The 55554-nt window shown below is 45.9% G+C and overlaps 5 protein-coding genes across 5 annotated transcripts; all 5 read right to left on the minus strand.

Moving 5' to 3' along the window:
- Positions 1-9638: 9638 nt before the first annotated feature.
- LOC102444556 (olfactory receptor 51G2-like) lies at positions 9639-10595 on the minus strand. Its single transcript, XM_006132559.2, has one exon. The coding sequence runs from the start codon at positions 10572-10574 to the stop codon at positions 9639-9641; it is 936 nt and encodes a 311-aa protein (XP_006132621.2). The 5' UTR covers positions 10575-10595.
- A 9418-nt stretch (positions 10596-20013) lies between these two features.
- Positions 20014-20949, minus strand: LOC102444774 (olfactory receptor 51G2-like). The gene has a single exon (XM_006132560.2). It carries the CDS (start codon positions 20947-20949, stop codon positions 20014-20016), a length of 936 nt encoding a protein of 311 aa, XP_006132622.2.
- Positions 20950-30906: 9957 nt separating this feature from the next.
- LOC102445014 (olfactory receptor 51G2-like) lies at positions 30907-31842 on the minus strand. The gene has a single exon (XM_006132561.2). It carries the CDS (start codon positions 31840-31842, stop codon positions 30907-30909), a length of 936 nt encoding a protein of 311 aa, XP_006132623.2.
- A 10132-nt stretch (positions 31843-41974) lies between these two features.
- Positions 41975-42910, minus strand: LOC102445260 (olfactory receptor 51G2-like). The gene has a single exon (XM_006132562.2). It carries the CDS (start codon positions 42908-42910, stop codon positions 41975-41977), a length of 936 nt encoding a protein of 311 aa, XP_006132624.1.
- An 8441-nt stretch (positions 42911-51351) lies between these two features.
- On the minus strand, positions 51352-52320 carry LOC102445518 (olfactory receptor 51G2-like). The gene has a single exon (XM_006132563.2). It carries the CDS (start codon positions 52288-52290, stop codon positions 51352-51354), a length of 939 nt encoding a protein of 312 aa, XP_006132625.2. The 5' UTR covers positions 52291-52320.
- Positions 52321-55554: the final 3234 nt, after the last annotated feature.

Consider the following 55554-nt stretch of genomic DNA (forward strand, 5'->3'; position numbering starts at 1 on the left):
TAGACGTGGCATGGTCAACAAGGGAAGCCTTTGTTGACTGCTCCGGTAAACCTCGTTTCAAAGTCTCCTCTTTTCCAAGCTGAAAAGTCCCAGTCTCTTTAATCTCTCCTCATATGGGACATGTTCCAAACCTCTAATCATTTTAGTTGTCCTTCTCTGAACTTTTTCTAATGCCAGTATATCTTTTTTAAGATGAGGAGACCACATCTGTACACAGTATTCCAGATGTGGGCATACCATGGATTTATATAAGGACAATGAGACATTCTCCATCTTATTCTCTACCCCCTTTTTAATGATTCCTAACACCCTGTTTACTTTTCTGACTGCTGCTGCAGACTGCGTGGACGTCTTCACAGAACTATCCACGATGACTCCAAGATCTCTTTCCTGATTAGTTGTAGCTAAATTAGCCCTCATCATATTATATGTATAGTTGGGGTTATTTTTTTCAATGTGCATTACTTTACATTTATCCACATTACATTTCATTTGCCATTTTGTTGCCCAGTCACTTAGTCTGGTGAGATCTTTTTGAAGTTCTTCACAGTCTGCTTTGGTCTTAAGTACCTTGAGTACTTTAGTATCAGTTGCAAATTTTGCCATCGCGCTATTTACCCCTTTCTCCAGATCATTTATGAATATGTTGAATAGGATTGGTCCTAGGACTGACCCTTGGAGAACACCACCAGTTACCCTTCTCCATTCTGAAAATTAACCATTTATTCCTACTCTTTGTTTCCTGTCTTTTAACCAGTTCTCAGTCCATGAAAGGATCTTCCCTCTTATCCTATGACAACTTAATTTACGTAAGAGCCTTTGGTGAGGGATATTGTCAAAGGCTTTCTGGAAATCTAAGTACACTATATCTACTGGGTTCCCCTTGTCCACATGTTTGCTTGACCCCTTCAAAGAACTCTAGTAGATTAATAAGACATGATTTCCCTTTACAGAAACCATGTTGACTTTTGCCTAAAAAATTATGTTCTTCTATGTGTCTGACAATTTTATTCTTTACTATTGTTTCAACTAATTTGCCCAGTACTGACGTTAGACTTACTGGTTTGTAAGTGCCAGGATTGCCTCTCGAGCCATTTTTAAATATTGGTGTTACTTTAGCTATCTTCCAGTCATTGGGTACAGAAGCTGATTTAAAGGATAGGTTACAAACCATAGTTAATAGTTCTGCAATTTCACATTTGAGTTCTTTCAGAACTGTTGGGTGAATGCCATCCGGTCCCACTGACTTGTTACTGTTAAGTTTATCAATTAATTCCAAAACCTCCTCTAAAGACACTTCAATCTGTGACAAGTCCTCAGATTTGTCACCTATAAAGGACGGATCAGGTTTGGGAATCTCCCTAATTTCCTCATACCTGAATACTGCATACAGAATACACATCCTGAATACTGCATACAGATGTGGTCACTTCATCTCAAAAAAAGATATATTGGCATTGGAAAAGATTCAGAGAAGGACAACAAAAATGATTAGGGGTTTGGAATGGGTCCCTTATGAGGAGAAATTAAAAAGACTTGGGCTTTTCAGGTTAGAAAAGAGTAGACTAAGGGGGGGATATGATAGAGATCTATAAAATCATAACTGGTATGGAAAAAGTGAGTAAGGAATATATAAGAACTAGGGGGTCACCAAATGAAATTAATAGGCATCAGGTTTAAAACAAACAAAAGGATGTTTTTCTTCACTCAGCACACAGTTAACCTGTGGAATTCCTTGCCAGAGGATGTGGTGAACACTAGGACTTTAACAAGGTTCAAAAAAGAGCGAAATAGATTCCTGAAGGTTAGGTCCATCAATGGCTATTAGTCAGGATGGGTAAGGAATGTTGTCCCTAGCCTCTGTTTGTCTGAGAATGGGTGACAGGGGAGGGATTACCTGTTGTGTTCCCTCCTTCTGGGGGATCTGGTATTGGCCACTGTCAGCAGACAGGATACAGGGCTAGATGGACCATTGGTCTGACCCTGTATGGCCATTGTTCTGTTCTTCTGTTCTTCTGTCCCTTTGTGGTGACCAACCAGTTTGGACACCAGATGAAGTAGCACAGTTGTAGTAGCACAGTTGTAGGTTTAGTTCCCCTATGTGGCTCTCAAAGCAAAGGGGCATCCAAGTAAGCATTATGCTAACTTCCTCTAATAATATGCTTTGGCTGTTCATATAGCCTTGTAGGCTTCTTACACTACATCGTAATGCAATGGATAACCATGAATACTTACAATGAATACCTTATAATGAATAACTACTATGTTTATATACTAAATAGGATAATTAATTTGTCTGAATCATCCCAAGGAAAGCATGTTAATTGGTATGGCAGGAAAGCTACGTAAACGTATCAGCGATAACAATCGAGGCAGAGAAGAAAACATTCGAAATTGCATTTGCTGATTCAATCTTCAGGATCAAATAAACCTGAGGCATTTTGGGAATGAGTCACTGATATTCCATGGGGTCTCCTCTCACATAGGCCCTGGTATTACCAGGCCCAAAGGATATGGGACCCATTAAGAAATCGTGACTCAGGGCACTGGGCTTTTAACATTCCAAGTTCTATTTGAATATCAAATTCTCCTGCAGTTTGAATAACCTACTGCGGACCTTTGGCAGATGTAGGGGATTGGTTCCCAAGCTTCCAAACCGTACCTGCCCTCCAACCCAGCCATGGAGTCATCCCAATAACCTACCTTTATGCTCTGCAGCTGCACAGAACTCTGTTACTGCAAACAGCCTGCAGCCTTTGCCCTGCACTTCACATTTTAAAGACAGAGAAACCTGCCAACGTACCCAGTTCCTGATGGAAGGTGAGCCATTGACACAAGGGGTTTTCACCCTAAAGTACAAGGAGAGGTTGCACGGGCAGCAGGCAGTGTATGTTCAGCTAGGGAGGCCACTGCCTTTATGTAGCATGTTTGTACCTTCCCTTGGGGCCACTTGGCCATCAGGGAACCTCAGCTGCTTGGTTTCGTGTGCACCAGCTTTAACTCCACCATGGCCAATGGCAAACGGCAGGAGGCCAAATCCCAGGAGATGGGGGGTGATGCTAAACAACTGGTTGGCAGCACCAGCCCTGCTGAAGGCTCTGTTCCCGGAGTCCAGGATCATTATCCCTGTTTGTATGGTTTCAGTAAATCACTTGGGTACCTGAGGGGCAGCCACATGGCAACAGTGATACTGTCACAGCTGTTATAATTCATTTTGTTATTTATGTATGCTGTCATTATCATTATCATTAATAATAATAATAATAATAATAATACAGGACCAGATTTCTCCCCTGCCGCCCCATTTCCTGCATTATCCAGCCAGGGTGCAGGCCAGGGAAGGGAGGTTCCACAGGGCTTCATACATGGAAACTTTCTTTTCTAACAACTCAAGCTAGTAAACACACCCAAACGTGACATACTGAAAACAACTATATAAATAAGCCATTAAGTAAAACCATAAAAACTATGCACCAGAGATACAAATTAGCAATCTACTCCTACTATAGAGTCTGACCATTAAATCTCAAAAAAAACCCAAAAAACATCTGCCTAAACACTCGTCACACTCGCATTACAAATTTTAATACAATATTTTCTGATATTGGACAGGAGTATAAAAGGCATTCACTCAGGCTGATATAGTTTCTCTGGGATGTCAACTCTTAATTTGATTAATACCACACACAGAGAACAGTAAAAATAAGTGACTAAGGGTATGTCTACACTAGCCCCCTAGTTCGCACTAGGGAAGCTAATGTAGGCATTCAAAGTTGCAAATGAAGCCCGGGATTTAAATATCCCGGGCTTTATTTGCATCTTCCCATCCGGGCGCCATTTTTAAATGCCACTAGTCTGAACTAACTGCCTGCGGCTACACACGGCAGTCAAACGTTAACTCGAACTAAGTCCTTAGTTCAAGTTAACTGTTACACCTCGTGGAACTGTTACACCTGTCCTGAACCTGGCTTGGTATGTTCTTGTTATCAGTGGAGTGTGTTTTGGTACCAAAATGTTCCATCTTGTTGGTACAAGATGTTGTGTTACAGCCACCCTAGTATGTGCTTATGGACTGTGCCTAGTACCTCTTCGGAATCAGTGTGTCTGTAATATCAGCCCTGTTCTTCCCAACTTCTGTGAGCATGGCCCGTCTCTTACTTGCAGCTTTACTTTGCTCTATAATAGCAAAGTCTTGACCATTGCTTTCTAGGCCTCAGGTCTTATACCAGGCCTTTGATACGTGGGCTTATGTTTCAGGCTTTCTTCTTATTACAGTTGAAACTTCCACACAGTGTATGTCACTGCCCTGAGCCCCTACCCGTTGCCCTGAATTCTTCAACCCCACTCCCTGCTGTAAGCCCCTCCTCACTCCCCCAGTCCTGAGTTCTTCACCTTGCCACAGCCCTAGCCCCCTGCCCTGAAGGACTCAAGCAATGCCAGCACTGTCATTTAGCTTCGGGAGCTCATCTCCCTCCCTGGGTTTACCCCCTTCCAAAGTATTTATAGAGCAACTGATTCCTGCACAGTTTGTGCTGTGTTACACTAAACCAGTCAAAGTCTCCTCGAAAATCAGGCCCTCTATTATCCTGACCATCATAGAAACCCCTCCCCCCTACACACACACCTGTTGCACACAGCATTCTTCTTTCTGGAATGGGAGTGATCAGAATTGTACGCAGTTTTCCAGTGGAGGTGTGATTAATGGGAGGGATACTACCCTTTTCTAGACATCCCAGCCATTCAGAAAACTAAGTTGCCTATAAAGGGTTCCACCCTGAGAGAGTGGGTCTCCAGGAAGTGATGTCAGGGAATCAGTAAAGCCAACTGGAAGAAAGTGTGAGATTTGATCTCCCTGTGGCAATTTTTTGTGTGGCTGGAGGAGGAGGGAGAAAGAGGGAGAGAGAGAGAGAGAAAGAAATGGATTAAAACAGAAACCAGGCACGGAATTTCCAGCAATACTCAAGCCTAGAAATGACTGAACCATGGAACAACAAATATGTAAGTGAACAGGGAATGTTTAGTTAGACGTGATCAGGTTATTTTCTTTATTTTTTGTTTTGTATAAGTCCTTTGGGCTGATTTATAAACAACTCATCTCCCCCATATACTGTAACTTTTAAACTAAATCACAGGAAAACAATTCTCTGTGCTTTTAATCTGCCTTGCTTCAGTTGCTCTGTAACGCCTAGCAACCAAGTATGCTTTACCAAGGATGTCTTCTTTGGTTTGCTAATAAAATCACTTGTTTAAGACCATGATTTGATTCCTGTGTTCTAGAGGGCAGGAGGTTCTGTGGGCACATCCCTGAGATGGAAGGCCAGCTGTTAAGAAATTGTAGTTTGTTTCCAAGCTCTTTCCTGAAGGAGGGTTCAAGAGCTTGGGGGTGCCCCACAGGAAGAAATTCCCAAGTGTGTCTTCCTGGGTTTTCAAAGCAGGTTTTTTTGCATTTAGGAGCATCACCATGACTCTCCTACATTCTGTCAGAAATGCACTACCTGACTCTCACTATCACCCCAAGCCAACTCACATGTGCCATGAACACCAAGGCTACGTCTACATTGCAAGTTTTTTTGCGCAAAACCTTTTGCAGCACGTCCACACCTCAAGCGCATTTTTGCACAAAAAAATCTACAGTCAATTGACAGAACAGAGGGCTTTTTGGGGGGTAAGTATACCTCCTTCTATGAGGCATAACACCTTTTTCCACTATAGCTTTTGTGCAAAAAGACAGGTGTGGACACTGCAGGGGGTTTCTTGCACAAAAAGAGCCTATAGGAAAAAGCCCAGGTGCTCTGATGGCCATTTCTGAATAGCCATCAGAACTTGCTTCTGCAAGAGCATCCATGCAGTGTGGACACTCTCTTGCGCAAAAGCACATTGCTTGTGCGATGCGCTTTGAGGTGTGGATACACTTTTGTGCAAGAAGTTTTTGCGCAAGAACTCTTCTGCAAAAGACTTCTTGCACAAAAACCCTGCAGTGTAGACATAGACATACCCCTAAGGGATGGAGTCAGGTGGCTTTCAGTGGCCAGCGCCAAGTGCCCCAGAGGGGGTGGACCGAAGACAATGATCAAGCGATTTGTCTCCTGCCATCCCTCTCCAGCCTCTGACAAACAGAGGCCAAGGACACCATTTTATCCCCTGGCTAATAGCCTTTTATGGACCTAACCTCCATTAATTTATCCAGCTTCTCTTTAAACTCTATTATAGTTCTAGCCTTCACAGCCTCCTCTGGCAAGGAGTTCCACAGGTTGACAACACGCTGTATGAAGAAGAACTTTCTTTTATTAGTTTTAAACCTGCTACCCATTAATTTCATTTGGTGTCCTCTAGTTCTTCTATTATGGGAACTAATAAATAACTTTTCTTTATCAGCCCTCTCCACACCACTTATGATTTTATAGACCTCTATCATATCCCCCCTCAGTCTCCTCTTTTCTAAACTGAAAAGTCCCAGTCTCTTTAACCTTTAATGTTGTTTGTTCCTCTAGCAGGAAGAGAGATGGTAAGGTAAAGCTGTTTGTGTGTAAACAGTAAGGAGAACGTTAAGGCAGAGGACAATGGTTCCACTTAAGGGTGATAGTGAGACATTAACAAGAGATTGGTAAGAGTTAATAAGGAAATGAGGTACTTGACTGACCCCAGGTAACCTAGTCAGTTCACGCCCTTTTTCAATCCTTTGTCTGCTCTCCTCTTATATCTGTAAAAATAAGGTGACTTGGGTTTCTGTGGGGGGCTCACTTTTTATGGTTGTATTAGTGAAGCGCTTTTCTAATAAAACAGAGTGGTCTACAAAAATCGTGAGTCCTGAGTCTAACTTTGACATGTGGAACCCTGACACAGCTCTGACCTTAGGGTCTCCGAGTAGCTGAGCACCTTCACTGAATGTATCTTTTCACTACCATGGTGTGGCTGGGCTATTATCCACCTGTGCAGAGGCTCAGAGACAGCCAATGGCTTGTCTATTGTCGCACAGGACAAGAGAATCCAACCCACCTCTCCTGAGTCACAGAGCTCTTCTCAGACTTCAGGACCAACCTTCCAGCCATCTGAGGGATGACAGGCCTGGCAGGATGCTCTGCTGTCCTTGCAGAGCTCTCCTCTGCTCTGCAGAGATGGGGGAAGGCCAGGAGCCAGCTACAGCAGTGTGATTCACTGGCCTGTTCTTCCCCTGCCTCAGTGGAGTTTACAGCAGCCTGGGGGCTAGACTGACTTTCACATAATGGTAATAGTTGGTAACAGTTTTCAAGAGATTAGCACACTCTGGCCAAGTCACTGTGGATGAGTACCACCTCAGAGGGCCCCCTTGTGGCCTGAGGTAGCCCTCCAGGCTCCCTGTCCTTCCCTCTAATGTCCTTGGAATTACCGACTCTATGTTTGATATACTTGAAACAAGAGCCCCCTTTGTGGAGTCATGTTACATCCATCTTCTCCAAAACACAGGCTCCACAACCATCCAGCCCCTTCCTCAAATTTTACTTGGGAGTCCTTTCCCCTCCCCCTCGCACTGCTATCGTCACCCTCTGCTCCATCTTTTTTTGCTGACTCTCCCCCCAGTGTCCCATATCTTGCCACTAGGTCTTTCCCTGTGCTCTTCCATATCCTTCAAGACTCTGGCCTCATGGAGCCAGTGCTGGGCTTTGGTGAGAGCAACCCATGGACACAAGGCCACTCTGAGAGCCAGACTCTCCACCTTCCATGGGGATGGTTCCCTGGGGGTATGTCTACACTACAAAGTTAATTTGAAATAACAGCAGTTATTTTGAATTAATTTTAATAGTGTCTACACAGGCAAACCGCTATTTCAAAATAAATTCAAAATAATGGAGTCCTTATTTTGAATTTGGTAAACCTCATTCTGCGAGGAGTAACACCAAATCCGAAATAGCTATTTCGAATTAAGCGCTGTGTAGACACTTAATTCGAAATAGGGGGCCTCCAGCCCTTCCCAGGGAGCCCTGTTGGCCACTCTGGGTACAGTCAGGAAAATTACTCTCCTCTCCCCCAGCCCTGGAGCCATTAAAGGAGTAGACCCTGGCCACAGTGCCTGTGCCAGTTCCAAGCCCGCCAGCCCAGAGCCAGCAGTGGCCCTTGATCATGAGCCAGCAAGCCACTGGCAGCCAGCTCTCCACCACTCCCCAGGAGCAGTCTGCCAGCTCCCAGGAGCCTGACAGGGGCTGGAGAAGGCGGGCATCTTCCTGGTCCAGGGTGGAGATCATGAACCTTATTCAGTTTTGGGTGGGATGTCTCCAACATCCATGATCTCCACACTAGACGGAGGAATGCTGCCCTCTATGACAGGATAGCTGCCAGCCTGGCCACCAAAGGCCACATGCGAACCCTGGAGCAGGTTAGCATGAAAGTCAAGTTGTTCTGACGAGACTTCCAACCCTGAGCCCTGAGCTTCCCCTCCCTCTTCTTCCCCTTGCTTTCCTCTTCCAGTTCCCTCCTCCCAGATTTCCCCCTTTCCTCTTCCACCCTGTCTCTTCCCCTCTCCCACCTCCTTTTCCCAGTCTCCCCAGAGGTTCATCCCCCCTTCCCCCCCCCCCCCCCAGTTTTATTCAATAAACCCAGAGGCTGCATCTAGACTGGCAAGTTTTTCTGGAAAAACTTGCCAGCTGTCTATACTGTCTGCTTGAATTTCCACAAGAACACTGACGATCTCATGTAAGATTGTCAGTGTTCTTATGGAAATACTCTGCTTCTCCCGTTTGGGCAAAAGCCCTCTTGTGCAAATGCTTTTGTGCAAGAGGGCCAGTGTAGACAACGTGGTATTGTTTTGCGCAAAAAAGCCCTGATCGCGAAAATGGCTCCACGGGTGGACGCTCTCCCTCAGGGCCTCCTGGATCCTGACAGCCCCCGGATGAACCCCCTCGGATGGCATCCTGCAGCAAGTGCAGCCGGGCTGATGGCAACGACCCCACGAGACACCTCGTAGTACCGGTAGTTCAGAATAGGAATCCTAGTCCGAACTACCTAGTTCGAACCCCGTGTAGCCGCGCTGCACGGGGTTCGAACGAGCGGGGATTTAAAAATGGCGGCTCCCCGCTTATGCAAATGAAGCCTGGGAAATTCAAATCCCGGGCTTCATTTGCAAGTGCGGTATGCCTACATTACCCCGCTAGTTCGAACTAGCGGGGTAGTGTAGACATACCCTCAGAGAGGGCCAGGACTGTGACTGCAGAACAGGTCTGCAACATTTTTCACCCCCCTTGGATGTTCACCAGAGATGGGACAGTGACAGGCCAGGTGTCATAGGAAAAAACAAACCAAAACATCCACATCCCTTTCTCTATATTGTTTGTATTCAGATGAATTGTGAGTTGGGAACATCCACTGATACATTTCTTTATGGGCCCATATCCCACCTGTTCCCTGGTTCTCCATGAACAGTGTCACTTTGTGAGCACACCTGCCTGCGTGGCTGTGGTCTCCATCTATCACTCTTCTCTCCTCCCTCATCAACCTCTCTCCCATTGCCCCAGGCCTTGGTCCCCATCTAACTCTCTCTCTACAGAGTAGAAATCAGCAGCTCATGTTGGCTCGTGTTCAAGAGTCCAGGATAGAATAGGTAACAGTGTCCTGGGATTTTTATCATCCTGGTCAACAGTGCTAGAGCTGACTGATAAACAGATTCTTCACTTGATGATAACCCTGATAATTCTGGCTCGAAGGTGTTTGCTTTTCACACTGTACACAATTGGGTTCATCAGGGGTGGGATCAGAAGGGACATGTAGCCGAGGAGAATACTAAGCATGGGAGAAGAACCTTTCCCGAATCTGTGTATCACTGACAAACCAATCTCTGGTGTGTAGAAAATCAGGACTGCACAGAGGTGGGAGACGCAGGTGTTCAGGGCTCGGAGGCTCTCTGAGGGGGACACAATGCCCATAACAGTGTGGATGATCATCACATAAGAGAGGAAGATGAGCAACAAGTCCAACCCCATTGTGAAGATTTTACCAAAGAATCCATAGATGCTGTTGATTGTGATGTCCGAACAAGCCAACTTCATGACGTCTTGGTGCAGGCAATAGGAATGGGAGAGGACATTGGCTTGACAGTATTGAAACCGTTTTAGGAGAATGGGGAGGGGGAACACTATGGCCACCCCTTTTAGAAAAAACACCAGCCCCATCTTAGGTAATCTTGGCAGTGTTAAGATGGCAGCATATCTCAGCGGGTTACAGATGGCGATGAAGCGGTCAAAGGCCATCAACAGGAGCACGGAGGATTCAGTGCATTGAAGTGAATGAATGAAGAATAGCTGGGCCAAACACACATCAACGCCTATATCCCTAGATCTAAACAAAAATACACCCAGTATCGTCGGTATGGTGGCTAGTGATAGGCCAAGGTCTGTGACAGCCAACATGGAAAGGAAAATGTACATGGGCTCATGAAGGCTTGGGTCTGTTTTTATAAAGAATATAATGACTGCATTTCCTACTATCGAGACCACATACATGAAGCAGAAGAGGATAGAGATCCAGAGATAGAAGTCATCGTGCCCAGGTATGCCAGTGAGGAGAAACACTGGTGAGTTAGAGTTGGTGGCATTGACAGCAGGCATAATGTACAAGGAGTGTCAGAGGAGTTCTTGTCATTTCTTCCTGAAAGCAAAAAGAGCAGGAGACTAGATGATATTTAATTAGACGTTTTTCAGTTTTCAGCACATTTCCAGAGACTTCCAGTAGCTGAGGGAAAATAAGCAGACACATGCCTGGATTTATACCATGGATAGGGAGATGGGCTTTGCTAGACAGAATCAAACCTACAGTCCATCTAGCTTAGTATCCAGTGGCTAGTTCCTTATGCTTCAGAGGAAGGCTGAAGAAGCCCTGCAATAGGGAGGTATGAGGAAACCTGCTCCAAGGGACAGTTTTCCCCCAGTATCCATAGTTAGATATATGTGGTGATATGAATCAGGAAGACCCCTTCCATGTCTATTTTTTTAAATTGTTCACTACTGCAATTGGGTTTTCTGGCTACCCATCCATTTTCTGGCTACTTTTTGGAATCCTGCTAAGCTCTTGGCCCCATTGATACCTTGTGACTGGGAGTTGTGCAGCCTAAATGTTTTGTGTGATTTTACATTTGTGATGTTCCCATGGACATGTGGATACGGTCCATTGTATCATGACATGTAAATAAAAATATAGCAAGTGCATTGGGAAAATAGTGAGTGTTTTTCTCTGTCCTGCGCTAAATCTATTTATAAACTTGTTTCACTGCCTTATTATATACATTTTCTGCACTCCTAAGAATCCAAATGATGTGACTTTGCAGCACATGGGATAAGTTCTTAGGTCCAGGTTCTGACCTGATTAGCATTGATTTGAATGGTGTTACTCCATATTACTGTCTGAGTTTGATGAGAATGGGAGTCTATTAACTTTCCTTTACCTACTGCTTCCAGTGAAACACTCTGACAATCAACATTCCCTCTAAAGGTATATCTACACTGCACTGTAGTTCGAAATAAGCTATGCAAAATGCGTATCTTATTTCAATTCTATTTCAAAATAACTTATTTCGTCATTTGGCGTTGTCTAAATAGTGCCAAATATCATGTAGACATAGCCAAAGAGAAGCTGAAGTGCTTTGCCTGGCCAGTGTTAACTGACTCCACAGAGTTAGATCATGCTACAAACTTCCCTTAATCCTCACGGGACCCACATCCTCTCCACATACAAGAGTCTGTAAATATTAGCAAGTCAGAAGATCATACAGTTTCTTCAATTGGACGGGAAAGAAGTTGGCACCAGAAATGGATGAAAGTAAAATCATTAGGTTTACACTGATAACTCATCTGAGCATGCAAGTTACTTCAACAATGCTTTTATAACAGGCATAAATTACAAGCAACCACTATTACGCTCCCCTTTCCTGTAACTCAGCTGTTCTCATTCTGAATGTAATCCAGCAATTCTCTTCTCTCAGGCCAATTGGAAAGGCTTGCACTGGTATTGCAGAGGCATTGTGCTCATGACCCTGGATGTAAATGCTACAAACACCTCATTGCCTGTTACCAGGAAACAATGCCATACAAGTCTGCACTGAAAAAACGTTAATACCACAAACCCATTGTGATCACTATGTAGAGTACATCTGAAATTCTTTCTAAAGCCAAAACCAGTGGGCAGTAAAATTACCCATGCTCATTCCTGCAAAGATTCCAACAATTTTGCTTCCGGCTCTCAATTTACGTCTTTGGCTTGTAACATTTGTATTAAAACGACACCTTTTTTGGTGTATCATTTACAAATCTGGACTTTAGGACACTCCTGTAAACCAATTCTTTCCCCTGAGATCTACTTTCAGAGATGATTTCCCAGGTTCAAGTAGGACATAAAATGTAATATCAGTCCTCTGGATTTTCTCAGAACCTGAAAATATCACAACCCTCATTCAAAAGCTTCAGCAGGGTAGCTGAGTTAGTCTGTAACAGGAAAAACTTTAAAAACAACAAATAGTCTAGTAGCACCTTATAGACTAACAAAACATGTAGATGTTATCATGAGCTTTCATGGGCACAGCCCACTTCTTCAGATGCCGGGAGTATTAAAAGTCCAGATCCAAGAATAAATAAGGGAAGGGGGGAAGGAGGAAAAAAGGAGGGGAGGGAAAGGAAAGAGAAAGACATCTGCTATCCAAGATACACAAACCTGGAAATCCCGGATGACTCATCATCTCAAGCATTGGCACACTTACAACAGGATTATCTGGCTATATTGACTCTCTCCTCAGACCCTATGCTATAGCACTTCTAGCTATCTTCGAGTCACCACCGACTTCCTGAGGAAACTACAAAACATCAGTAAACTTCCTGAAAACACCAGCCTGGTCACCATGGACGTAGAAGCTCTTTACACCAACATTCCACACGAAAACACCATCCCTACTGACAGCACTGCACACCTGGTTTCACAGCTCTGCGACTTTGTTCTCACCCACAACTACTTCCAATTCTGAGACAATTTGTATCTTCAAGTTAGTGGCACAGCTATGGGCACCCGCAGGGACCCACATTATACCAACGTCTTTATGGCTGACCTTGAACAACGTTTCCTCAGCTCTCATTCCCTAACACTGCTACTCTACTTACACTACATTGATGACATCTTCATCCTATGGACCAAAGGGGAAAAGACCCTTGAAGAATTTCACAGGGATTTCAACAACTTCCACCCCAGTATCAACCTCAGCCTGGATCAGTCCACATGAGAGATCCACTTCCTTGACACTACAGTAAAATTAAATGATGGACAAATTTCCACTACCCTATACTGGAAACCTACCAACCACTACACTTACCTTCATGCCTCTAGCTTCCATCGCAGACACATTTCTCAATCTATTGTACAAAGCCAAGCCCTAAGATACAATCAGATTTGCTCCAATCCCACAGACATAGAGAAACACCTACAGGATCTATATAGAACATTCTTAAAACTGAAATACCTATCCAGAGAAGTGAAAAAATAGATTGACAGAGCCAAAAGAGTACCCAGACATGAAATACTTCAAGACAGGCCCAAAAGAGAAAACAACAGAATTCCACTTGTCATCACCTACAGTCCACAACTTAAATCCCTCTAACGCATTATCAACAATCTACAACCTATCTTTGAAAATGACCCCTCACTCTCAGAGGCCTTGGGAAAAAGGCCTATTTTAACTTACAGACAACCCCCTAACCTCAAACAAATTCTTTCCCGTAACCACGCAACACAGCTACATCATAATCATCCAGGAATCAGCCCCAGTGCCAACTTTGTCCACACATCTACACCAGCGATTTCATCACTGGCCACAACCACATCAGCAAGCAAATCAGAGGCTCATTTAACTGCACATCTATCAAATGCCAGCAATGCCCCACTGCAATGTATATTGGTCAAACTAGACAGTCTCCATGGGAAAGAATTAATGGACACAAATCAGAAATCCAAAAAGGCAATACACAAAAACCTGTTGGAGAACACTTTAATCTTCCTGGATACTCATTAATGGATCTCCAGGTTACCATTTTGTTTCAGGCCAATTCAACAAGCCAAATACACAGAGAAGGGTTGGAACTTAACTTCATTCACAAGTTGAATTCTTATGCAAATAGTATGAGTAGGGACATCGGCTGACTGGCATACTAACTTCCACATCCTAATGACTTAACTAACCAAACAAACAATGGATGTACTAATAGTTCTTATGAGCCTCTTGTAATTATTTGAACCATCTACTCACTGCCTCTCTTTTTTTTCTCCCCTCCTTTTTTCTCTTTTTTTCCCTCCTTCTCACTCCCCCCTTCCTTTATTTATTCTTGTATCTGGACTTCTAATACTCCTGTCATCTGAAGAGGTGGGTTGTGCACACAAAAGATTATGACACCATCTACATGTTTTGTTAGTCTTTAAGGTGCTATTAGATTACTCATTTTTGTTGTTTTTTTAAGTTTAACCCTCATTCAGTTGCTTGTCAGCAACCAGAAGTCTAGTAGGTCCTGCATTCCTGGGTTAGTAGCTGACTAGTTCTCTTCAGCGGATGTTTTGTCCAGCTGTAACCAACATATGGAGTGGTACCAGGCAATGTAATAAGTATATAAAATATTCATTCTAAGAGCTCTCTCTGCCTAGTAAGCCCAGCACCTGTCAGGTTTACATGAGTGGATTTCAAAGTCAAATAGATGAGTATTCATAGAAATGGAACTTAATTTCCCATATAGAATCCTAGCACACTAGAACTGGAAGAGACCTCAAGAGGTCATCAAGTCCAGTCCCCTGTCCTCATGGCAGGACCAAACACAATCTAGATCATCCCTGATAGATGTCTATCTAACCTACTCTTAAATATCTCCAGTGGTGGAGATTCCACAACCTCCGTGGGCAATTTATTCCAGTGTTTAACCACTCTGACAAATAGGAAGTTTTTTCTAATGTCCAACCTAAACCTCCCTTACTACAGTTTAAGCCCATGCTTCTTGTTCTGTTATCAGAGGACAAGGAGAAATTTTTTTTCTCCCTCCTCTTTGTAATACCCTTTTAGGTACTTGAAAAATATTTACAGACCCTTTCATGTGGAAAGGTAAAAGAGAGTAGTCTGTTGTGCTCTCTCTCTCTCTCTCTTCTTTCTGAGCATCTATGACCTGTATTCATAAATTCCATAGTGTCGGAGATGGCACTGTGACAGATGTAGCTGAGTTGCCATGAGGAATGTGTGTGAAACTTGGTTCTTGGGATGTCTCGAGTTCCTAAAGTCACTTTCGAGTCAAGTCCCAAGTCGAGTCTCAAGGCTTAATTTAGAAAATGTCAAGTCACTTTTGTACAAGCCATCAATATCGGCATTTTCGGACAATTTTTTCACCAAGTCGATTTAACAAAATTAGCAAGTCTCAAGTCACAAACAATGAACCTGAGTCGAGTCTCAAGTCGAGTCACCTAGGCAACTTAAGTCGGACTCGAGTTCAAGTCGTGGAACTTGAGTCAACAACTCTGGATTACACTGTATTTTGGTTGAAGAACGCTGGCTGCTCACTCTTCTCACCGCTAGGTACAGCCTCTTGGAGGGAAGAACCGCAGGTGCTGAATCTACTTGGATCTGAAGGGCAGCACAGAGACTCATAGAGTTCTATAGCCCAGATATCAGGGGGAGGGGTGACTACATGGAAGAGACTCCAGAGCCCTCAGCCAGTCAGGAAACAGCAACATGCCATATCAGGGCTGTTGCCACAGAGGGACACACCTCTGACTTCTCACTTTCACTACTGAACCAGGGAATAATGTAGTTGAACATTCATTTTCTGATTAAATTTACAAGAGCAAATCAACCTGAAATGATTTTGGATATTCCATGGGGCCTCCTCACACTCACAATTGGGCGCAGAGCACACAACACCGCTAGAAATGGGACTCACCGAGAAATGATGATGCAGAACTTTAGGATTTTTACTCTTCAAGCTGGATTTGAGTATCATATTTCTGTGTAGCTTGAATAGCCCACTGTGAATCATTGACAGATGGTGGGGAGGGGTTCCCCAGCTACCTAGAGCTGCCTTCCCTCCAGCCCATCACTAAGTCACTCCCATAACCCGCCTGAGTTTTCTGCTGCTGCACAGAACAGCTGCCAATGCAAAAAGCCTGCAGCCTTCGCCCTGCACTTGGCATGTTACAGACAGTGACACCTACCAACGTACCCAGTTCCTGCTAGAAGGGAGTCGCTGGCACCAGAGGTCTTCACCCTGAAGCACAAGGAGTCATCAGAGAGGTTGCACAGGCAGCAGGCAGTGTGTGATCAGATAGGGAAGCAACTGCCTTTATGCAGCATGTTTGTACCGTCCCTTGGGGGCCACTTAACTGTCAGGGAACCTCAGCTGCTTGCCTTTGTGTGCACCAGCTTTAACCCCATCATGGCCAATGGCAAATGGCAGGAGGCGAAATCACAGGGGATGGCGAGGGGTGGAGGGTGATGCTAAACAACTGACCTGCAGCACCAGCCCTGCTGCAGGCTACATTTCCGTTATCCAGGTTTGTCAGCTCTGTTCGTTACATGGTTACTGTGAGGCTGGCCAAGTGGTAACGTTGATGCTGTCAAATCTGTGATACTGATGAAATAAAACAAAATAGAATGTGATATAAGACCAGATTTCACCCTGGCAGCCCCCTTTCCTGAATTAAGAGTCCGGGGGTTAAGCCAGGGAAGGAAAATTCTGCAATTCTCTTGGATCAACACGCCGGAGGGGAAATTCCCTTTCCTTTTCCCTGAGGAAAGAGAAGGGGGACCCAGCATCCAGGATCCCAAAAGTTAGGCACAGGTTTCAGTGACCCACTCGTAGCTCGACCCAGCCATCCACAATCTCTGGGCTTCCACAACTGCTCAAGGACCCTCTCCAGCTCCCTGCTAGCACAGACTGGTAAGAGATATGCTAGCAGGTCCTGTCTCAGTTGCCACTACCCCCAGGATCTGCTGATGGGTCTTGTAAAGATGGGGAGTTGCTGCACAGAGACGGGAAGGATTGTTAGACTAGCCGTTGGGCCCAATACCCCCGCCAGAAACTGCGTGGGAGTTTTCAACCTTTCCATACCCAGAGTTCAGCCATAGACTCAATCCGTGCAAACATATTTTATGAGGAGGCGAGAGATTAAAAGCCTCCAATTTCTCTTGGGGATTCAGGTAGCTGCAGTGGGACAGCATCCTGGCAACTGAAAAAAAAAATCTTCTTTTTTATGAAATCTCAGCCCAAATAATGTATGAAAATTACACATTTTAGATCAGGTCAAAAATGTCCATGGAAGAAAAATGTCTATTGTCAAGCTCCCCTCTTTCTCTGTAGTAGGAAGAGGGCCTGAAACATAAGCCTTTGTATCTGACGCCTAGTGTGCAGCCTGAGGCCTGCACTAAAGTAATGGTCAAGCTTTTCTGAGAGAAAGCAAAGAAACAAAGTCTTAGAGAGGAGGGGGTTAGATTTAATAGGAACTGGGGAAACATGGGGGAAAGGGAGAGCCTACACAAGAAGGATAGGATCTCCCTAAACCATAATAGAACCACATTGATAGCACTTGAAATTAAAAGGCTAATACAGAAGATCTGAGGAGAAGGCATCCCCTGGAGAAGGCTTCTCTGCAGCAGCCCATCCGACAGAGGAAGAAATTAAGAAAATAAGAAGGACCATATTGATTCAGGACTATAGTCCATCTAGCCCAATGTCCTCTCTTCTGACAGTATCCAATGTAGGCAGTTCAGAGTGAAAGAACAAACCAAGGTAATTATAGAGGGATCTATCCTCCATCATGTGCTCCCAGCCTCTGGAAGGGAGAGATTTAGAGACACCGAGACCATGCAGTCGTATTCCTGACCATTTTGGGTTATAGTCATTGATGGAACTATCCTCCATAAATGTATCTAATTCTGTTTGTTTGTTTGTTTGTTTGTTTGTTTGTTTGGCCAGTTATACATTTGGCCTTGACAACATCCCCTGGGAAGGAATTCTACAGGCCGACTGAATTTCGTGTGGAGAAGTGCTTCCTTTTCTTTGGTTTATTCCTGCTGCCTAATAACTTCATTGGGTGATGCCAGCTTCTGGTGAAAGGAGAAATGATATTTTTTGTATTGACTTGCTACATGCCACATCTACAAGAGCTTCATTGCTGATGAGAAAGAGTGTAAAGGGTCTGGGGTTCTTCCCAGTGGCTCTGGGGCTCCCTGGGCAGTTGTTGTCATGGCCCATCTCTAGTTTCTAACCTGGAGTGGGGCCAGAGGAGGAGCTAGGGTTGCCAGGTAGACCCTGCCAAAAAACTGGACACACTTGATTGGGTGGGGGGAAGAACCAGTCAGGAGGGGGGTGGGGTTGGCCGGGAGGTGGGAAGGGTGGGAAGCAGAGCTGGTGGGGAGGGTTCTGGGGGCCGCAGGGCTAGACGGGAGGAAAGGGGGGTGGGAAGCAGAGTTGGGGGAGGGTTGGGGGCCGTGGGGCTGGACAGGAGGAGGGGATGTGGAGGAAGGGGGGCGGGAAGCAGAGCTGGTGGCATGGGGAGGGGTACAGCCACTGGCCACGGCCAGAGTCCTTCGGGCTGTGCCCCCGGCAGGCACTCCCTTTAGTTGCAAGGAGAAGTCGGGCGAGGGCGGGGGAGTGGCTGGGAGTCACTCCCCCTGCCCAGCTTCTGCACACAACCAGAGGCTCCCAGCTGGGAGGCGGGGCTGCGATTGGCGTTAGGAGCATCTGGTCACCTGCAGAAGCTGGGCGGGGGGAGTGGCTGGGAGTCCCAGCCCCTACCCCACCCCACCCAGCTTTTGCGTGCAACCACAGGGCTCCCAGCACCAGTCATGGCCCCGCCTCCCAGTCACTCCCCGACCTCCGCCAGGCTTCCGTCCGGCGCCCAGCTGGGAATTCAGAAAATACCAGACATTGCACACATCCGGTATTTTCTAAATTTTTCTACCGGACAGACAGTGCAAATACCGGATTGTCCGGTAGAAAACTGGACACCTGGCAACCGTAGGAGGAGCAATGAGGGTAGACGTGGGGGGAGACTCCCAGTGGTGGCAGAACAAGCTGTGTAATGTGCAGAGAAGGAGAAGAAGGTTGGGCCTCCAGGGGGATGGGTCAGGAACACAGAAGGGACAGGGCTTCTGAATGTGTCCAGCATTTGCCTTTTGAAACACTGCTTACCCTCCACTGATGGGGTTGGGCTGAGGTAGCGGTGACCCTGTGGGCTAGCAGAAGACTCTTCCCAGAACTTTCTAGCAGCTGAGGCTGCACAGAGAGGAGAAGGAAATGTGGAGCTGAATCCCTTGCCGGGACTCCTGTGTGTCAGATCCTCCCTCACACACTGCTCTGCCCTGCCTCGGTATGGAGTGGGCTGTATGCAGGAGGAGGAGGAGGGTGACATGGATGGATTCGCCTGTGATTTCTGCATTAATCACATCTCTTGCATGACTCAATTGTAGGCATCTGGCGGAGAGTGTGGGGAAAGGGAGGGTGGCTTCCTCCTTGGATAGCCGCTGCCCACAGCTGGGGAGTGCTTAGGGACCATGAAGTACGCAGAGTGCTCAGGAAAACCAGAGGTATGACTGAAAAACACTCTGCATGTTTTTTTCATGATCCTTGGATGATTAAGCAGAGACAGGACATGGACAAGCCAGAGGAAATGGGAAACAACATTCGTATCATTTCTCTTTATTGACCATATCAACATGAGTTCTGAGGCTGGCGCACCCACTAATACATCTGTCTATGGGCTAACATCCCACCGGTCCCGTGGCTCTCCATTAACACAGACACTTCCCAGTACTGCTCTCTGCCTTTTTCTCCTTCCCCCTGAGCTCTGACCGGTGTGTGGAGAAAGCCCTTCTCTTCCATTGCTGCTGGCCTTGGGTCTCATCTGAAGCTGTCTCTGCGCAGTGGTCAAATGAATTTCATGTCACCCCAGCAGTAGGGTTCAGGATGGCTTGGGAGATCCATGCTTTTGCTTTTCATGGCCCGTGTAAGACACACTACAGATGGGTGCCGAATGGACCCTTCATTTGACAAACACCCTGATGATCCTCGCACGAAGGTGTTTGCTTTTGATGCTGTATATGATGGGGTTCATTAGGGGTGGAACGAGCAGAGAAACATAGCCCACGAGAACTGCAAGCAAGTGAGAAGAGCCCTTCACGTATCTGTGTATAATGGCAAGGCTGATCTCGGCAATGTAGAAGAGCAGGACGGCACAGATGTGGGAGACACAGGTGTTCAGAGCCCGGAGACACTTCCCGTGGGACACCACACTCAGCGCTGTTTTGAGGATCATCACATAAGAGAGGAGGATGAGCAACGAGTCCAAACCCACCGTGGAGAGGGTGGTAAACATGCCATAGACGTAGTTGACTGCAATATCTGAACAGGCCACTTTCATGACATCCTGGTGCAGGCAGTAGGAATGGGAGAGGACATTGGATCGGCAGTATCGGTACCGTTTCAGGAGAAGTGGGAGTGGAAACATAGAGGCCACGGCTCTCAGCACAGACACTAGTCCCATCAGCAGGGTTCTCGGGAGGGTTAAGATGGATGTGTACCTCAGTGGGATACAGATGGCGATGAAGCGGTCGAAGGCCATCAGCAAGAGCACAGAGGATTCAATGCACTGAAGCGTGTGGATGAAGAACAGCTGGGCCAAACAGACATCCAGGGTGATCTCCTTAGAGTTAAACACGTATATGCCCAGTATCGTTGGTATGGTGGTTATCGATAAGCTAAGGTCTGTGAGGGCCAACAATGAAAGGAAAATGTACATGGGCTCGTGGAGGCTTGGATCTTTTATTACAATAAACAGAATGACTGAATTTCCTACGATAGAAATAACATATAGTAAACAGAAGGCGATAGAGATCCAGAGATGGAAGTCTTCCTGCCCAGGTAGCCCTGTGAGGAGGAACACGGCATGTGTGAATGTGGTGTCATTGACAGCGGACATCATTGACCAGGGCAGGTCTGAGAAGTTCCGTGCTTTGCTTCCTGAAAAGAAAAAGAACAGGAGACTAGATGGTATTCAGTGAGCCCTCTTTATGCTTCCAGTGCAAGTGTAAAGACACCAGGGCCAAAGGAAGAGCAACAAAAAACAGTGTTTTGTGTTTAAAGCCCAGGTAGGAAACAAAACACAGCCAGACTGGATCAGACCTGTAGTCTATCCAGTGGCTGGATCCAGATGCTGCAGAGGAAGATAGAAAGAGACCTTCAACAGGTAGCTAAAGATATCCTGCTCCATGCTCATACTACAGATGCTGGGTAAACATTACATTGAACCACCTTACCTTTGCTGAAATACAGATCAGCTGTACTTTTCTCTCAGGCCTTTTTGAAAGGTCTTCAACAGGTGTTGCAGAGGGACTGGTTGCATGACTCTGAATGTGTTAGAAACAGACTTTTGTCAGTTGTCAGGAGACAGTTCCAGACAATGTTTCACTGAACAAAGAGTTAATAGCACAAACCCATTGCAGACAAGATTTGTACTTCTGAGATACATTCTGCAGCAAACTGCATTAAGCAATAAAAGTACCACTGCTCTTTCCTGAAGACATTCCAACAGGTCTGCCCCCACCTTTTGATATACAGGCAAGCTATGATGGGTTCCTTTCTCATATTTTCTAATAAAGAAATTTTGGCATAAAATGTACACCTCTTTATTTTAGTCCCTACATGTGAATCGATTCCTTATCCTCTGATCGTCTTTCAGAGATGATTTCTGAGGTTCGAGTGGGTTCTAAAATGTGTCTGTCATCTACATTTCTTCGGATCCTGAAAATACAGTGCCCAGCCCTCATTCAATCACTTGGCAGCAAGCAAAAGCTACTAGCTGACTGGTTCTCCTCAGTCTCTGTTCTGTCAGTCGGCATCCTGTCTCTGGAGTGGTAACAGGCGTCAGAGGCTGTATAGGAAATACTGATTCCCTGAGTTCTCAAACTCTTGCTCTCCAGTACATAGTAACCCCAACACCTCATATTCAGGCATTATGTAGGCTTGCAGGAAGTGAATTTAAAAGTCAAAGCCTGAATATTTGTGGAAATGGAACTTTATTTTGCACATGAGTGTAGTGTCTCTCTCTCTCTCTCATATATATATAACACCCAGGAGTGCAATAGAGAAGATATGCAAAAGCGGCGAGGAGTCCTGTGGCACCTTAGGGTATGTCTACACTACCCTCCTAATTCGAACTAGGAGGGTAATGTAGGCATACCGCACTTGCAAATGAAGCCCGGGATTTGAATTTCCCGGGCTTCATTTGCATAAGCCGGGCGCCGCCATTTTTAAATCCCGGCTAGTTCGAACCCCGTGCCGCGCGGCTACACGCGGCATGGAGTAGCTAGTTCGGATTAGGCTTCTAATCCGAACTAGCTTTACTCCTCGTGGAATGAGGAGTACAGCTAGTTCGGATTAGGAAGCCTAATCCGAACTAGCTACTCCGTGCCGCGTGTAGCCGCGCGGCACGGGGTTCGAACTAGCCGGGATTTAAAAATGGCGGCGCCCGGCTTATGCAAATGAAGCCCGGGAAATTCAAATCCTGGGCTTCATTTGCAAGTGCGGTATGCCTACATTACCCCGCTAGTTCGAACTAGTGGGGTAGTGTAGACATACCCTCATAGACTAACTGAAGTGTAGGAGCATAAGCTTTCGTGGGCAGAGACCCACTTCGTCAGATGCATGTAGTGGAAATATCCAGAGGCGGGTATAAATATGCAGGCCAGGATCAGGCTGGAGATGACGAGGTGGATATTTATACCTGCATATTTATACCTGCCTCTGGATATTTCCACTACATGCATCTGACGAAGTGGGTCTTTGCCCACGAAAGCTTATGCTCCTACACTTCAGTTAGTCTATAAGGTGCCACAGGACTCCTCACCGCTTTTGCAGATTCAGACTAACACGGCTACCCCTCTGATAGAGAAGACATGGAGCTGACCTGCCATAAGGAATGAGTGTTGGGATATTTCCTCCAGAGTTATATTGCATTAACTATTGGGATGTTGCTGTTATGACTGTGTTAGATTAAGGCAGTCTGGCTCTTCTTAGTTTAAGAGCAGGCTGCTGGATAACAAGCGGGAAGGGAAGCAACACCTCAAGGAAAGATGTCGCTCAGTGAGCAACTCGGGGAGGTTGAGAGATCACACTGGAGATACAAGCTGGGAAGCGCCTGTTTCCGGGCTCCAGCCACGTTCCCCATCTTGTTCTGTCAGTCCTGGGAGTCTGCTCAGAGGTGGGCCAGCTGTTGCTCATCAGACCGACAGGCACAAACACCACTGGGCCAGTCTGAAGGGCCTTGGCCTGCCTGGGTCCCTGTGAGAGTGGGAGTCAGGGGGCAGAGATGTGGGCAGACTGTTGTTTGAAAACCCTCCTGTTCTTCCACGTTACGCTTTCTTCCTGTGATTCAGATTACACAGTAGTTTGGTTGGAAAAGGTCGTCTGGTCGTTTGTCTCACCGCTAGTCAGCCCCCCAAAGGGAAGAACCACAGGAGTGGAATCCACAATGAGCTGCTCTGCGCTGTAGCCCAGGGCCAAGTCTGAGGGTGGGAGGACCGTCGGATTCCACCCCATGATGGGGAAGGCCTACGAGGTCTGAAATGTGGCACTCACAGGCCGGAGGGGGGCAGGGACACTGGCCACCCTGTAACTCTGCCTGGAGAAATGCTGGAGCCCTCAGCTTGTCAGAAAACAAAAATATGCCCTATTGGACCTTTTACCACAGAGCAACACAGGTCTGTGTTCCTGCCCTCACAATTGAGCCAGAGAATAAAAATATTTGAAATGCATTTTCTATAAATAAATAAATTAATTAAGATTATCTAGGAACTAGGGCCGTGTCCAGACTCAGGGGTTTTTTCGGGAAAAGTAGCCTTTTCCCGAAAAAACTTCCCCTGCGTCCAGACTCAAGCCGCGTTCTTTCGAAATTATTTCGAAAGAACGCGGCTTTTCTTTCGATGGCGGTAAACCTCGTTTCACGAGGAAGAACGCCTTCTTTCGAAAGTTCCTCTTTCGAAGGAAGGTGTTCTTCAATGTAAAGAGGCCATCTTCGAAAGAGAGCATCCAGACTCGCTGGGTGCTCTCTTTCGAAAAAGCGGATTTTTCTTTCGAAAGATCCGCCTGCAGTCTAGACGCGATCTTTCGAAAGATACTTTTTCGAAAGATGCTTTCGAAAGAGCCTCTTTCGAAAGAAGCCTGCAGTCTAGACATAGCCTAGTTGCTGTTATTCCATGGGGTCTCCTCTTGCACAGCCCCGGAAGAACTGGGCCCAGGGCACGTGGCTCCTCTAGAAATGGAACCTACTGAAAAACCTGACCTAGATCATTGGCTGTTTAATGCCCTGAGCTTTCTTTGAAAGTCACATTTCTGTGAACCTTGAATAACCAACCCACCATGGAGCGTGGACATCAGGAGGGGAGGGTTCCCAAGCTCCCTAGCTCTGCCCGCCCTCCAGCATCATCGCTTAGTAACCTGGGACAGCCCAGCTGAGTCCTATGCCGCTGCGCAGAACAGCTGCCAATGCAAACAGCCTGCAGCCTTTGCCCTGCACTTGGCATGTTACAGACAGTGAAACCTGCCAACGTACCCAGTTCCTGCTAGAAGGGAGTCGCTGGCAACAGAGGTCTTCATCCCAGTGAACAAAGAGCCATCAGTGTGGTTGCACGGGCAGCAGGCAGTGCGTGTTCAGCTAGGGAGGCAACTGCCTTTATGCAGCACGTTTGTACCTTCCCTTGGGGCCACTTGGCCATCAGGGAACCTCAACTGCTTGGCTTTGAGCGTACCAGCTTCAACTCCCATCACAGGACAAATCCCAGGAACAGAAATCCCACCTCTGTTCCTGGAAGCTTAGCTCGTCAGCCCTATTACTCTGGGTCTGATTGGTCTCATGGCTCCCTTGGGTGCAGCCACATGGTAACTATGATGCTGCCATAGCAGTGATCTTACTGAAATAAAGTGAACACATATAATATTATAGAAACTGATTTCTCCCCAGCAGCCCCCCTTCCTGCATAACAAACCCAGGGTGTAGCACAGAGAAGGCAGTGTCCACAAGCCCACATACATGGAAATTTTGTTTGGATCAGTTCAGGGGAAAAGATCCGTTCTCTTCTCTCTAAGGAATGAAAAAGGGGGATCCAGGGATCCCCAAGGTTATGAGCAGATCTCAGTGACCCACCGATCCACTAGCTGAGCCTCTACAACTGTGCTAGGACCCTCTCCAGGCCCCTACAACTGGGGCCTGTCACAGTAGCCTTTGCCCACTGTTTGCATTGGCAGCTGTTCTGTGCAGTGGCAGAGGACTCAGCGGGGCTGTCGGGGTGACTCAGCGATAGGTCTGGAGGGCAGGCAGTGCTAGGGAGCTTGGGAACCCTCCTCTCCATCTGTCCATGCTCCAGGGTGGGTTGGTTATGCAAGGTTCACAGAAATGTGACTTCCAAAGAAAGTTCAGGGCATTAAACAGCCAATGATCCAGGTCAGGTTTTTCAGTAGGTTCCATTTCTAGAGGAGCCATGTGCTCTGGGCCCAGTTCTTCCAGGGCTGTGCAAGAGGAGACCCTACGGAATAACAATGACTAGTTCCCAGATCACCTCCATGTATTTATTTATTTGCCTATCGAAAATGCATTTCAAATATTTTTATTCTCTGGCTCAGTTGTAAGCACAGGAACACAGACCTGCAGGATCTTCTGAGGGGAGATAGGGCAACCAGAACTGCACTCGGTTTTTGAGATGTTGCTGTACCATGGATGTATAGAGCGGTGCTATGTTATTTTCCTTCTCATGATCTATCCCTTTCTTAAAAGTTCCCAACATGGGCACAGGCTGGAGCCCCACTTCAGGGATGTTAGCCTTCCTGCCCACTCTTCTGCATGCAGGATACCCCCTCAACTCTAGAAATGCCTCCCTTTCCCAGATTAAGCTCCGAGCCCCCTGCATTCCCTGTGTCTAGAGCCCTGAGCTCATCCACCACCCCACGCCATGCAGAGCTCTCCTTAACTCTGCTCCATCTGCTCTCTTGAGACCCTAAGGTCTCCTCCTCCAGGGAAAAAGATTTCTCTTCCTGAAGAACCTGAGATTTTTATATGCATGAGGCAGGTAACAGGACAACAGAGGAGGCTCATAACATTGCCATCATGTGCATCATAATGGCCTCGGTATGTATGATTATAAAAAAATTATAATGCATCTTGTACAAAATGGGTCTTATGAGGTGTCAATGGAAAAGTTATGACTGGGGGAATATAAAAGTGCAATTTGTGTGCACACATCATTTTTTGTATGTGAAGTTCTGAATATTGAGTATGCCTGAGTAGTCAGCTGTAGTTACACCTGGATGATGTTGAGAGAAGTTGGAAGATGTTCAGCTGTGTGGCTGCATTCTCTCTGGGTGCTGTCCCAGCACTGTGCGCACAAGAGACCCTGAGCAAAGTCCCCAACGACCACAAGATCGTGAAGATGCAAAGGCACTTGGACAGGTATGTTGGTAGAGAAGCACAGCTCTACCTCTCTCAGTCAATGTCTACAGTTACACTCACACATGTATGCCCATGACAATGGACCGGTTCGGTGAATGGAAGAACTTTCCTTTCCCCCCTTGGCCGACAAAGCCGTTCCCTCTGAGGGCACATCTAGACTTGCTTTCACTTTCGAAAGAAGATATACAAATTTGGCATGAATTTGCAAATCTTCTTCCGATCGCTTTTTCGAAAGAGGTTCTTTAAAAAAAAATGTAGTCTAGATGCAGTTCTTTCAAGAAAAAACCCCTTTTTCAAAACAATCGTGTAAACCTCATTTTTTTATGAAGAACGGTTCTTTTGAAAAAGGGTTTTTTTTCTCAAAAGAATTGCATCTAGACTACTTTCTTTTTCGAAAGAATCTCTTTTGAAAAAGTGATCGAAAGAAGATACGCAAATTCACACCAAATTTGCATATCTTCTTTCAAAAGTAAAAGCAAGTCTAGATGTGCCCTGAGATACATCCATATGAACAGATACAGACAATTTACGCATCTCTCCGGATATATTAGGGTGCCACACACTGACGTATCCAAGGTCTGCTCATTGCTTTGCACATGTTGGTTTGATCAAAACCCCTCTATCCATCATGCTGTTGGGATGACTTGATCTTCAGCACTGGTCAGAGTGTTCTGTTACCCTTAGGGAGTAGGGCTGGTATTGAGGTGTTCTAGTGCCACCTTTGTGGAATGTATTGGCCTATATATTCTTATGCCCAACATTACTTAGGAATGTGTGTTTCTGCAACATCGCCCTGTTCTTGCCCGATGCTCTATGCTTGCAAGCAGGCAGAACTTGACTTTGCGCTTTTGCTTTATAGAAGTAAAGCTTGATGGGTACTTTAGTTCAGGCCTAAGGCCTCACACAAGAACTATGTTACAATTTATATTTCAGGTCCTCTTCCTACTACATGCCCCCATTATTTATGGGAGGATGTTTTATGGGGCGGATATTTACCCATCATCCCAGAAACCCATAACACTTAGTGGGATGGCCATCATCATTTGAAGGCTTTTACTGTCATCAGGATCTGAGATTGAAACCTTATTTCATTTGGCAACTTTTCAGACCACAGGAGAATTATTGCTTACTTCTTGTCTCTGTGTTTCTTTTAAAATACTTGTGACCAGTTTTGTAGCTCTAATTGTAAAAAACTGTCAGAGGGGAAGCTGAGTTAGTCTGTAACTGGAAAAACTTAAAAAACAACAGATAGTCTTGCAGCTCCTTAGAGACTAACAAAAAAGTAGATGGTATCATGAGCTTTCGTGGGCACAACCCACTTCCTTGAAATGAATGGCATTTAAGAGGCCCCATTTTCAAATAAATATCAGAGAGGGGATGGGTTGGGGGAAGAAGAGGGAAAAAAAAGAAAAAAAGAGGAAAGAATTTGTCAATTATAGTGTCATGATAAATTAAGCAGATAAAAATACTTAGTGCCCACTTTAAGTACCCTTTGATCATTTTTTTATATCACTAGGATGTGGAACATAGTGGGCCATCCACCTAATGTCTTTGTTTAGACTTCTGTTATAGGAATCAAATTTGTAAATGAAATTAAGTTCTGTAGCTTCCCTGTTGATCTGGCTTTTGAAATAGTCTTGAAATAATACAGTGACTTTGAGATCTATTAGTGAGTGACCAGGCAAGTTAAAATATTCCCCAACAGGTTTCTGTCTGTTGCCTTTTCAGATATCTGATTTGTGTCCATTAATACTTTCTCATAGAGACTGTCCAGTTTGACCAATATCCATGGCAGAGAGCATTGCTGGCACTTGATGGCATAAATCACATTGGTGGATGTGCAGTTGTGTAAGCCTCTGATGTAGTAGTTTATGTGGTTAAGTCCTGTGTTGATATCTTCTGTCTAGTTGTGTGAACAGAGTTGGCATCAGGGTTGATTGCAGGGGTGGGTTCCTGGGTGAATATGATGGAGGTGCATGGTTATTGGAAAGAATTTGTTTAAGGTTACGGGGTTGTCTGTAGGTGAGGATTGGCCTGTCCCCCAAGGCCTGTGAGAGTGAGAGTATGTCTACATTACGTGGCTCCGTCAACGGAGCCATTTAGATTACCTTTGTAGACATAGGAAAATGAAGCGGCAATTTAAATAATTGCTGCTTCATTTAAATTAAAATGGCTGCCGCACTGTGCCGATCAGCTGTTTGTCGGCACAGTGCTGTAGTCTGGACGCTCCGCAGTTGACATCAAAGGCATTTGTTGACCTCCCCAGTAAAACTCATCCCACAAGGCATACAAGGGAGGTCGACAAATGCCTTCAATGTCGACTGCGGAGCGTCCAGACTACAGCTCTGTGCCAACAAACAGCTGATCGGCACAGTGCGGCAGCCATTTTAATTTAAATGAAGCGTCGATTATTTCTGCTTCATTTTCCTATGTCTACAAAGGTAATCTACATGGCTCCGTTGATGGAGCCATGTAGTGCAGACATACCCTGAGGGTCATTTTCCAGAATTGGTTGTAGGTTGTTGATAATGTGTTGGAGGGGTTTAAGTTGAGGGCTGTAGGTGATGATAAGTGGTGTCCTGTTGCTTTCTTTGTAGGGCCTGTGTTGAAAAAGCTGATGTCTGGGTACTCGTCTGGTTCTCTCAATCTGTTTTTTTTCACTTCTCCGAGTGGGTATTTCAGTTTTACGAATGCTTGATATGGATCCTGTAGGTGTTTGTCTCAGTCTGTGGGATTGGAGCAAATCTGGCTGTATCTTAGGGCTGGCTGTAAACAGTTGATTTGGAAATGTGTCTTGGAGGGAAGCTGGAGGCATGTAAGTTGGTAGGTTTCCAGTATAAGGTGGTGGAAATGTGTACCTCGTGTGACTGTACTGTAGTGTCCAGGAAGTGGATTTCCCGTGTGGACTGGTCCAGGCTAAGGTTAACAGTGGGGTGGAAGTTGTTGAAATCCCTGTGAAAATCTTCAAGAGTCATTTTTTGTAATAAACTTTGTTCATTTCATTTACTACAGGCCTCACAGGCAACTTCCAGCCAAGCATCATTCTTTTCCATGCTCTTAAATTCCACTATCTTGTCAGTTATAAGCGATGTGTGTGAAGCTTTGAGGAACTGAATATATGTTGTCGAGAGTAACTGCATGTTGATCCAGCAATAGGCTCTGTGTCAAAAACTCCTCCTTGGCGGGTCCTGCACTTTCAGGCAGAAGGCTTGCCTCAGGGGCTCATAGCAGCCCTCACTTTAGACACTTTCCTGAGGACACCGCCTTGCTTTTTGTTGAACCACTCTCATCGTTGGCCAGCATGGGGGAAAAAGGGACTACTAAACTCCAGAGTCCCTGTGGCCCCTCCAAGTGATTCTGGGCAGGGCAGACCCCTTTATCAAAACACTAGTCCTTTGCCAGTACTAAAATGGGGAGTTGGTGGAGGGAAGGACCCAAGGCCACGCTCTATCCTGAGTTCTAGCCCAGGTACCGAGTGATATCAGCTACCTTTAATATGTCCAGTATCAGCTGCGTGGCAACTATCATCCCCTGGACTACTTCCTCACAGTCTTCCCCAGCACTTTCCTTACTGCAGGCTGTTCCTCCTTGTACCTATGTGTGCTTCCTCCTCCCAGACCCTGCATGGCACCTTCTCTCCTCAGCTCCTTGTGCGCAGTGAGCTAACAGAAGGGGAGCCCTTTTTAACCCATCTCCACTAATTCGTCATTGGCTCCACGTGTGCAGAATACTCTGGCTCAGGAAAGCCAGGAGTGTGACTGAAAAACACTTCTGTGGCTTTTTTCATGGTACTGGGAGGTTTAACCAGAGATGGGACAGTGATAATCCAGAGGAAATGGGAAACAACATTCACATCACTTCTCTTTATTGACTCTGTCAACATGAATACTGAGGCTGGAGCACCCACTCATACATCAGTCTATGGGCCAACACCCCACCAGTCCCTAGTTCTCCTTGAACATGGATACTTTCCAGTACTGCTCTCTGCCTTTGTCTCCTCCCCCCTGAATTCTGATCAATCATAGAATCATAGAACACTAGAACTGGAAGGGACCTCAAGAGGCCATCAAGTCCAGTCCCTGCCCTCACAGCAGGACCAAACACTGTCTAGACTATCCCTCGTAGATGTCTATCTTACCCGCTCTTAAATATTTCCAGAGATGGAGATTCCACAACCTCCCTAGGCAACTTATTCCAGTGTTTGACAACCCTGACGGTTATGAAGTTTTTGCTAATGTCCAACCTAAAACTAAATGAATGGGAACAGTCACTACCATTGATCCAGGCCTTGCGTCCCACCAAAAGCTGTCTCCTCTCAGTGGTAAAATGAATTTAATGTCACCCCAGAAGTAAGGGCCAGGATGGGTTAGGTAACTTGTGTTTTTGCTTTTCATGGCCCGTGTAAGATGCACTGCAGATGGGTGCCAAACTGACCCTTCATTTGACGAACACCCTGGTGATCCTCGCACGAAGCTGTTTGCTTTTGATGCTGTATATGATGGGGTTCATCACGGGTGGAACGAGCAGAGAAACATAGCCCACGAGAACTGCAAGCAAGTGAGAAGAGCCCTTCACGTATCTGTATATCACAGCAAGGCTCAACTCTGCAGTGTAGAAGAGCAGGACAGCACAGATGTGGGGGAGACAGGTGTTCAGGGGCTTGAGACACTTCCCGAGGGACACCACACTCAGTGCTGTTTTGAGGATCATCACGTAAGACAGGAGAATTAGCAGCGAGTCCAAACCCATCGTGAGGAGTGTAATAAACAAGCCATAGATATTGTTGACTTGAATATCTGAACAAGCCATCTTCATGACTGCCTGGTGCAGACAGTAGGAATGGGAGAGGATATTGGCTCGACAGTATCGGTACCGTTTCAGAAGAAGTGGGAGTGGAAACATAGAGGCTACACCTCTAAGCACACACACCAGTCCCATCAACAGTGTTCTCGGGAGGGTTAAGAGGGACGTGTATCTCAGTGGGATACAGATGGCGATGAAGCGGTCGAAGGCCATCAGCAAGAGTATGGAGGATTCAATGCATTGAAGTGTGTGGATGAAGAACAGCTGGGTCAAACAGGCATCAAGGGTGATCACTTTAGAGTTAAATAAGTATATGCCCAGTATCGTTGGCATGGTGGTTATCGATAAGCCAAGGTCTGTAAGTGCCAACATGGAAAGGAAAATGTACATGGGCTCGTGGAGGCTTGGGTCTTTTATTACAATGAACAGAATGACTGAATTTCCTACAATCGAAATAGCATATAGTAAGCAGAAGGCGATAGAGATCCAGACATGGTAGTCTTCCTGCCCAGGTATCCCGGTGAGAAGGAATGCTGCATGTGTGAATGTGGTGTCATTCACAGCTGACATCATGTACTGGGGAGGGTCTGGAGAGTTCCGTGGTTTCCTTCCTGAAAAGAAAAAGAACAGGAGACTAGATGGTATTCAGTAAGACCTCTTTATGCTCCCAGTGCAAGTCTACAGACACCCAGGACCCACTGGAAGACCAACAAAAACAATGTTTTGCATTTAAAGCCCGGTAGGAAGCGAGGCACTGTCAGACTGGATTAGACCTCTAGGGTATCTAATGGCTGGATCCAGATGCTGCAGAGGAAGATAGAAAGAGATCTTCAATAGGTAGCTAAGAAACATCCATCTCTGAGGGAAAGATTCCCTCAGACACCCATGAGATTGTACATTTTGTGGAATAAATCAGGAATGTTTACAGCCATTCCAAGACTTTTCAAAACAACAATCCTCACTATAGTATTTAGATTGTTTGGTTTCCCATACAAACATCCTGTCCCTCTCTGTAGGCTGCTGAGCTGTTTTCCAACTGATAACTTGTGACCGTGAGTTCCACAATCTACTGGAGTGGTCTATTTTTCTGCAGCTGTGACCTTCCCACGCACACCTTAACTGTCCCTCCACTTCTGGGTTGACCCACTGTATCACGGTGTGGCTACGTCTACACTGGCCCCTTTTCCGGAAGGGGCATGTAAATTTCAGCAGTCGTCGTAGGGAAATCCGCGGGGGATTTAAATATCCCCCGCGGCATTTAAATAAAAATGTCCGCCGCTTTTTTCCGGCTTTTAAAAAAGCCGGAAAAGAGCGTCTAGACTGGCCCCGATCCTCCGGAAAAAGTGCCCTTTTCCGGAGGCTCTTATTCCTACTTTGAAGTAGGAATACTTTGAAGTAGGAATAAGAGCCTCCGGAAAAGGGCGCTTTTTCCGGAGGATCGGGGCCAGTCTAGACGCTCTTTTCCGGCTTTTTTAAAAGCCGGAAAAAAGCGGCGGACATTTTTATTTAAATGCCGCGGGGGATATTTAAATCCCCCGCGGATTTCCCTACGACGACTGCTGAAATTTACATGCCCCTTCCGGAAAAGGGGCCAGTGTAGACGTAGCCTGTGTGTATAAAAGCAAGGGAAGTGCATGGGCGTCTTTGTATTTCTCTACCCTCATTATTTATAAATATGAAACAAAATACAGGACTATGTAGCACTTTAAAGACTAACAAGATGGTTTATTAGATTATGAGCTTTCGTGGGCCAGACCCACTTCTTCAGATCAAATAGTGGAAGAAAATAGTCACAACCATATATACCAAAGGATACAATTTTTTTTAAAAAAGTGAACACATATGAAAAGGACAAATCACATTTCAGAACAGAAGGGGGATGCGGGGGGGGGGAAGGTAAATGTCTGTGAGCTAATGGTATTAGAGGTGATAATTGGGGAAGCTATCTTTGTAATGGGTGAGATAGCTAGAGTCTTTGTTGAGCCCCCCACATAGAGTGTAGAATTTTAGCATGACTGACAGTTCAGAGGATTCCCTTTCAAGAGTAGATTTAAAAGGCTTCTGAAGCAGGATGCAGGTAATTAAGTCACTGAGACAGTGTCCTTTCTGGTTGAAATGGCAAGAAACTGTTTTTTCTTTGTGACGCTTCCTCAACTCCTGTCCCCTTTTACCCCTTCTCTTCTTATGCTACATCGATGACATCTTTATGATCTGGACGCATGGCCAAGAAACACTGGAGACATTCCACAGAGATTTCAACAACCTACACCCCACCATCAATCTCAGCCTGGACCATTCTACACGAGAAATCAATTTCCTGGATACCACAGTACAAATCAAGAATGGAAAATTAGACACCACCCTCTACAGAAAACCCACTGACTCCATCCAGCTCCCATCCAGCACACACCATACGATCCATCATCTATAGCCAAGCCCTTCAATACAAACACATCTGCTCTAATCCCACTGACAGAGACCAGAAACTTCAGGATCTCTACCAAGCATTTATAAACCTCAACTACCCACCCAGAGAAATAAAAAAGCAAATTGAAAGAGCCAGACGAATACCTAGAAACCATCTACTTCAAGACAGACCCAAGAAAACCAACAATAGAACACCACTTGTCATCACCTACAGCCCCCAACTTAAATCTGTCCAACACATTATCAATAAACTACAGCCTATACTGGAACAGGATACTAAACTCCAAGAGGCTCTGGGAGACAGACCCATAGTCTCCTATAGACAACCACCTAACCTCAAGATGATTCTTACCAACAACCACAGGACATACCACACTAATACCAACCCTGGTACCTTCCCTTGCAACAAACCCCGTTGCCAGCTTTGTCCACATATTCACTCTGCTGATACCATTATTGGGCCTAACCAAGTGAGTTATAAGATCAAGAACACATATTCCTGCGCATCCAGAAATATAATCTATGCTATCATGTGCCGAAAGTGTCCGTCTGCTTTGTACATTGGACAAACGTCTCAGACACTTCGCCAAAGGATCAATGCCCACAAAACAGATATTAGACAGGAAGTGGGTCTGGCCCACAAAAGCTCATCATCTAATAAACCATCTTGTTAGTCTTTAAAGTGCTACATAGTCCTGTATTGTGTTTCAGCTACACCAGACTAACACGGCTACATTTCTATCACTATTTATAAATATGTTTATCTGCCTTGTTACATAGATTTATTTCCCCCATGCCTGAGAGTTTAAATTATGCTCCGGCCTCTTTGCAATACTTAGGATAAATTCTTAGGACCAGGTTACTAATTCAGTAAATTTGACTTCAACTGCATCCCTGTCACTCCAAATTTACCGGTGTTAATTCTAGAAGAACTGGGGCCTATAACTTTCCCTGCACTCAGTGATACGCTCTGACTCCAGGAATTCTTCCAAGAATTCCACTTCTCCTTCCTGAAGGCACTACAACAGTTCTGCCCCTGGCTTTTGATATACAGGCAACCATGATGGGTTCCTTTGTCATATTTTTATAATAAAGACATTTTTGGCATACAATTTGCACATCTGTATTTTAGTCCATACACATGAAGTGATTCTTAATCCTCTAATCTTCTTTCGGAGATGCTTTCTGAGGTTACAGGGATCTAAAATGTGTCCATCATCGGGATTTCCGCAGACTCTGAAAAGAATCCAGCGTCCAGCCCTCATTCAATCACTTTTCATTAAACAAATGTCTAGTAGCTCCTCTGTCCCTGGGTTAATTGCTGAGTAGTTCTCCTCACTCTGGAGCCTGTCTCTGGAGTGGTAAAAGTCATTAAGGGCTATATAGGAAATATTCATTCCCTGAGCTCTCAGTGTGTCACTCTCTAGGAATGCGATAGAGAGAGACCTGGATCTGAGCTGCCATAAGGAATGAGTGTTACACGCAATTCTTGGGATATTTCCAGCAGAGCTATATTGCACTGATTATTGGGATGTGGCTGTTATGCCTGTGTTAGGTGAAACCAGTCTGACTCTCCTTATTTTAAGAGCAGACTGTGGGAAAACAAGCAGGAGCACTCCAGGGAGGCTGAGAGATCACACCAGAGTTGCAAGCTAGGCAGAGCCTATTTCCAGGCTCCAGCCACATAACACAGCTTGTTCTGCCAGCTCTGGGAATCTGCTCAGAGGTGGGGCAGCGGTTGCTGAGAAGCTCTGCAGACCGACAGGCACAGACGCCGCTGGAGAAGTCGGAATCCCCTCGGCCTGCCTGGATCCCTGTCAGAGTGAGGGGCTGGGATCAGAGAAGTGGACAGACTGTTGTTTGGAAACCCTCCTGTTCCTCCACGTTACGCTTCCTTCCTACAGTTCAGATTACACAGCATTTTGGCTGAAGAAGGCTGGCCGGTCAGTCGTCTCGCCACTACTCAGCCTCCCAAAGGGAAGAACCACAGGAGTGGAACCCATTCTGAGCTGCACTGTGCTGTAGCCCAGAGCCAAGTCCGAGGGTGGGAGGATCATTGGATTCCACTCCATGATGGGGAAAGCTACAAGGTCTGAAATGTGGGAGTCACAGAGCAGAGGGGGGCAGGGATGCTGGTCGCCCTGTAACTTTGAGGGGAGAAATGCTGGAGCCCTCAGCTTGTCAAAAAACAGAAATATGCCCTATTGGACCTGTTACCACAGAGCTACACAGGTCTGTGTTCCTGCCCCCACAATTGAGCCAGAGAGTAAAACCATGTAAAATGTGTTTGCTTAAAAAAATTGAGGTGATTTGGGAACCAGTCATTGTTATTCCATAGGGTCTCCTCCTGCACAGTCCTGGCAAGATTGGGCCCAGAGCACATGGCTCCTCTAGAAAGGGGACCTATTGAAAAAACCTGACCTGGGTCATTGGTTTTTTAATACTCTGAGCTTGCTTTGAAGGTCACATTTCTGTGAACCTTGAATAACCCACTGAAGACAATGGGAAGATGTAAGGTAGGGTTCCCAAGCTCCCTAGCACTTCCTGCTCTCCAGCCCTGTCACTGAGTCACCCCGACAGCCCAGCTGAGTCCTCTGCTGCTGCACAGAACAGCTGCCAATGCAAACAGCCTGCAGCCTTTGCCCTGCACTTGCCATGTTACCAGTCTGTAACCTGCCAACGTACCCAGTTCCTGCTAGAAGGGAGCCGCTGGCACCAGAGGTCTTCACTGTGAAGGACAAGGAACCATCGGAGACGTTGTACAGGCAGCAGCCCATGTCTATTCAGATAGGAAGGCAACTGCCTTTATTTAGCATGTTTGTATCTTCCCTTGGGGGCCACTTCACTGTCATGTCACCTCTCCTGCTTGCCTTCCTGTGCACTAGTTTTAATCCCTGTTTCAGGACAAATCTTGAGGGATACTGTTAACTGTTCCTGGAAACTGGGTTGTCTCTGTTACTCCAGGTCTGATTAGTCGCATGGCTCCCTCAGGTGCAGCCACATAGTAACTATGATGCAGTCAAAGCTTTGATCTTGCTGAAGTAAAGCAAACAAGAATAATAATATTGGAGCACATTTCTCCCCAGCAGCCCCCTCTCCTGCCTAACAAACCCAGGGTGCAGGACAGAGAAGAGAGATTCCATACATGTCCATTTTCTTCAGATCTGTTCAGAGGGAGAGATCCCGTCTCTTCTCATTGAGGAATGAAAAGAGGGATCCAGGATCCAGGGATCCCCAAAGTTAAGAGCAGATCTCACTGATGCACTGGCAGCTACACCACCCGGCTCACCCACAATCTGAGCCTCCACAACTGCTCTAGGGCCCTCTCCTGGGCCCTACAGCAAGGGCCTGTCACAGTCGCCTTTGCCTGCAGGATATGCTGAAGGGGTGCTCCACAGAGCAGAGGTTGCCGCAGAGTGATAGGGAGGCTGGTTAGAGTCGCAGATGGGCAGAGGACCCCAGCCAGGGACAGGTCAGGAGGTGTGGACCTTCCCCTACCCAGAGTGCAACCAGAGACTCTGCCAGTGCGACATTCATTGACGTTACAAAGGAGAGGCAGATGAACAGCCTCCCATTGCTGTTGGAGGGGTCCAGGCTGCAGCAGCTGAGGAGCCTGTTGGCAGCTGAGTTTTCAGAGAAAAACGATCCCTTGGGCATGAAGACGAACCTCCAGAAAACTACAGAAAAGGAAACATTTATTTGGAGTTATAATATTGTGTGGGGGAGGGGCTGGGGAAGGGGGTAGTCTCTGTATTCCAACCCAGCTCATTCCATGAGCATCTGGCCTTGTGTTCCAGGACCACACCCATCGGTGGCAGCTGCTAATCAGCTTCCCATGCTGAGCTGTCCCTGCAGAGTGGCTCTGCCAACCCCAGACAATAGTGGTCTCTGGAACAGGCCTGTGTGCAGCAGCCCCTCCATCAGAGGAACAATGGGAAAACATCAGAGCAGCCTTGCTGGTCAGACCAATGGTCCATCTAGCCCAGCGTCCTACCTCCTGGCAGTGGCCAGTGCAGATACTTCCGAGGGAATGCACAAACCTTGGCAATTATCGAGTGACCATGGTGTTATTGGGTTTTTTTCTCTTTCATTATCTATCCATTGCCTAAAAGTTCCCAACATGGGCAGAAGGTGGAGTCCCACTTTGGGGATGTTTGCCCCCTACCCCTTTTTCTGCCTGCAGTACCACCCTCCTCCACTTCTAGAAATGCCCTTCCTTTTCCAGAAAGAGCTCAGTGCTGCCCCAGCCCCAGTGGCTGGAGTCCTGAGCAACAACTGGCCCCCTCTGTTACCACCGGCAATCCAGACTGTTCCTCTGTACTGCACTAGATCTCTTAAGATCCCAAAACCAACTCCTCCCCCCCCCCCCCCACCACCTGCACAGGAAAATCTTTTCTCTTCCCCAAAAACCTGAGTTTTCATATGCAGTATGCAAGTATCAGGGCAGCTGAGGAGATCATCATAACATTGTCCCCATGTTCATCACAGTGGCCTCAGTATGTATGATTATGACAAAATGGTAATGCATCTTGAACAGAATGGGTCTTGTGAGGTGTTATTGGAAAAGTTATGATTTGGGAAATATAAAAGTGCAATTTGTGTGCATGTATCATTTATTTATGTGAAGTTAAGAATACTGAGTATGTCTGAGTGGCGAAATGTAGTTACACCTGGGTGATGTTGACAGAAGTTGGACGATATTAGGCTGTTAGCTGTGTTCTCCCTGGGTGCTGTCCCAGCGCTGTCCAGACAATTAGGGTGTGTCTAAACTACATGGCTCCATTCATGGAGCCATGTAGATTAGGCTGATCGGCAGAGGGAAATGAAACCGCGATTTAAATAATTGTGGCTTCATTTAAATTTAAATGGCTGCTGCGCTGAGCCTACAAACAGCTGACAACAGCTGTTTGTCGGCTCAGCACACTAGTCTGAATGCTCCCGCGCCGACCTGAAAGCCCTTTATCGACCTCCCCGTTATGCTTCATAGGATGAGGTTTACCGGGGAGGTCAATAAAGGGCTTTCATGTCGACAAAGGAGTGTCCAGACTGCCCCGATCTGCCGACAAACAGCTGATCGGCAGAGCGGGGCAGCCATTTAAATTTAAATGAAGCCGCTATTATTTAAATGGCGGCTTCATTTCCCTTTGCCAAACAAACAAACCTACATGGCTCCGTCAACGGAGCCATGTAGTTTAGACGTACCATTAGTGCAACAGACCCTGAGCAAACTCCCCAATGACTGCAAGATCCATGAAGATGCAAAGGCACTTGGCCAGCTATGTTGTTAGTGAAGTACGGCATAGCAATCTGGATCAATATCTATAGTTATACTAACACATGTATGCTCATGGCAATGGACAGTTCAGTGACTGGAAGAATTTTCTATTCCCCGCTTGGCCAAACAAAGCCGTGACCTGTGAGATCATAGAATCATAGAATCATAGAGCTGGAAGAGACCTCAGGAGGTCATTAGGTCCAGCCCCCTGCCCAAGGCAGGACCAATCCCAACTAAATCAAACCAGCCAGGGCTTTGTCAAGCCGAGACATTAAAACCTCTAGTGATGGAGATTCCACTACTTCCCTAGGTAACCCATTCCAGTGCTTCCCCACCCTCCTAGGGAAACAGTTTTTCCTAATATCCAACCTAAACCTCCCGCACTGTAACTTGAGACCATTGCTCCTTGTTCTGTCATCCGTCACTACTGTGAACAGCCTTTCTCCATCCTCTTTGGAACCTCCCTTCAGGAAGCTGAAGGCTGCTATCAAATCCCCCCTCACTCTTCTCTTCTGCGGACTAAACAAACCCAGATCCCTCAGTGTCTCCTCATAGGTCATGTGCTCCACCCCCCTAATTATTTTGGTGGCCCTCCACTAGACCTCTCCAATGCGTCCACATCCTTTCTACAGTGGGGGTCCCAGAACTGGACACAGTCCTCCAAATGTGGCCTCACCAGAGCCAAATAAAGGGGAATAATCACTTATCTTGATCACTTGTTGTTAATTGTGTGTTCTGTTAATTCCCACCTAAGCAACCGGCATTGACAGCTGTCACAAGAAAGGATATTGAGATAGTGAATCAGACCAATGTTTCATCTATGGAAGGTTTTATGGTCTTATGTTCCTAATTGTCCTCCTCCTCAAGCTGGGAACAACACTCCATCTATGCTGAACACTTATCACCAAGCAGGTCCAACTGGGCAGCTCAGCATCTTTCCTTCAGGTACGTCACCTGAGCGAGTCAGGGGCTCAGCAGTGTCTATGTTACAGGCTAAAGTGTGATGCTGACCTTTGCCCTCAGACTGCTTTCTCCCAGCCCGACCACCTAAGGTGAGTCTTCACCTTTCCCCCACCTCTTGTTTCATTATGCATCAATTAGAGACCTGCAGCCTCAATGTTTCACGAACACCATTTTACTGACTTCGGTGAGGTCTACACTAGATGTGGAAGGTCGGTTCAGGAACGCAACTTCAGCAACCTCAGGTTCTGTCGTCAGCCTGTAGTCTGTGTCTGGTGTGATAACAGGTACTGGGGACTATATATGAAATATTGTTTTCCTGAGCTCTCACTCTCTAGTACATAGTAACCCCAACACATATTTTTCTGGTATGATAAGGGTTTCCAGGAACTGGATCAAATTTAAATGGACCTTAAGCTGAGCTTGGTGCCATTGGCTTCCATTTCACCTCAAGACAGCTTAATTAGACCCACTAAATGGAACGCTAGAAGATGGATCACCGGCATGGTAAGTATAAAAGTGGCCTTAATCTAAGCTTAGAATACTTAAAATAGAAGCCCTCTTGGGGGGGAAGAGGTGTAGATTTTTTTAGTCTTCTCTAAGACACAGGCTCTCCCACCCTTTGTCCCCACCCTCCTCCTTTACTAAGAAGCCTCACATCTCCTCATTTGGCTCAAGGCAGGTCAGGTTTGCCACATTCACTGCCAATGTTCCCTGTAATATGAACACTTGGGCAGCCACACATGTTTCATCTGCACATGCCTTAGTGCACATAACAAAATTTATTCCACACATAGATGGAAAAAAATAAGAGGGAACATTGGCAATCTCTTCCACTCTTCCACTCTGTCCAGTCTCTTCCCACTCAGCCCTACCCTCTACTCTGCCATTCCACCTCTCCAGCCAGGTTGTAGCCTGGCCACTGGAAGAGCCGACCAACCCCCTGCCTTCCCTGGGGGTTGCATTCTGGGGAGCCATGACACAGAGTAGGGCATCTCTGGAGCTCCCAAGTCCACTGACCAAGTCAGCTCTCAGATCTGGGGCTCCTCACAGAGCTTCTGGCTCTCTGGACAGCTCTTACCACAGTCAGGCTCTGGGTCTGACCAAACCAAGGGGCAGGGATTTGGGGGAAGAAGGGGTAGGCGCCATTGGGGCAGATGAAGGCCATAGATGGGGTCAAAGGCAGGATGAGGCTCCAGCATATGTCCGGCTTTTCCCTTTGGCAAAGGGGGTTGCCCTTCACTGAATGAGCTGGGCTGGGAGAGGAGCTAGACGTGCCCTTGTGGGGGGAGCTGAGGCCCATTTCCACCCTTTTGCAAGTAGCTAGGGAAACACACCGCGGGGAGGAGGGAACCTGGGCCGGAGGGTCTTGCCCAAACTTCTGAGTGTCAGACGTTCCCTGACAAACACAGCTCTGCCCTGCCTCGGTGGGAAGTGGTCTCAACAGGTGTGAGGTGCGCAGAGCCAGCAGTGTGTAGGGGGCTGCCTGATGGGCTTCTCTTGGGGCTCCTGCATGACTCACGTGTCTGTGCCCCTTGAATAGCCCCTGCCCCCCGCTGGTGCAGGCCATGGTACTCAGGATGAGTCAGGACTGTGACTACAGAGCAGCTTTCGTGATTTTTCATGGCTTGTGCACATTTAACTAGAGACAGGACAGTGAAAGCCCAATGTCCTGGGAAACAACAGCCACCTCCCTTCTCTTTATTGACTGTATCAAGAGAAAAAGTGAGGCCGGAGCAGCCACTGATATGCCTCTTTATGGGCAAGATTCCAACCCGTCCCCTGGCTCCCGACAATCACAGTCCCCTTTGAAAATGTTGCTGCCTGCCTTGGTCTCCTTCCAACACTGCACTCTCCTCAGTCACCAGCCCCTCTCCCATTGCTCCTGGCCATAGACCCAGTTGAAGCCTCCTTCTCCAGAGTGGAGATCAGTAGCTCATGTTGTCTCAGATGGAAGTGTCCAATATGGAATAGGGGATTATAGCCCATGTTTTGTGTCTTTAATATCACCAGAGCTGGAGCCAGGTGATGAGCTAACCTTCACTTGACAAACACTCTGATGATCCTCGCACGAAGATGTTTGCTTTTTACGCTGTACACGATCGGGTTCATCAGGGGTGGGACTAGCAGGTAGATGTAGCCCAGAAGTAACTGAAGCAAGTGAGAGGAGTCTTTCCCGAATCTGTGCATCAGAGACAGGCCAAGTTCTGGTGTGTAGAAGAGCACGACGGCACAGAGGTGGGAGACACAGGTGTTTAGGGCCCTCAGGCACTCCGCACGGGAAGCAACGCTTAGCGCTGTTTTCAGAATCATTACATAAGAGAGAAAGATGAGCAACGAGTCCAACCCCACAGTTAAGAGTGTAATAAACAAGCCATAGACGCTGTTCACTATGATGTCAGCACATGCCAACTTCATGACCTCCTGGTGCAGACAGTAGGAGTGAGAGAGCTCATTGGTTCGACAGTACCGGTACCGTTTCAGGAGAATAGGAAGTGGCACTACGATAGCCAATCCTCTTAGCAAAAACACCAGTCCCATTTTGGCTATTCTTGGCAAGGTTAAAATGGAAGAATATCTCAGTGGGTTACAGATTGCAACAAAGCGGTCAAAGGCCATCAATAAGAGCACAGAGGATTCGATGAAAGAAAGCGAGTGGATGAAGAACAACTGGGCAAAACAGACATTGAGGCTTATTTCTCTAGAGTTAAACAAAAATATGCCCAGTATCGTCGGCATGGTGGTTATCGATAAGCAAAGGTCAGCGATGGCCAGCATGCAAAGGAAAATGTACATGGGCTCATGGAGGCCTGGATCTGCTTTTATAATGAACAGAATGATTGAATTTCCTACTATCGAAATAATGTAAATTAAACAGAAGGGAATAGCGATCCAGAGATAGATGTCTTCCTGCCCAGGTATCCCGGTGAGAAGGAACACAGCATGTGTGAATGTGGTGTCATTGGCAGCTGACATGATGTACTGGGCAGGTCCAAGGGGTTTTGAATTTTCCTTCCTAAAAGGAAACAGAACAGGAAACTAGGTGATATTTAACAAAACATTTGTTTCCATTCTCAGTGCAACTCTAGAGTCTTCCAGGAGCTCAAGGAAGGTCAGCAAAAATATAGGGTTGGATTCACACCACCGATAGGAAGTTATGTGCTCTCAGGTCCAACCACCCCTGCATCCAATGGACTGGTCCAAATGCCATAGAGGAAGTCTGAAGAAGTCCTTGTATGAGCAGCTGTGAAATATTCTTCTGCCAGGGAAGACTTTCCCCTATATCTATTAGTTAGACATATTTTGTTGTGTAAACCAGGAAAATATGATACTCAAATCCTGGGCTTCATTTGCAACTCCAGTTGCCTACATTAACCACCCTAGTTCGAACTAGGGTGGTAGTGTAGACATACCCATATTGACTAGATACACTTCACATCAGGACAGAATGCAGAGATAAAATTTCTTCATACATTAAATGACTGCTTCTTGGAGCACCTGGCTCTGGCACCTACAAGGGAAGAGTCAATTCTAGTCCTAAGTGGAGCGCAGAATCTGGTCCAAGAGGTTAATATAACTGGACCACTGGGAAATAATGAACATAATGCAGTACAATTTAACATCCTTGTGGTGAGAGAAACACTTCAGCAGCCCAACACTGAGGCATTGAATTTCAGAAAGGGGAGCTACACAAAAACAAGGAGGTTAGTTAAACAGAAATTAAATGGTACAGTGACAAAAGTAAAATCCCTGCAAGATGAATGGAAATTTTCAAAGACACCATAATAGAGGCCCAAATTAAATGTATACTCCAAATTTTAAAAAAAATCAGTAAGAAAACTAAAAAAGTTCTACCAAAAAAGTGTGGGTTAACAACCAAATAACAGAAGCAGTGAGAGATAAAAAGACGTCTTTTAAAAAGCAGAGGTCAAATCCTAGAGAGGAAAATAGAAACTCTGTCAAATTAAGTGTAAAAATATAATAAGAAAAGCCAAAAGGAGTTTGAAAAATAGGTAGCCAAAAACTCAAAAAGTAATTGTAAAATGTTTTTTAAATACATCAGTTATAGGAAGCCTGCAAAACAGTTAGTGGGGCCTTCGGACGATCGAGATGCTAAAGGAGCGCTCAAAGATGATAAAGTCTTTGCATAGAAGCTAAATGAATTCTTTGCTTCAGTCTTCACAGCTGAGGATATTGAGGAGATTCCCAAATCTGAGCCATTCTTTTTAGGTGACAAATCTGAAGAATTGTCCCAGACTGAGGTGTCATTAGAGGAAATTTCAGAACAAATGAATTAACTGAACAGTAATAACTCACCAGGACCAGATGGCATTTACCCAAGAGTCCTGAAAGGAGTCAAAAGTGAAATAGCAGAATTATTACCTGTGGTTTGTAACCTATACTTTAAATCAGCTTCTGTACCTAATGATTGGAAGATAGCTAACGTGATGACAATATTTAAAAAGAAGAGATCCTGGCAATTGCAAACCGGTAAGTCTAACATCAATACCGGACAAATATTTGAAACTATAGTAAAGAATACAATTTTCAGACACAGAGGTGAACATAAATTGTTGGGGGAAAGTCAACATTGTTTATGTAAAGGGAAATCATGTCTTACTTATCTACTAGAGTTCTTTGGGGGGGGTCAATAAACATGTGGACAAAGGGGATCCAGTACCTATAGTGTACTTAGATTTCCAGAAAGCCTTTGACAAAGACCCTCACCAAAGGCTCTTAAGTAAAGTAAGTTGTCATGGAATAAGAGAGAAGATCCTTTCATGGATTGTTAACTGGTTAAAAGAAAGGAAACAAAGGGTAGGAATAAATGGTAAATTTTCAGAATGGAGAGGGGTAACTAGTGGTGTCCCCCAAGGGTCAGTTCTAGGACCAATCCTATTCAACTTATTCATAAATGATCTGGAGAAAGGGGTAAACAGTGAGGTGGCAACGTTTGCCAATGATACTAAACTGCTCAAAGTAGTTAAGGTCAAAGCAGACTGTGAAACGCTTCAAAAAGATTTCACCACCCTAAGTGATTTGGCAGCAAAATGGCAAATGAAATTTAATGTTGACAAATATAAAGTAATGTACATTAGAAAAAATAATCCCAACTACACATATAATATGATGGGGACTGATTTAGCTACAACTACTCGAGAGAGCCATCTTGGAGTCACAGTGGATAGTTCTCTAAAAACATCCACCCATTGTGCAGCAGCAGTCAAAAAAGCAAATAGAATGTTGGGAATAATTTAAAAAGGGATAGAGAATAATACAGAAAATATCTTATTGACTCGATATAAAACCATGGTACATCCACATCTTGAATACTGCGTACAGATATGGTCACCTCATCTCAAAAAAGATATATTGGCATTGGAAAACATTCAAACAAGTGCAACAAAAATGATTAAAGGTTTGGAATGGGTCCTATATGAAGAGAGATTAAAAAGACTTGGACTCTTCAGCTTAGAAAGGAGGAAACTAAGGGGGGATATGATTGAGGTATGTAAAATCATGAGTGGTGTGGAGAAAGTGCATAAGGAAAAGTTATTGACTTGTTCCCATAATACAAGCACGAGAGGTCACCAAATGAAATAAATAGGTAGGAGGTTTAAAACACACAAAAGGAAGTTTTTCTTTACGCAGCATGTAGTCAAGCTGTGGAACTCCTTGCGAGAGGATGTTGTGAAGAATAGGACTTTAACAGGGTTCAAAAAAGAACTAGATAAATTCATGGAGGGAAGGTCCATCAATGGCTATTAGCCAGTATGGGTAGGACTGGTGTCCCTAGCCTCTGTTTGTCTGAAAATGGATGACAGGAGATGGATCACTTGAGGGTTACCTGTTATGTTCCCTCCCTCTGGGGCATCTGGTATTGGCCACTGTTGGCCGACGGGATACTGGGCTAGATGGACCTTTGGTCGGACCCTGGATAATAGCTGACTCATTCTCCTCAGGTTCTGTTGTCAGCCTGTAGTCTATGTCTGGTGTGATAACAGGTACTGGGGACTATATATGAAATATTGTTTTCCTGAGCTCTCACTCTCTAGTACATAGTAACCCCAACACATATTTTTCTGGTATGATAAGGGTTTCCAGGAACTGGATCAAATTTAAATGGATGAGTATTCATGGAACTAGAAATTCATTTCCTACATGAAAATAGTCTGTTGTTCTCTCTCTTTCTCTGTCACACACACACACACACACACACACACACACACACACACACACACACACACACACACACACACACTCACACTGTGTCCTTACACAGCACAGTGACAGACATGGAGATGAGCTGCCAAAAGGAACGTCTGTGTTAAACCCACTTCCTGGGATGTTTGCTGTAGGGCTGTGTTGGGTTAACGACTGGGGTGTTGATACTGGGTTAAAACCAGTTTGACCTTTCTTAGTTGAAGAGCAGGGCGGTGGAAAAAAACAAGGAGGGAAACAGCTGCTCAAGAAAAGCCGTCGCTCCGTGAGCACCTCAGGGAGGCTGAGACACCGCTCTAGAGCTACAAGCTGGGGAGAGCCTGTTTCTGGGCTCCAGCCATGTTACTCAACTTGTTCTGCCAGCGCTGGGAGTGTGTCCAGATGTGGGGCAGCTGTTGCTGAGAAGCTCTCCAGACCGACAGGCACAGACAAGGCTGGGGAAGGCTGAAGGCCCCCGGCCTGCCTGTGTCCCTGTCAGAGTGAGGGTCTGGAATCAGAAACATGGACAGACTCTTGTTTGAAACCCCTCTTATTCCCCCATGTTGCACTTCATTCCCGCTGTTCACAGAAAACAATATGTTGGTTCAAGAAGCCTGGCTGGTCACTCATCTCACCTCCTGGGCAAACACAACTATCCCTCAGTGTGTTGTCATCCAGGCCCTGGTCTGAGGCGGGAGGCGGATCCTAGGATTGCACCCAATGAGAGGGCAGGCTATGGATCTTGACAGATGGCCCTTGCAAACCAGAGAGGGGGCAGAGATGCCGGTAGCCCTGTACCTCTGAGGGGCATCTACAGGGCAGGTGTGCTGGAGCCCTTGCCCAGTCAGGAACTAGAAATGTGCCTGTTGGACCTGTTACACAGAGCAACGCAGCTCTGAATTGCCGCTTTCACAACCGAGCCAGAGAATTGGCCTTTGAAAATGCATTTGCTGATTACATTTCCAGGAGCAAATAAATCTGCAATTTCATGAACTAGTCACTAACAGTCTGTGGGGGTCCCCAGGAGAAATCCAGACTCAGACTCCAAGATCACTTTGAATATCAGCTTTCTGTGTAGCTTGAACAGCCCATTGAGGACAAAGCCAGATGGAGGGGAGGGTTCCCAAGCTACCTAGCGCTGCCTGCCCTCCAGCCCTATCACTGAGTCTCCCCGACACCCGAGCTGAGTCTTCTGCCACTGCACAGAACAGCTGCCAATGAAACAGCCTGCAGCCTTTGCCCTGCACTTGGCATGTAACAGTGACACCTACCAACGTACCCAGTTCCTGCTAGAAGGGAGCTGCTGGCACCAGAGGTCTTCACCCTGAAGCACAAGGAGTCACCGGAGAGGTTGCACGGGCAGCAGGCAGTGTGTGTTCACATAGGGAGGCAACTGCCTTTATGCAGCATGTTTGTACCTTCCCTTGGGGCCACTTGGCCATCAGGGAACCTCAGCTGCTTGACTTTGTGTGCACCAGCTTTAACCCCATCACAGCAAACAGACGGAGGTCAAACCACAGGGGATCATAGAATCATAGAACACTAGGACTGGAAGGGACCTCGAGAGGTCATCGATTCCAGTCCCCTGCCCTCATGGCAGGACCAAATACTGTCTAGACCATCCCTGATAGACAACTGGCCGGCAGCACGAGCCCTGCTGCAGGCTCCATTCCTGGATTCCGGGCTTGTTGGAGCAGCTGAGCGGTAACAATGATTAGGTCACAGCTGCGATTTCAATGAATTAAAATATATAATGATAATGATGATATGGGGCCAGATTTCTCTCTGGCAGCCCCTTTCCTTCGTTACAGACTCAGGGTGGAGCCCGGGGAAGGGAGATTCCACAAGGCTCCATTGAGGAAATTTCCCTCAGATCATTGTGGGAAGGGAGGTCTCTTCCCTCCTCCATGAGGAATGAAAAGGAGGACCCAGGATCTCAGGATCCCCAAAGTTAGGTACAGATCTCAGGGATCCACTGGTATCTCGGCCCAGCCACCCACTATCTTTGGGCCTCCTCTCCTTCTCTAAGACCCTCTCCAGCTCCCTGCTAGCACAGGCTGATCAGAGATGAGCTACCAGGGCCTGTCACAGTAGTTTCCACTGGCAAGATGTTGTGAAGTGCAAGGTGATGAGGAATCCCATTTTTAAGGAGAAAGTCCTGTATAATGCCTTCCTGCAGGTGTCCTGTATTTTTCTATAAAACAGGTCAATTGTCCTTGTCATGAACAGGGGGAGTGCTGACCAGCACTCAGCAACTAAGGGGTTAACTCAGGTACCTAGCAAAGGTGTCAGCCAGGAGGCTGGGAGAACCAATTGAAACAGAGGGTTGAAATTTGAATTGGATATAGGTTCCCTGCCTGCTTTCTTTGTGTGGGAAAGTTAAACCAGGAGTTGAGAGCCACAGAATGATTTAAACCCAGGCAAGACTGCCATGTCTCCCTATCCCATGGAATTCAGAGCATGGACATGAGCTGAACAAAGAGAAAATTAGAAGTACCAGGGAAATGTGAGTCCAGTTACATTCAGGGTAATTTTTAAATTTTTAATGCCGCACGCAACATTACATGTATTCATAAAATAAAATAAAATAAAATAAAATAAAATAAAATAAAATAAAATAAAATAAAATAAAAAGCAGCAAATACAAATATTGCTTATTTAAAAAAACCAAATTTATTTGTAAGTTACAAAAAAAAATTGTAATCAATTAAAAATTCAACATGCAAGAGCACATTTTAAAACAGTAAATTGCATCTTCCAGGAAGGCATCTGGTCTTGGATCGGAGGTATCAGGAGAATCCATTACTTCTCTGGGGAGTTAGTTCCAGTGGTAAAGAACCCTCACCATTAAAGTGCCACCAGACCATTTGTTGTTTTTTTTAGTTTATCCTATACAGACTAACTTGGCTACCCCCTGAAGCATTAGACATGTGTCCATCAGTAACAGAGACGCTGTGCCCCTCTGTGCTGGGCATTCCCATCCCTGTGCAGCCCTGTCCAGACTGTAAAATGCCCCTTCGCTAGGTCCCACAGTAGTGGCTACTGAGGGGGGCTCTGGTGGCACATTCCAGATGAACTTGTGCTGGAGAGGGTCCCAGGGCAGCTGTGGAGGCCCAGAGATTGTGGGTGGGCCTAGCTGGGTGAGGTTCACTGAGATGTCTACCTAACTTAGAGGATCCCTGCATGCTGGATCCCCCTTTTAAGGAAAGATAATTAACATGTAGGAACCATGTGAGGGAAATTTCCCCACACAGGGCCTGGTGGACTCTCCCATCTGTTGCCTGCACCCTGGGTTTGTAATGCAGAAAAGGAGCTGGGCGGGAGAGGATGTTCCAAAGACCAAGAATATAAAAGAATTTTAAAAAAGGAACTAAGTACATTCACGGGGGGAGGGATAGCTCAGTGGTTTGAGTGTTGGCCTGCTAAATCCAGGGTTGTGAACTCAATTGTTGCAGAGGCCATCTAGGGCAAAAATTCATCAGGGATGGTACTTGGTCCTGCTGTGAAGGCAGGGGACTGGACTGAATGACCTTGCAAGGTCCCTTCCAGTTCTAGGAGATAGGCAACCTCCATTATTTAAAAAAAATAATAATTATGGAAAATATGTCCATCCACTCAGGGATGGTGTGCCTCACCTTTGCTTGTGAGAATCTGGGAATGAGAGAAAGGGAATCGATCAGACACGGTTTGTTCATTCCCCCTGGGACACCCGGCATTGGCCACTGTTGGAAGACAAGATACTGAGCTAGATGAACCTTTGTTCTGACCTAGTATGGCCATTCTTAATTCCTTATGTTCTTAATTGGTCCTCTCTCCAAGCTGGAAACAGCACCCTATCGTGGCCAAATGCATACCACCAAACAGCTCCAAGTGGGCACCAAAGTCTCTTCCCTTGAGGTGCTTGTGGCCAGAGCTAGTCAGCCAGCCCCAGGCACCTTACAACTAGTAAATTTAATAAGAAACAACACAAAGCTCTAGAGAATTGTTTTCAAAGCTCTAGAGAAGTTTTTTTTTTAGAAACTGATCATCTATCACAGCAAGTCAGAGCGGCGTAGCTCTGGAGATACAGGAACAAAAGTGGCCCAACTTACATCCTTTTGGGAAGCCAGGAGCTCTTGGGCCCCAGCCATATTTCCGTGCCTATGAGAGCATCTTCCCATCTCCCCCGTTCTTCTGGCAGCAGCAATTGCTGAAATCTGTGTGCATCTGGGCCCGGTCCCCATCGTGCTCATCCAGGTCTGGGTTACAGGGTGGAGGTGTGAAGCTGACCTTTGCCCCCAGACTGTTTACCCCCAGCCAGATGACCTAAGATGAAGCCCCTGTGTCTGTTGCTCCCTCGTTTGGTGGTTAGATACATTCTGCTCGCAAACCCCAGTCTGGTGAAACCCCAGTCTGTGCTGAAACTCCCCTGAGAAACCAACAACCTGCCCCTCACCTTCACCCCGAGCACCCCCATATTGGCCACACACTCTGAGCTGCTGAAGGCATGGGACTTCCCAGATGCCACAGGAGGCTGTGGTAAGAAGGCTTTTATAGATGAATGCCAAAGGCGTTGTTCTGAGAAGCCCTGATCTTAGAGTCTTAGAATATCTGAGCACTTGGGATGTATTTTCCTCCAGCCACCGTTGTGAGATGGGGCAGGGCTATTATCCGCCTGTGAAAAGGCTCACAGACCCTCTTTCCTTCCTGGAAAGTCCTTGTACTGACTTACTCACACTCTGAGGATACTAAAAATCAGAGCCCCCTTTGTGGGATCACAATAAGTCTTCTCTGAAGCACTTGCTCTCCTACCTTCTGGCACCATCTTTGTCCTGGACACAGGAACCTCCCCGCCCTGTTTGCTGGAGTCCACAGGGATTCAGATTTGCCAAACCCCTGTTTCCCCACTTCCCCTAAGGCTCCAACTCCTAGCCAAGCCTGAGGTGGACCATGGAAAGAGATGCCCCAGGAGCAGCAGCTGCTAAGGGGAGCCCCAAACTCTCCACCTCTCTGCGTTGTTTGCCATGGGAAGTAAAACATGGGGATGTCTGGAGTTCCTCCCAGTGGCCTTGTTCCCTGACCAACTCTTACCATAGGCCAGCCTTAGGGGAGAGATGGGATAGAGGTAGGATCCTCAGAGGAACAGGATCCCTGATAGAATAAGTCACCACTGCCACCACTCATAATTTTTCTTCTCCCATGTTACCAGTGCTGGAACCCTACGGTGAAAGGACTCTTCACTTGACAAACGCCATGATGATCCTCGCACGGAGGTGTTTGCTTTTCACGCTGTACACAATAGGGTTAATTAGGGGAGGAACCATCATATAGACATAGCCCAGGAGAATCTGAAGGAAGTGAGTAGAGCGATTCCCAAATCGGTGTATCAGAGCCAGGCTGATCAATGACGCATAAAAGATCAGGACGGCGCAGAGGTGGGAGACGCAGGTGTTCAGGGCCCTGAGGCGCTCTGTGTGGGATGCGATGCTCAGCACTGTTTTGAGGATCATCACGTAAGAGAGGAAGATGAACAGTAAATCTAACCCTATTGTACAGACTATAGTGAACAAGCCATAGATGCTATTGACGGTGATGTCTGAACAAGCCAACTTCATGACCTCCTGGTGCAGGCAGTAGGAGTGGGAGAGGGTGTTGACACGACAGTATTGGAACCGTTTCAGGAGAAAGGGTAGCGGGAATATTAGGGCCACTCCTCTTAGCACAAACACCAGTCCCATTTTGGCTATTCTCGGCGGAGTTAAGATGGAAGCATATCTCAGTGGGTCACGGATCGCAACGAAGCGGTCAAAGGCCATCAGCAAGAGCACAGCAGATTCAATGAATGAAAGTGTGTGGATGAAGAACAACTGGGCAAAACAGGCATTGAAGGTGATCTCCCTAGAGTTAAACAAAAATATACCCAGTATCGTCGGTATGGTGGCTATCGATAAGCCAAGGTCTGTGAGGGCCAACATGGAAAGGAAAATGTACATGGGCTCATGGAGGCTTGGATCCTTTTTTATAATGAAGAGAATGACTGAATTGCCTACCATTGAGATTGCATACATGAAGCAGAAGAGAATAGAGATCCAGAGATAGACATGTTCCTGCCCAGGTATCCCAGTGAGAAGGAGAAATGCAGAGCTGAGTTTCGTGTCATTGGCAGCTGACATCATGTACTGGGAAGGTCCCAGGAGATATGAGTTTTCCTTCCTGAAAGGGAAAAGAACAGAAGGCTATGTGATATTTAAAACAAAAGGAAAAACTATGTAGCACTTTAAAGACTAACAAGATGGTTTAAAGCTACCAATTGGATTCTCAGAATCTTCACAGGAGCTGCATCTCTCTCCATGTAAGGGTGTCCAGTTAGTTGGCAATTTATTAGACAACACTGACAGTTCCATCAGCTGGTCAGGGGAGGGGCTGGCATGACAAACGGATGAATAGTGCAAACATGACATTTGCATGATATCCATTTGAGTGTGGATGTTCCTTCAACCATGGTGTGGGAGAAGTGATGTGTGTAAATTACATGCAACCACTTTCACACACACGCTGTCCTGCACCTCAACTCCGCCCCTTGCTGAAACACAGAGCAGTGATTCTGTTCGCTTAGGACTTTCTGGAAAGTTTTGCACAAGTATTGAAGAGTGATGGAAATGCATGACTCTGAGTGTAAATGTTAGCTTCTGGTCATTTACCAGGAGACCATATCATACAACTAAAACAAAGAGCAGTGCAAACTCATGGCAACAGAATGAAGAGAACTTCTGAAACACTTTCTAAAGAAAATGTTGTGAAGCAGTAAAGTTACCACTGCCCCTTCCTGCAGAAATTCCAACAGCTGGCTTTTGATATTCACATGACAGGAAAGTCTGGTTTGTAATATGTGCATTAAAATGAACAGTTTTGGCTTAACATTTACACATCTGTGCTGTGGTACACACATGACAATCCATTCTTTCCCCTCTGCTCTTTCACAAATAGTTTATTAGATTAAAGGGAGACTTAAAATGTAGCATCTGTCATGTGGATTTCTTTAGAATCTAGAAAGTTTGCAGCTTCCTAATCTTCATTCAGTCACTGATCACTAAATAAATAAATAAACAAATAAATACATAAATAAATAAATCTAGCAGCTCCTCTGTTCTTGGATTAATATCTGACTAGTTGTCCCCAGGGTCTCTTTTTTCAGCCTGTAGCCTGTATCTGGAACAGTTACAGGCATTGGGATCAGTATATGAAATATTAATTCCCTGGGCTCTCACACTTTGATACATACTGCGGGAGGGGAGACAAAAGGATGCAGGAACAGAGCAGCCCAGGGTTTTTTGTGGGTGTCCTAAACAGACAGCACAGACATCTCTCAAACATCCCCAGCAACCAGCACACACACCGTCTCTGTCACACACATACACAAACAAGCACACACACGTCTCTTTCACACTCCCCTTCCAACACACATGTATTATTGTTGCAGTTACTTCATAAAATGCACATATATTACTTGTAATAGCCTAGCAGCACTTTATAGACCAAAAAAAACCCATGTAGATGGTATCATGAGCTGTCATGGGTACAACCCACTTCTTCAGATACCTGGAGTATTAAAAGTCCAGATACTCCAGTCATCTGAACATAAGAATTACCATACTGGGTCAGACCAAAGATCCATTTAGCCCAGTATCCTGTCTGCCAATAGTGGCCAATGCCAGGTGTCCTAGAGGGAGTGAATCAAACAGGTAATGATCAAGCGATCTCTCTCCTGCCATCCATCTTCACCCTCTGACAAACAGGCTAGGGACACCATTCCTTACACATACTGGCTAATAGCCATTAATGGACTTAACCTCTATGAATTTATCTAGTTCTCTTTTACACCCTGTTATAGTCTTAGCCTTCACAACCTCCTCAGGCAAGGAGTTCCTTTTATTTGTTTTAAACCTGCTGCCCATTAATTTCATTTGGTGTCCCCTAGTTCTTATATTATGGGTACAAGAAAACAACTTTTCCTTATTCACTTTCTCCACACCATTCATGATTTTAAAGACCTCTATCAAATCCCCCATTAGTCTTCTCTTTTCCAAGCTGAAAAGTCCCAGTCTCTTTAATCTCCCGTTCCAAATCCCTAATCTTTTTAGTTGCCCTTCTCTGAACCTTTTCTAATGCCAGTATATCTTTTTTGAGATGATGAGACCACATCTGTATGTAGTATTCCAGATGCGGGTGTACCATGGATTTATATAAGGGCAATAAGATATTCTCCGTCTTACCCTCTATCCCTTTTTTAATGATTCCTAACATCCTGTTTGCTTTTTTGATTGCTGCTGCACACGGCGTGGACGTCTTCAGAGAACTATCCATGATGACTCCAAGATCTATTTCCTGATTAGTTGAAGCTAAATTAGCCCCCATAATATTATATATATAGTTGGGGTTATTTTTTCCAGTGTGCATTACTTTACATTTATCCACATTGAATTTCATTTGCCATTTTGTGCCCAATCACTCAGTTTGGTGAGATCTTTTTGAAGTTCTCCACAGTCCACTTTAGTCTTAACTACTTTGAGCAGTTTAGTATTGTCGGCAAATGTTGCCACCTCACTGTTTACCCCTTTCTCCAGATCCTTTAGGAATAAATTGAATAAGATTGGTCCAAAGACTGACCCTTGGGGAACCCCACTAGTTACCCCTCTCCATTCTGAAAATTTACTATTTGTTCCTACCATTTGTTTTCTGTCTTTTAACCAGTTCTCAGTCCATGAAAGGATCTTCCCTCTTATCCCATGACAACTTAATTTACATATTTGTCCCTTTGTCAAAAGGCTTTGTGGAACTCTAAGTACACTATATCTACTGGATCCCTCTTGTCCACATGTGTGTTTACCCCTTCAAAGAACTATGCTAGATTAGTAAGACATGATTTCCCTTTACAGAAACCATGTTGACTTTTGCCCAACAAATTATGTTCTTCTACGTGTCTGAATTTTATTCTTTACTATTGTTTCAACTAATTTGCCCGGTACTGACGTTAGACTTACTGGTCTGTAGTTGCTGGGATTTCCTCTAGAGCCCTTTTTAAATATTGGCGTTACCTTAGCTATCTTCCAGTCATTGGGCACCAAAGCTGATTTAAAGGATAGGTTACAAACCCCAGTTAATAGTTCTGCAATTTCAGAACTCTTGGGTGAATGCCATCTGGTCCCGGTGACTTGTTACTATTAAGTTTATCAATTAATTCCAAAACTTCCTGTAATTACACTTCAATCTGTGACAAGTCCTCAGATTTGTCAGGTTTGGGAATCTCCCTAACATCCTCAGCCATGAAGACTGCAGCAAAGAATTCATGTAGTTTCTCTGCAATAACTTTATCGTCTTTAAGTGCTCCTTTTGTATCTCGATCATCCAGGGGCCCCACTGGCTGTTTAGCAGCCTTCCTG

This window comes from Pelodiscus sinensis, chromosome 1, assembly GCF_049634645.1.
Source record: "Pelodiscus sinensis isolate JC-2024 chromosome 1, ASM4963464v1, whole genome shotgun sequence".
NCBI classification, from domain to species: domain Eukaryota; kingdom Metazoa; phylum Chordata; order Testudines; family Trionychidae; genus Pelodiscus; species Pelodiscus sinensis.

Bases quoted from the DNA above. Each gene is read 5' to 3' on its own strand.
- LOC102444556 (XM_006132559.2), bottom strand. From the start codon at position 10,574: ATGCCTGCTGTCAATGCCACCAACTCTAACTCACCAGTGTTTCTCCTC.
- LOC102445518 (XM_006132563.2), bottom strand. From the start codon at position 52,290: ATGATGTCAGCTGCCAATGACACGAAACTCAGCTCTGCATTTCTCCTT.
- LOC102445014 (XM_006132561.2), bottom strand. From the start codon at position 31,842: ATGTCAGCTGTGAATGACACCACATTCACACATGCAGCATTCCTTCTC.
- LOC102445260 (XM_006132562.2), bottom strand. From the start codon at position 42,910: ATGTCAGCTGCCAATGACACCACATTCACACATGCTGTGTTCCTTCTC.
- LOC102444774 (XM_006132560.2), bottom strand. From the start codon at position 20,949: ATGTCCGCTGTCAATGACACCACATTCACACATGCCGTGTTCCTCCTC.